At 39.5% G+C, this 72,089-nt stretch overlaps 5 protein-coding genes across 9 annotated transcripts; 2 read left to right on the forward strand and 3 right to left on the reverse strand.

Moving 5' to 3' along the window:
* Nucleotides 1-16,860: 16,860 nt before the first annotated feature.
* LOC134818930 (uncharacterized) lies at nucleotides 16,861-41,921 on the forward strand. 5 transcript variants are annotated; one of them, XM_063828651.1, is made up of 16 exons: nucleotides 16,861-17,426; nucleotides 20,173-20,271; nucleotides 21,885-21,921; nucleotides 22,086-22,271; nucleotides 23,080-23,292; nucleotides 24,258-24,401; nucleotides 24,613-24,699; nucleotides 28,750-28,895; nucleotides 29,052-29,195; nucleotides 29,335-29,493; nucleotides 31,127-31,307; nucleotides 31,442-31,908; nucleotides 32,094-32,250; nucleotides 39,913-40,016; nucleotides 40,224-40,678; nucleotides 40,741-41,921. In XM_063828651.1, exons 1-15 carry the CDS (start codon nucleotides 17,101-17,103, stop codon nucleotides 40,555-40,557), a joined length of 2,784 nt encoding a protein of 927 aa, XP_063684721.1. In that variant the 5' UTR covers nucleotides 16,861-17,100; the 3' UTR covers nucleotides 40,558-40,678; nucleotides 40,741-41,921. The 5 variants fall into 5 exon arrangements, with proteins under 5 accessions (XP_063684721.1, XP_063684722.1, XP_063684724.1 ...); XM_063828653.1 differs by lacking the exon at nucleotides 16,861-17,426 and adding an exon at nucleotides 19,881-20,025; XM_063828652.1 differs by lacking the exon at nucleotides 22,086-22,271 and having other exon boundaries at nucleotides 16,866-17,426.
* LOC134818267 (zinc carboxypeptidase-like) lies at nucleotides 32,578-34,176 on the reverse strand. The gene is given in 3 exon segments (XM_063827758.1): nucleotides 32,578-32,916; nucleotides 32,919-33,896; nucleotides 34,031-34,176. Coding segments are annotated over 3 exon segments (1,320 nt in total). The 5' UTR covers nucleotides 34,106-34,176; the 3' UTR covers nucleotides 32,578-32,649.
* On the reverse strand, nucleotides 34,765-36,699 carry LOC134818011 (zinc carboxypeptidase-like). Its single transcript, XM_063827418.1, is given in 3 exon segments — nucleotides 34,765-35,149; nucleotides 35,562-36,445; nucleotides 36,583-36,699. Coding segments are annotated over 3 exon segments (1,314 nt in total). The 5' UTR covers nucleotides 36,658-36,699; the 3' UTR covers nucleotides 34,765-34,794.
* A 2,661-nt stretch (nucleotides 41,922-44,582) lies between the features above and the next one.
* On the forward strand, nucleotides 44,583-50,938 carry LOC134818932 (uncharacterized). Its single transcript, XM_063828656.1, has 7 exons — nucleotides 44,583-44,615; nucleotides 44,763-44,825; nucleotides 45,190-45,443; nucleotides 46,651-46,750; nucleotides 47,005-47,183; nucleotides 47,297-47,423; nucleotides 50,220-50,938. The coding sequence occupies exons 2-7, from the start codon at nucleotides 44,768-44,770 to the stop codon at nucleotides 50,696-50,698; spliced, it is 1,197 nt and encodes a 398-aa protein (XP_063684726.1). The 5' UTR covers nucleotides 44,583-44,615; nucleotides 44,763-44,767; the 3' UTR covers nucleotides 50,699-50,938.
* A 93-nt stretch (nucleotides 50,939-51,031) lies between these two features.
* On the reverse strand, nucleotides 51,032-52,654 carry LOC134818737 (arylsulfatase B-like). Its single transcript, XM_063828383.1, has one exon. The coding sequence runs from the start codon at nucleotides 52,652-52,654 to the stop codon at nucleotides 51,032-51,034; it is 1,623 nt and encodes a 540-aa protein (XP_063684453.1).
* Between the last annotated feature and the right edge of the window lie 19,435 nt (nucleotides 52,655-72,089).

Genomic DNA, 72,089 nt, shown 5'->3' on the forward strand with positions numbered 1-72,089 from the left:
CGTCGAGCATATAAATTATAATAGCAGCTGTATGAGTAGGCGGTACCAGTTAGAGAGTTTCTGTCTTGCTTGTGATTTAGGAGTTCATGAATCCGAGATTTTGGAAACATTTTGGAAACATGTGTCAGAATTGTGTCAGAATTGTGTCCGATTTGGAAACATGCCTTTGTAGCCGCAATTATGCCTGGACTAACTTGAAATCGATCTGGTATGGTAGAGGGACATGTGTACTAACATTTCTAACCACTCAGAAGTGCGAAATATTGCCCTGGTTCATGGAATGAACGAAATGAACAAAAAATGAACATTGTCCTAGAATCGCCTAAAATAAGCTGAAACCGATTGGGATCGATTGGTATTAATACCACAAGTGTCCCTGAGAAGTTTGGTGGGTCTAGCATGTCCAGAAAGGGCTCTGGGGCAATGTTTCCATTTTGGTGTCAGAGTAGTTGAGCTCGTGGAAACATTTGTGTCCGATTTGGAAACATGCCCTTGTAGCCGCAAGTATGCCTGGACTGACTTGAAATCGATCTGGTATGGTAGAGGGACATGTGTACTAACATTTCTAACCACTCAGAAGTGCGAAATATTGCCCTGGTTCATGGAATGAACGTAATGAACAAAAAATGAACATTATCCTAGAATTGCCTAAAATGAGCTGAAACCGATTGGGATCGATTTTTAATGATACCACAAGTGTCCCTGAGAAGTTTGGTGGGTCTAGCATGTTCAGAAAGGTCTCTGGGGCAATGTTTCCATTTTGGTGTCAGAGTAGTTGAGCTCGTGGAAACATATTTTGTGTCCGATTTGGAAACATGCCCTTGTAGCCGCAAGTATACCTGGACTGACTTGAAATCGATCTGGTATGGTAGAGGGACATGTGTACTAACATTTCTAACCACTCAGAAGTGCGAAATATTGCCCTGGTTCATGGAATGAACGAAATGAACAAAAAATGAACATTGTCCTAGAATCGCCTAAAATAAGCTGAAACCGATTGGGATCGATTGGTATTAATACCACAAGTGTCCCTGAGAAGTTTGGTGGGTCTAGCATGTCCAGAAAGGGCTCTGGGGCAATGTTTCCATTTTGGTGTCAGAGTAGTTGAGCTCGTGGAAACATTTGTGTCCGATTTGGAAACATGCCCTTGTAGCCGCAAGTATGCCTGGACTGACTTGAAATCGATCTGGTATGGTAGAGGGACATGTGTACTAACATTTCTAACCACTCAGAAGTGCGAAATATTGCCCTGGTTCATGGAATGAACGTAATGAACAAAAAATGAACATTATCCTAGAATTGCCTAAAATGAGCTGAAACCGATTGGGATCGATTTTTAATGATACCACAAGTGTCCCTGAGAAGTTTGGTGGGTCTAGCATGTTCAGAAAGGGCTCTGGGGCAATGTTTCCATTTTGGTGTCAGAGTAGTTGAGCTCGTGGAAACATATTTTGTGTCCGATTTGGAAACATGCCCTTGTAGCCGCAAGTATACCTGGACTGACTTGAAATCGATCTGGTACGGTAGAGGGACATGTGTACTAACATTTCTAACCACTCAGAAGTGCGAAATATTGCCCTGGTTCATGGAATGAACGAAATGAACAAAAAATGAACATTGTCCTAGAATCGCCTAAAATAAGCTAAACCGATTGGGATCGATTGGTATTAATACCACAAGTGTCCCTTAGAAGTTTGGTGGGTCTAGCATGTCCAGAAAGGGCTCTGGGGCAATGTTTCCATTTTGGTGTCAGAGTAGTTGAGCTCGTGGAAACATTTGTGTCCGATTTGGAAACATGCCCTTGTAGCCGCAAGTATGCCTGGACTGACTTGAAATCGATCTGGTATGGTAGAGGGACATGTGTACTAACATTTCTAACCACTCAGAAGTGCGAAATATTGCCCTGGTTCATGGAATGAACGTAATGAACAAAAAATGAACATTATCCTAGAATTGCCTAAAATGAGCTGAAACCGATTGGGATCGATTTTTAATGATACCACAAGTGTCCCTGAGAAGTTTGGTGGGTCTAGCATGTTCAGAAAGGGCTCTGGGGCAATGTTTCCATTTTGGTGTCAGAGTAGTTGAGCTCGTGGAAACATTTGTGTCCGATTTGGAAACATGCCCTTGTAGCCGCAAGTATGCCTGGACTGACTTGAAATCGATCTGGTATGGTAGAGGGACATGTGTACTAACATTTCTAACCACTCAGAAGTGCGAAATATTGCCCTGGTTCATGGAATGAACGAAATGAACAAAAAATGAACATTGTCCTAGAATCGCCTAAAATAAGCTAAACCGATTGGGATCGATTGGTATTAATACCACAAGTGTCCCTGAGAAGTTTGGTGGGTCTAGCATGTCCAGAAAGGGCTCTGGGGCAATGTTTCCATTTTGGTGTCAGAGTAGTTGAGCTCGTGGAAACATTTGTGTCCGATTTGGAAACATGCCCTTGTAGCCGCAAGTATGCCTGGACTGACTTGAAATCGATCTGGTATGGTAGAGGGACATGTGTACTAACATTTCTAACCACTCAGAAGTGCGAAATATTGCCCTGGTTCATGGAATGAACGTAATGAACAAAAAATGAACATTATCCTAGAATTGCCTAAAATGAGCTGAAACCGATTGGGATCGATTGTTAATGATACCACAAGTGTCCCTGAGAAGTTTGGTGGGTCTAGCATGTCAGAAAGGGCTCTGGGGCAATGTTTCCATTTTGGTGTCAGAGTAGTTGAGCTCGTGGAAACATTTGTGTCCGATTTGGAAACATGCCCTTGTAGCCGCAAGTATGCCTGGACTGACTTGAAATCGATCTGGTATGGTAGAGGGACATGTGTACTAACATTTCTAACCACTCAGAAGTGCGAAATATTGCCCTGGTTCATGGAATGAACGAAATGAACAAAAAATGAACATTGTCCTAGAATCGCCTAAAATAAGCTAAACCGATTGGGATCGATTGGTATTAATACCACAAGTGTCCCTGAGAAGTTTGGTGGGTCTAGCATGTCCAGAAAGGGCTCTGGGGCAATGTTTCCATTTTGGTGTCAGAGTAGTTGAGCTCGTGGAAACATTTGTGTCCGATTTGGAAACATGCCCTTGTAGCCGCAAGTATGCCTGGACTGACTTGAAATCGATCTGGTATGGTAGAGGGACATGTGTACTAACATTTCTAACCACTCAGAAGTGCGAAATATTGCCCTGGTTCATGGAATGAACGAAATGAACAAAAAATGAACATTGTCCTAGAATCGCCTAAAATAAGCTAAACCGATTGGGATCGATTGGTATTGATACCACAAGTGTCCCAGAGAAGTTTGGTGGGTCTAGCATGTCCAGAAAGGGCTCTGGGGCAATGTTTCCATTTTGGTGTCAGAGTAGTTGAGCTCGTGGAAACATTTGTGTCCGATTTGGAAACATGCCCTTGTAGCCGCAATTATGCCTGGACTGACTTGAAATCGATCTGGTATGGTAGAGGGACATGTGTACTAACATTTCTAACCACTCAGAAGTGCGAAATATTGCCCTGGTTCATGGAATGAACGAAATGAACAAAAAATGAACATTATCCTAGAATCGCCTAAAATGAGCTGAAACCGATTGGGATCGATTGGTATTGATACCACAAGTGTCCCTGAGAAGTTTGGTGGGTCTAGCATGTCCAGAAAGGGCTCTGGGGCAATGTTTCCATTTTGGTGTCAGAGTAGTTGAGCTCGTGGAAACATTTGTGTCCGATTTGGAAACATGCCCTTGTAGCCGCAAGTATGCCTGGACTGACTTGAAATCGATCTGGTATGGTAGAGGGACATGTGTACTAACATTTCTAACCACTCAGAAGTGCGAAATATTGCCCTGGTTCATGGAATGAACGAAATGAACAAAAAATGAACATTGTCCTAGAATCGCCTAAAATAAGCTGAAACCGATTGGGATCGATTGGTATTGATACCACAAGTGTCCCTGAGAAGTTTGGTGGGTCTAGCATGTCCAGAAAGGGCTCTGGGGCAATGTTTCCATTTTGGTGTCAGAGTAGTTGAGCTCGTGGAAACATTTGTGTCCGATTTGGAAACATGCCCTTGTAGCCGCAAGTATGCCTGGACTGACTTGAAATCGATCTGGTATGGTAGAGGGACATGTGTACTAACATTTCTAACCACTCAGAAGTGCGAAATATTGCCCTGGTTCATGGAATGAACGTAATGAACAAAAAATGAACATTATCCTAGAATTGCCTAAAATGAGCTGAAACCGATTGGGATCGATTGGTATTGATACCACAAGTGTCCCAGAGAAGCTTGGTGGGTCTAGCATGTCCAGAAAGGCCTCTGGGGCAATGTTTTCATTTTGGTGTCAGAGTAGTTGAGCTCGTGGAAACATTTGTGTCCGATTTGGAAACATGCCGTTGAAAAGAATGAGAAGTGATGGTGGACCCCTAAACGCTCCTAAACGTGCCAGACGTTGAATTTAAATGTTTTTGTATACTATTGAATAATACAGGGGGGGGGGGAAAGTCAGTACCCATACGTTGGCCTTAATAGCTCAGTCACTGAGTGCCCAATTGAAATAATTCTTTTTGGTATGACTTACTACCAAATGAAGGTTCATTTTCGCATTTATTTGATAGTTTTGATATCCGGATCGAACCAAATGTTATTGAATGGTGTTTGGTCATTAAAATTACGTTTGTTCTGAAAAAATGAGTCCTAGCTTCTCAGATGACCGAGATATGAAGATAATAATTTTATGGATAACCGGTAGTAGAGACTTATCAAACTATTGTTTAGGAGGAAACGCGAGCTTTCAGTGTAATACACTTTCATCAGGCTCAAATTATTTGCTATATAGTAGTGTTGCAAGTATTAAGACATATGAAGCATAACAAGTTTGTTCATTACATGTGATCAGGTGATTAGGTTGAGGCTAGACCCGCCTTATGGGAAGCATGCAGAGAGCCCAATTACGGTTGTCGTAATTGGGTAATCATTGAGTACCCAATCAATTTTGCTAACGAGATAAACAAATTGCTTGATAACTTCGTCATTTTAATTCCGTTTCGCGCCATCTTTCAGATTATATTCCGGATTAAACGACCCAGGCAATATGTTACAACGGAGTCTCTAACATGTTCACAAACACGAATATAAGTAATTCAATGTTGATTGCGTGTGGCCCCCAAAAATCAAATTTTTTAAATTTTGGTGACGGAATCCTCGAACAAGTAGGTTCAGTATGCCATCTGCAAAGCAACAACTCTCAAATATTATTAATATTTGATATATGTATATAATATATAATATTATAAAACACGGCGGTGGTATAAGACCCAACGTATGGGTACTGACTTCCCCCCCCCCCCCCCCCCCCCTCAAATCGATTCCAGCTCATTTCAGGCAATTCTAGGATAATGTTCATTTTTTGTTCATTTCGTTCATACCATGAATCAGGGCAATATTTCGCACTTCTGAGTGGTTAGAAATGTTAGTACACATGTCCCTCTACCATACCAGATCGATTTCAAGTCAGTTCAGGCATAATTGCGGCTACAAGGGCATGTTTCCAAATCGGACACAATGTTTCCACGAGCTCAACTACTCTGACACCAAAATGGAAACATTGCCCCAGAGCCCTTTCTGAACATGCTAGACCCACCAAACTTCTCAGGGACACTTGTTGTATCAATACCAATCGATCCCAATCAGTTTCAGTTCATTTTAGGCAATTCTAGGATAATGTTCATTTTTTGTTCATTACGTTCATTCCATGAACCAGGGCAATATTTCGCACGTTTGAGTGGTTGGAAATGTTAGTAAACATGTCCCTCTACCATACCAGATCGATTCCAAGTCAGTTCAGGCATAATTGCGGCCACAAGGGCATGTTTCCACGAGCTCAACTACTCTGACACCAAAATGGAAACATTACCCCAGAGCCCTTTCTGAACATGCTAGACCCACCAAACTTCTCAGGGACACTTCTGGTATCAATACCAACCGATACCAATGGTTTCAGCTCATTTTAGGCAATTCTAGGATAATGTTCATTTTTTGTTCATTTCGTTCATTATATGAATCATAGAAATATTTCACAGGAAGCTTAAAATGTTAGTACTCAAGCCACTGTATCATACCAGGGCAAATCCAACTCTGTTTACGGACATATACAGCCAAAAACATGTTTCCAAATCGGACACAAATGTTTCCACGAGCTCAACTACTCTGACACCAAAATGGAAACATTGCCCCAGAGCCCTTTCTGAACATGCTTGACCCACCAAACTTCTCAGGGACACTTGTGGTATCAATACCAATCGATCCCAATCGGTTTCAGTTCATTTTAGGCAATTCTAGGATAATGTTCATTTTTTGTTCATTTCGTTCATTCCATGAACCAGGGCAATATTTCGCACGTTTGAGTGGTTAGAAATGTTAGTACACATGTCCCTCTACCATACCAGATCGATTTCAAGTCAGTCCAGGCATACTTGCGGCTACAAGGGCATGTTTCCAAATCGGACACAAATGTTTCCACGAGCTCAACTACTCTGACACCAAAATGGAAACATTGCCCCAGAGCCCTTTCTGAACATGCTAGACCCACCAAACTTCTCAGGGACACTTGTGGTATCATTAAAAATCGATCCCAATCGGTTTCAGCTCATTTTAGGCAATTCTAGGATAATGTTCATTTTTTGTTCATTACGTTCATTCCATGAACCAGGGCAATATTTCGCACTTCTGAGTGGTTAGAAATGTTAGTACACATGTCCCTCTACCATACCAGATCGATTTCAAGTCAGTCCAGGCATACTTGCGGCTACAAGGGCATGTTTCCAAATCGGACACAAATGTTTCCACGAGCTCAACTACTCTGACACCAAAATGGAAACATTGCCCCAGAGCCCTTTCTGGACATGCTAGACCCACCAAACTTCTCAGGGACACTTGTGGTATTAATACCAATCGATCATAATCGGTTTCAGCTTATTTTAGGCGATTCTAGGACAATGTTCATTTTTTGTTCATTTCGTTCATTCCATGAACCAGGGCAATATTTCGCACGTTTGAGTGGTTAGAAATGTTAGTACACATGTCCTTCTACCATACCAGAGCAAATCAAAGTCAGTTTAGGCATAATTGCGGCCACAAGGGCATGTTTCCAAATCGGACACAAATGTTTCCACGAGCTCAACTACTCTGACACCAAAATGGAAACATTGCCCCAGAGCCCTTTCTGGACATGCTAGACCCACCAAACTTCTCAGGGACACTTCTGGTATCAATACCAACCGATACCAATCGGTTTCAGCTCATTTTAGGCAATTCTAGGATAATGTTCATTTTTTGTTCATTTCGTTCATTATATGAATCATAGAAATATTTCACAGGAAGCTTAAAATGTTAGTACTCAAGCCACTGTATCATACCAGGGCAAATCCAACTCTGTTTACGGACATATACAGCCAAAAACATGTTTCCAAATCGGACACAAATGTTTCCACGAACTCGGATTCATCTTCTGTGATTTAGATACTCCGTCCGCAATCATTAATCAACAATATTAAATTAGACATATTGTAGTCATGAAAAGATTGACCTTAATGGAATCAATATTCCTCGCTGAACTCTGTGTCAGTGTCGTACGCCTCCAGGTCTTCCATACATTTTTTCATAAAATGATTCGGAACGCAGAAAATGTCTCTATTAATATTATGTTAATATTTTGATGAAAATTTCAGACAAAATGCGGGACTGGCTTAAAAGTTTTGTGACGTCACAGCAGTACGCTTATAAAGATACTTTTAAGAAATGCGTCTTTAGAGGCTGCAGTAAACCTGGTCTTTACATAGTGGAACACGAGGACTTCGAGACGGCCGGTTAGTCATAATGTTGGTGTATTGTTTGCCTGTATTGCTCAAAACAAACATTTTTCTTTCAAGTTCCAACAGCTTATCAGAAGTTATATGATAAGAACTGGAGGTTCTTGAAATATGGAAATGATACGATAGTTCCTTGGTGAAAGAAGCTTTAAAAAAAAGTTCCAATCGTCTTCATGTGATAAGAAATAAGGATATCAGTACAGAGGTCCCAGGTTTAAAACAGACTCCCTCTGTAACTCCCCCATCCCTCCTATCAGAACTGTACGAAGCGCTGGAATGCACTGAGAAGTGCAAGCAGTACTATCACCGAGCGTGCTTCAAACAACTGGGAAAGTGGAATATAGACGGCCAGTGTGTTACACCAGACTGCAGCGGGAGAATTATCAGATTGTATGAGAAGAAGGTTGTGAAGCGGGAGAGCAAAACTCCAGTGGAGCCCAAGTAAGTTAGATTTTCAAGTAATTATTCGTAATCATCTGTTGTTACATGGATTACATTAATCCCATTTGTGGTGTTTCTACTTATAGGTTCGTTAGCCTTTAATATGAATTCAAGTTGCGTTAATAACCCTAAACTGAAGTAATTTGGGGCCACTGCGTCAAATGAGATGCTGTCCACTCCACTTATATTAAGCGAATAATCCTGTCACGAGATACCCTGGGTCTATTCTACAAAATGGTTACCCCTCATTACATTGATTTGTTGCACAACTCTCTCGACTGTTCTTGTTGCTACTTGTTCACTATGATCTCTTTTACAATTATAACACAGTCATACAGTACAGCGTCGTGTATACCTACTGTAGTTGTCTACAATATCAGTTACGTGTACTTACGTACTATCACGTTCTCTGTATGGCTGGGATATAGCTCTGATGGACTATGATCCCAACCCTGACCCAATGACTAACTGAAGCATCTGTTAAAACCCTAACTGTTAAAACTCTAACGAAAAATTTGGTCTACTTCCTTATACTATTAGGAAGTAGTATTATGCTCATAATAATAAAAGTTTTTCGCCAATAACTCGGCAGGGAAGCATTTCAACCTTCTTTCGTGTGGGGTGATTCGGAGTCAGCGTTCAAAAATACGTCGATCGAAGTTAGTTTCAAATACCAAGGGCCCTTTTAGAAAAATCTTGTAGTTCCAGTGTAGAGTGATGTAGATTGTAGCACGCTCGTAATATTCGGACTCGCACTTTTGTAGTGTTCAGTGTTCAAAATTTCTGCTCATCACAATCTACTCAACATTCGATTACCTGTATTCGGGCACCCATAAAGGTATCTAGGAATTATTTTCTTTCCGTATGGCTTGTTTTATGTCTGCAAACTTTCGTGTTGTCTTTATAGATATTGCAGATCATCTCGGGGAATACGATGCAACTATATTACGACATCAATATGACCCTAGAACTCTAACCTTAAGTAAAAATATTCCAACCTGCGCCATGCTTGGAGAGACGGTCTGCAAGTTACAACCTGTTGAATATGTGTACTAAGATGCAGGATATATTAACAGGAAACGATGTAACAGAGTCAATATATTTTAATGTTGCCACGGGGTGCAAGTCCCCATACATCGTAGTCCGATAGTTTCACGGCGTTCTAATATTAGTCATATTGGCACAGCATGCAACAACGTGGCAGCTGCCCGACGTTGGACTCGACCAGAACGGCATAATAGTATAATTTAATTGAAATTGTAAGATCCTGTTGATTGACTGGAATACGCAATCTCGGTAAGAAATGTAATATGTGCTTTGTGAATTAGCCAGTAGTTATCCTCCACCAATAGCAATCCTCCACGTTCGTTTTCAGCTCAGCTCTCTATTGTATAATTGCACAAATTCTTCCAGATTGCCTCAATACATTCTTAGTAATAAATAATAATAACCTGTATGTTTAAAGTTTTCCTTATTTCACCTTCACGGCTATTTAAATCACCGCTACCCTCATTGTTCATCCTGCTAAATGTTAAATTTTGAATTATTCTTTCTCCTCTTGTTGCAGTGCCGTGTCCTGGGCACTGTAATCTTTATACAGCCGGCTCTACAGGGTATTTACATGTATTCAGTACCTTGCATGATATTATGTATATTGTACACATGATTAAGCAGTAAGCTAACCCTGCAGTACCCTAAATATACGCCACTTGCCTGCAATTACTCGTTGCCATATGGTGTTAAATTGTTTTCTGCACAGGCCCTTGTGTTATCGGAAAACTAAGAGTTTCTCCGGTTTTTTCCTGCTCAGTTCAGTAATCTGTGTTCATTGTAACCTATTTAAGGGGGCATACACCAAAATGTCCAGCCCAAATGACCTCATAGGAAGTTCAGTGATCATCTAGCGCTCTGTTTCCACACCAAACAATATTTATTTGAGAATACCTATTTCTGTAATCGAGCATTTCCTGGTTAAAGTGCATTTTTCGGAAAAGCACAATTTGTTTTGTTTAGAGGCTATAAGGCAATCATTTATTGTGATATCGAGTTAAAATTTTGCACGAAGTTTATTCGTATCTTGTTCAAGATGTGTGTAAAATCTTGATATCGTATCTGTAAAGGCTGCGTTTTTATAAATTTTGGAAGTCAAAAAGTGGTAATTTTTCTTTTCAGGCTTGTTTTGACCAAAGAGTCCGTCAAGAAACATCGAATTGTTTTAATGCTTGACATGAAGTCTAGCGCAGTTTTTTATGCCCTCAAAAATGTGTTTATCCAACTGGAAAGTTGATCTTTTGAACCTCAAAGTCAAACAACGAATTTAGCCATATTTTTTCCATTTCACCCTTTTGTAAAAAGGTAATAGTGAAAGGTTACGAATGGTCGTTTTTGCAGAAAAACGTGGATTTTGGAGATTGCGGTAGGTGGGTCAAATATATGTCGTGTTCCTTTCTTCCTTACTTCCGTTCGTTACCATGTCAACTTGCCGTGCGCACGCGCGCGAGGTGTATAGCTAGCCTGTGGTCAATGAATGCGCGGCGCGAGCGTATTTTAATGTATACTATGTAATGTATAGTATTATGCAATAAGCCCAATTTATACGTGCCATGCGTAGTGTACTGATGTGTTTCAATATTATTATTATGAAGTGAGCTGATTAGTTGATTAGAGCTTAAATTTATAGGTATAGTGGGGGAATGAATGAATGTGGAATGGAAATCTAGCGTTCGCCAAAACGAAACAACGGGCACAATTCTTGTTCGTTTTTCATATTTACAGATTTTTCTAAAATTTCGATAGGAATGTGCTAGAGACTTTTGGAAGAGTGCAAAATAACCGCAACTAGCACATTTATATATGAGTTAGGAATAATAAAACACCCGAAAATGCTTCCTTTTAAAGTTATGCTGTTATGGTAGAAAATGTGATTTTTGTATCTGTGAAGCCAAAAAATCACATTTTTACACACATCTTGAACAAGATGTTATGAAATAACTTCGTGCAAAATTTCAGCTCGATATCACAAGAAATTATTGACTTATAGCCTCTAAACAAAACAAATTGTGCTTCTCCGAAAAATGCTCGATTACAGAAGTAGGTATTCTCTAACAAAATGTTTTGGTGTGGAAACGGTGCGATAGATGGTCACTGAACTTCCTATGAGGTCATTTGGGTTGGCCGACACAAACCCCTGTTTTGGCGTATGCCCCCTTAAGTCTGGCTAAGTTGTCCAATGTTATTTGATTCTTTCAAGAAAATGTCTAATATTTCTGAATAAACCCAATGATGACGATAAGGGAATGTACATTTCATGTTAGGACATACGACGTCACATTCCAGCGTGTAGGTGCTGCCAATATTTGCGACCCATTCTTCGCGTTACCATTACCAAATACCATGATTACGCCTTTTGTGAACAAGCAACAATTGTAAAGCTCAGTTATACATATCTTGCAATATTTTGGCTGTAAGGCAATGAGGTCGATAATAGTTTGAGGTTTCTCTTGTAAGACGCAAATAGTTCAAGAATCTTGTAATCTTCCGTGTCTTTAGGAATGTTGCCTGGAAGATTGTTGCTGAAAAAGTGAGCTGGATCTGTTCTTATTGTTGTTCTCGTTGCTCGTCGGTTCACACATTACACAAATCACAGTACAACACTGTGAATACAGGGCCCCATAGTTATACTGTACCTTGGTTGTTGGAGAGCTGTTGTAACCTTTTATTTAGCCTAGGTGCAGTGTACATTGTACGTGTGTTGTTCTGGCATTTACTCTGCCTCTTTTGAGTAGTTGAACTTTCTTAACTTGATTGTGAAGCTAAGACTGGTAAACTACTCAAACCTTCCAAGTTCAGTTAAAGTACTCCATTCGTTTTTAGTGTCAATAAACTTTACGTCTACCGAATTTCCGTTTGCTGTGGAACTCAATAAACTATCTAAGAATAGATTTCACTACTGGTATTTTGACAGCGAATTTGATTGGACGCTCCTTGACCTAATTAAATAACATTGTTGGACAGTATTAAGCTCTAATAGCTGGTTGTGCTGGAGTTACAGTGCCCCATCCAGGGCCGTCACATCCCCCTTCTTCGCCCCATCTCCGCCCCCTCCTCCCCAGCACATGTCTCCGAAATGTTGATACTCTTCCTGTCCTGCTCCACCATCGTCACCCTCATCTTTTTTGTTTTTAGGTAAACACTTGCTTGTGTCCTGTAACCTTTACAGTTTGGGGGGGTAATTTAGTAGTTTAATAGTTTAGTGAGCGACAACCTTAATGATGTAATAATATATTGACTACGATTGAATGAATTTGAATGTCCTTAAATCGTTTTTAACACTCACAGGAAAGGGAAAGAGAAAGCTACACCACACCCACCCCAATCTCCACGAACTAGGAAGAAAAACAAGAAGGTCAGTCCATAATCTCGTACATGATAATATATATATCATTAAAATCATCATGATAATATCAGATAATATTTTTGTTTGTATTTCCTGAGACTTATAGTTTAAAGTTTAAACTACAAGTCTGGTTGGTTTAACTTTAAACCCAGCGTTTCCTCTCAGCGTCAAGATAGTGGGACGCGCGAGAAGAAGGACTCCTTATCAGAGACAGTGGCAGCTCCACCTAAGTCTGCTCCCTCCCCTCCTCCCTCTATCCCTCCTACACCCTCACCAGAACCCGAGTTTACTGGAGATGATGTTGTGGATATGTTCGGGTGAGTTTACAATCTTATGAAACATATATATATACTTCACAGAGACTTTCGACACCACACTAGGCACTTTTTCCCGACCTTCACTTAATCATTTCTAATGCTAAAATTAACGAAATTCTTAACCAATGGCCGCCATGATATTATGTACAGGCCATGTATATATTTTCAACAGTTAAGACTATCAACGATATCAAAAAACAAAAAAGGTGATTTCCAATACTGAAGCCTATACCTCCCACAGAACGATGCTGATATACCTGGAGGAATATCCCAAAACCCACCTAACAACTGTTGTCATGGAGATGAACTCTATTTACTCGTGGGTGAAGGTGGAGGTTTTTAACGAGTTCCTGGATATAGGGGTCCAGAGTCTGACCATCAGCAACAAGGGGGAACTCGATCTGGTGGGTAATGAAGATATTATTATGCAACTAGGGGAAGGAAGGGAATAAGTGTTGACAGCTCACAAGTCATTACTGCAACAATTTGACACCGTAAAGCGAGTATGTTGCAATACATATTCGCTAATACATCTGATAGGCCATTGACCCCTCTTTGTTGTAATTAATGTTTAACACAGTGCCAACATTTATGAGATCACATATTCTATGAGATTTGCTACATATCCTACATTGCACCTCGTATCTTGGTTATAATACCTGGCTCCAACCTCTTGCTTGTATAATGTATATTACTATGTCCGACTATCCGAGTCCAAGTGATCTAATATCATGTGGGGGCAGGGGTTGAAATATTCAACATTTTTCATGATGATTTGTGTAAATTGGGCTACTTGTAAATGTGTTGATATCTCAGAGAAATGTTGGTGACGAGGAGGAGGAGAAGGAGAAGATGAAAGATAAGGACATCAGCCTGCTAATAAACCATTACAAGAACACCCCTATCAGCTCCCTCAAACAAAAGATAGATAGGTAAGTTCTAGTACTTTTCACCTTGGTCAGCTGGTCAGCTATTGGAGCCAGGCTCTAGAAACACTTCCCTCTGACTGTTCTAGTCTTTGTGCTACATCTTAACTTTGCTTATAATATATTGTGTAGTACTTGGGATAATTATTTACTGTAACCTAACTTCCTAGATGCAAGGAAAAACCTGCCGAAGTAGACAAACCCTCGAAAACATCAGAACGCAAGAAACATCCTAGCTGTGAAAAAACTGAAAAGCAGTACAAACGGCTCACTAAAAACAGGTACAGAAATGATATTATTTGGTTGACGTTAATCAGCTGCTCGTCAAATGTGAGACTGTGTTTTGTTTAAAAGCTGATTTTTTGGTGAAGAAGAAGGAGACAATATATTTGGATGTGTGTGTGTTTTTTAATGAGCGTAAGAGATTTTTGATCATGAGTCGAGTTTGAAATAATGATGGTGGGGTGGGTCGAGGCATAAATGATTTCCATTGATTTGTATTATTTATCAAAATCAACCGTAATTGCTTACACTCACATAATATCATATGAGTCTGTAAAAAAGAACCATACTATACCCGGATATACTGATATTAACATGATAATGGCCCACACTGCAACACAACTATAACACAGGTGTAGTCTTGAAAACGGCAATATTGTTTCGCAGCAAAACGTTATTTCTCGCTGAACAGCTGGCTGTAGGATTGTATTCACTGTATCAGCCTTGCACTGTAGCCAGCTGTAGTTATTGTCTTAAGTTTATAATTACTGCAGGACTAATTTCAAACTAACTTTCGAATGTATAATATAAATTCTCGATTCTGTAGTTTTAGTTCAGAAAATAAAACTACAAATTAGCAAGCCCCGTCTGTTGTGGAACATCTAAACTGTACGTAATTAAATTCAAAGTTTTTACAAATGTACATTGTTAACTTTTTCGTAACCTTGATGATTTTAATGGCGCAATGCGCATTTGCTCCGATTACTGAGAAATTATGTTGTTTTCTACTACTGTTTTTAGGACATCATAATTTGTCTTTGCGGCCTGTTCTTACCGGTACAAGTTGTATTTTGTAAATGTCCATTGTGTATATTATTATCTTGAGCGTGTGCTTAAGTTGTGAGAAAAATGCACGTCAGCAGTGATGTTGATTAGTACTTTAGTATCTGTAGTCACACCAAAGTAATGATGTGAATCTTACAATAAGAAGTAGTAGTAGAAAACGATGTACTTCGAGGTGACCCGCTTGTGACTCGACTAGTTTCGTCTTTTTACAGCCATCCACAAGGTAGTATCACCTAGCAGATTAATGTTAATAACTTAAATCAGAAATCATTATACAAAATAACAAATGAGAACAGACATAAAATGCAATCTGTTCTCATTTGTTATTTTGTATTATGATTTCTGATTTAAGTATTAACATTATTTCCAGCTGCTTGGTGATACACTGATACTCCCTTGTAATTGTCGAGTCACAAGCGGGTCACCTTGAAGTACATCGCGATCGTTTTCATGCCTCCATGACTACTTCTAAATGTATATTATTATGTATTCGACTTTTATCTAATACAATATAACATATCAAGACTTAGAATTATTCTACCGTTTATAATTTATATGGCTATTTTTGGACCCTTTTTGTTGCACTCATAACAAAAGCGCGTCAACTTTGTCGTGCTATGTTAAAAGTTTACTGTTTGAATTTGTGATTTTATTTTGATTGTAGCCGAGTTAACTTGTATTTAATTTCATTGCTGTTATCTTCGTTATCTCTTACTGGTTCTGTTAGTGTTATTGGTCTGTAATCTGAATATTGTAGTATTTGTGTGCAGTTTGTGTGTTAACTGCTGCACTCTCGCTTATCAGAGAATTTATTTGTTTATTTATTTAGATATTCTTGGTCATTTAAGATCTCAGATCTGTCGCACTGGTAGCATTTGCTGTCACTTCGCGTTCGCTTATTACACTTTGTCTGCTGTAGACTAGATCTTGTCAGTGCTTCCATGAGACGTTTGTCCTGATGTTTTATTTTTTGTTTTACAGTGAGTGGAGTCTCTCATTTGAGCATTTCGTCCCCAGTTATATATCATGATCGACCCACTCAAGAGAGCGAAAAAGTAAAAACGGAACAAAAAAAGACAGATTGGTTAAAATGAACTGAGAGATTGATTAAAATGAACCGACAGATTGATTAATGATTATACTAAACTCTGAAAAATTGATGGCACTGAGAGATTGATTAAAATGAACCGACAGATTGATTAATGATAATACTAAACTCTGAAAAATTGATGGCACTGAGATAAGAAATTCTAGTTTATTGTAATGTACAGTAACAGTAACTGTTGTGATTTGCATAAGCTTTTGTCACGGTTTCGTGTCTTGTAGGCACTTTTGTTGTAGAAATGTAGAAGTGGACAGAATGTAACCCACATTTGGATATTATCGTCTAATTTTTATTGTATATACACTTCGTAAATTGTGATGAATAGATCTTTTGATGAGTAGATCTATAGATGAGTAGATCTGGATACTGGTAAGGAGGTAAGCCATGTTGTTAAGGCCCGTGATACTGATTGCGCTTAACAAATCCTTTTAGAATTTGACCGATTCAAAGCCAGAATCACGTGTTAAAACAAATATGGTTCACGTTCCAACCACTATACTAACCAGTGTCCAAATCCCCCTCCAGTATTTTTTTCAAATCTTTTGTAACTTATCATGCATTTTTGATAACATTTGCAGACCATTTACTGACATTTTATCCCAAAGATGTCACACATCTTCATACAACGATTTTTTTCGAATCGTCAAAAATCAATTATATCCTACTTAAATACAACATTTTTCATCTTTTGTTTCTGTTGTCTATAAATTGCTGACATTCCTGCTCTTATTTTAGCTGATGTCACGTGACATAAGGTTCACATCTACTTCTTCTAACCGGTTGTAACTAAATTCCCCTCCATCCTGTTTTCTCCTTCTGAAGAAGTGGCGGACCCAGACTGCACCCCTGTGGAACCTCCGATAGTACATCAAGATCTTTCACTAACCCAGATTCTCTCTGGGTCCCAGAAAGAGCAGAATGACTTTTTAAAGTTATTAAGATTGCAAAATTCTCAACAGGCCTTCAAGATGATGACTCCGCTTTATGCTCCTCGCATCCACATGGTCCCCATGGTGGCTACCAGAGAGGGAGTTCTTGTCCCTCTCAACATACCTCCCCCGCCTAACCATCCTGCTATTCAACACCACCTACTGCAATCCTTCCCTCGTCCTCCGTTACCGCCTCCTCCCCTTTGTTCTCTACCTCCTCCCCAGTACCCCAGCCAGCAGCACCAACCCCCTGTAGCGAGGCTGAAACCAATACCCCTGTCTACAGTACCTGATGTGACTCCTGCCTCCCAGAGCTCTTATATGGAGGAGCCGGATATCGAGGAGTTGGATTCCTCTCTTACCAGGTATGGATTATTAGAACTAATAGGATCGTTATTGTAGTGCCTTCAAACAAAGTTTGGCGCTAATAAAATTGTTGTTTTATTGAAGTTTTGAAGGTTAATAGTGAATTTGCACTGTATCTTTTCCATATTTTGTGAAAAGTTCTGACTTATAATAAATCACTGTTAAAACAGAAGTTTTTTTCTAAGGAACATCGCAATTCGTAATGTTTTTAACTTATGGCGCTAAACTGACCTTGACTAACTTGATGGAAATTATTATGCTAAAATATTGTGATCTCTTTTCTGCTAATTTATCTCTACTAACACTTTGTAATGTACGCACACGGTCACTACTGACACGATTTACTGTTCCACCAAACGCAGGGTTGGGAAAAACGTTTTTTGCCAGAAATGCCAGAAATCAACAAATTTCTGAACATCACGCAACCAGCGGTAGTTAAACATCTCTAAATTTCGACTACAGCTACATTTACAATTTCATCGTCAAAGATTTGAACTGTGGATTAGTGACTATCTGTCATAACATCCAAGCGAACATCCTAGAAGACTTCTATAATCTATAAATAGTAAATACACAGTATAGTGTACACGTTTAGCTGTTTCATATTTGGCGGTATATCATTATATCAGGTAACCACACGTGCCAGACGGAGGCTCCGTCACGGAGCCGCGAACACTTTCACATCACTACACTCGTACATTGAGCTATACTTAGTTCTTACACCCGCCGAACGGCGTTCGTAGTCACTTCTTGTATTTGCTCTGTCTGTTTCGTCTGCTGTCGTCGTCTTGGCGACGAGCCCCTGTGTGTATCATGTGCAACTGTAAAGTGTAAACCGGCTGCTATTCATGGATGATGGCTCATCGCTACTATATGGTAGAAATAAAACTCCATTAAAGGACGTGAGGAGAGTTAGGACTCCTCAATAACTACATTAAATACATTCCTTTTGTAACGTCCTCAATAAATGTATTTAATTGTAGTTGTGAAATTAATTTATAGTATACCTGTTCACGTTAGTCGTTAATTGGTTAATTGGTTACTCGGTTAATTGGTGCTGACTGCTTTTAAATTAATCTTCATAGTTTTGTTCTTGTTTCAACGAGTTCTCATCACATCCCGCTCAGCCTTTAGTGCTTGTCATTTCCTTAACCATAAAGACTAAAACAATGCTCAGATTTGCTAAGATTCGGGAACGTTTTTTTAATGTTTTTTGGACGTTTTCCCAACCCTGACCAAAAGAACATACTGTACGGTAAAATTTTGTGGGCTGTATTCAAAAATCTAAAACATTGCAAGCAGGTATAATGTTTCAATGCTACTTAACACTCATATTGCTTATAACGGCTCGTATCATGTGTGTGATTGTATGTGTATCTGTAATCTCAATTTGATGTATTGTAGTAATTGTACAGCTGACAGCTTCTGGTATCTTAAAAATTCTGCCGAAAAGAATGTGTTCTGTGTAACAGTAATGTATTATTCTACAAAAACCCTGATAAGTCATCATATACTTTATAACAGTTTGCAATAAAATGTGGATATTGTTGGCCGTGCAGTGTACTATTCTAAATAGTTTATGTACCTCTCTGATACGCTAATATCAACTGCTAACTGCATATCACATCTGGTGTATGGCAGTTAAATATTTGCTCCTCAGTTTCATGATCTTGAACATTGTAGTTTTTAAATGCAGCCTATGCACTGCATTACTTTACTTGTTTCTTTCTTAGGTCGTTCTCCGTAACATTTATGTGAATGCCCGACTTATTTATCTCTGCTAGATTTCCATCACTTTTATTCACGCTGAGGCTGCGTCAAAATGGATTTAATATTCACATTTTAATTAAAAACGTAGGTATGGACAAGTGTACTCGGGACCGGCTCTGTTCCACAATAGTATCTGATCTCCTTACCTTCCCACATCTCTCTTTTAACGACTATCTCTCCCAACTCCTGTTTGCTGAATCAAGGCGCGCTGCTTTGGCTGCCCAGCATGCCCGAAACTTGGCATTCGCCCAGGAAAATCGTGTTAGAAATGTTGCAATCGCTAAGGAAAATCAGGCACGAAATGATTGGATCGCTCAGGAGATCGGCGTTATGAAAGGTGGAGTGCGAGTTTTTCAGACTGAAGCTGTGCTTAATCATACTAGCTTAGAGCACGTGACTCAACTTAACGCTGGCACGAATGCCAACATACCAAAGGATGATTTATCAACATATAATGTGGAATCCGCGTATCCTCGCTTAAAATTACTTGATAGCATGCCCAAGTCTGATCTCGATACTCATCTTTTAAACTTGATCAGGTCTTTTATTAGCTTAGAAATGATTAAAATGTTTTGTATAAAATGTTTTGTGTAAGGATTGAGGAATGTTTGATAAGTCCTTATCTTCTGTACTGATAACGAGATAATATGTATAATGTATGTAAATTACATAGAAAAATCACTGTGCATGTAAAATTATTACGTTATTATTTATTTCAGTTCTGTTTGGTTGTACAATCTCAAGTATTTTGACACCGTTTTTAATCATTATTGAGCTCTGACGTATCATGACTACGTTTTATATCTTTGACCCGTTTGTTCTGCCCATGTACGTTGTTTTACATTGTTTAGTTACTTCATAAAGTAACAACACTGAAATCTCAGTTTTAACTCGCCATGTTCCAGCATTGTAATTTGTAGGGCTCTTCTAAACAGCATGGCTTGGAGATGATATTTGAACAAAGTTTGTTTTCAGCGGAACAAAGGCTGACACAAAAGAAAACAATCCCCCCGAACAGAAAACTGATCGTGTACAAACGCCCGATGTGGCTGCCAAACAGAGAACTATTTCTGGGTAAGTAAATGTGTCAGCTGTTGGTTAACAAGCCCCGATTTGGCTGCCAAACAGAGAAATATTTCTGGGTAAGTAAATGTGGCTGCCAAACAGAGAACTATTTCTGGGTAAGTAAATGTGTCAGCTGTTGGTTAACAAGCCCCGATGTGGCTGCCAAACAGAGAACTATTTCTGGGTAAGTAAATGTGTCAGCTGTTGGTTAACAAGCCCCGATGTGGCTGCCAAACAGAGAACTATTTCTGGGTAAGTAAATGTGTCAGCTGTTGGTTAACAAGCCCCGATGTGGCTGCCAAACAGAGAACTATTTCTGGGTAAGTAAATGTGTCAGCTGTTGGTTAACAAGCCCCGATGTGGCTGCCAAACAAAGAACTATTTCTGGGTAAGTAAATGTGTCAGCTGTTGGTTAACAAGCCCCGATGTGGCTGCCAAACAGAGAACTATTTCTGGGTAAGTTAATGTGTCAGCTGTTGGTTAACAAGCCCCGATGTGGCTGCCAAACAGAGAACTATTTCTGGGTAAGTTAATGTGTCAGCTGTTGGTTAACAAGCCCCGATGTGGCTGCCAAACAGAGAACTATTTCTGGGTAAGTAAATGTGTCAGCTGTTGGTTAACAAGCCCCGATGTGGCTGCCAAACAGAGAACTATTTCTGGGTAAGTAAATGTGTCAGCTGTTGGTTAACAAGCCCCGATGTGGCTGCCAAACAAAGAACTATTTCTGGGTAAGTAATTGTGTCAGCTGTTGGTTAACAAGCCCCGATGTGGCTGCCAAACAGAGAACTATTTCTGGGTAAGTAAATGTGTCAGCTGTTGGTTAACAAGCCCCGATGTGGCTGCCAAACAGAGAACTATTTCTGGGTAAGTAAATGTGTCAGCTGTTGGTTAACAAGCCCCGATGTGGCTGCCAAACAGAGAACTATTTCTGGGTAAGTAAATGTGTCAGCTGTTGGTTAACAAGCCCCGATGTGGCTGCCAAACAGAGAACTATTTCTGGGTAAGTAAATGTGTCAGCTGTTGGTTAACAAGCCCCGATGTGGCTGCCAAACAGAGAACTATTTCTGGGTAAGTAAATGTGTCAGCTGTTGGTTAACAAGCCCCGATGTGGCTGCCAAACAGAGAACTATTTCTGGGTAAGTAAATGTGTCAGCTGTTGGTTAACAAGCCCCGATGTGGCTGCCAAACAGAGAACTATTTCTGGGTAAGTAAATGTGTCAGCTGTTGGTTAACAAGCCCCGATGTGGCTGCCAAACAGAGAACTATTTCTGGGTAAGTAAATGTGTCAGCTGTTGGTTAACAAGCCCCGATGTGGCTGCCAAACAGAGAACTATTTCTGGGTAAGTAAATGTGTCAGCTGTTGGTTAACAAGCCCCGATGTGGCTGCCAAACAGAGAACTATTTCTGGGTAAGTAAATGTGTCAGCTGTTGGTTAACAAGCCCCGATGTGGCTGCCAAACAAAGAACTATTTCTGGGTAAGTAAATGTGTCAGCTGTTGGTTAACAAGTACTTGTGTTTCTGGAACATGCAGTGAGTGACATTCAGTATTTACTATTATTAGTATTACTAGTTACTACTCCGACTCCTGCTAGTGTTTAGAATAAAATAATGTTATTTGCAGGAGCTTGAACCCCGGAGCAGCTGAATTCTCTCCTCCGGTAAGACTTTGCAAACCTCACTGACCTACGCGTTTTGGCTATGCAATGATCTTGATTCTAGCAACTTTTCCTTTAAAAAACAGTTGAATTATATCGCTGTATGCAATCTCTGTTCAAATCTCATTGTCTGTTGGTAACTTGTCTGAATGTGATGTAATCTGCAGGTTCCTAAACCCTCAAACGGTTTTAATGTCCAAGTTCCAAACCCCTCAAACGGTTTTAATGTCCAGGCTTCTAAACCCTCAAACGGTTTCAATACCCAGGCTTCTAAACCTTCATACGGTTTTGATACCCAGGCTTCTAAACCTTCATACGGCTTTAATGCCACATTTCCTGGTCCTCTTCACCATGTAATATATTCGTGCTACGCTAACTGTTGCATGCCATTGCTGTTATATTGTGTAAATTACTGAAAGTATTCGATGAGCATTTTTATAAGAAAGTTTGAAAATATCCCAAATAAGGTTGTATCTGTATTGGATACAACGTAGAGATTAATTGCTCACATGAAGAGCATTGTTGTTTATGAAATCGATTTTACCGCCCTAAAACTCCAAACCGAACCCTGTGCTTCAATAAAATCTTTAATGTTGATTGTTTAATGTTTATTGTGCATGTGTTATTAATTATAAACTAAAGCAATGTTGTCCGCCTCCGTCGAAAGGAAACGAAAATGGTGAATTATTGGCCGACGCCGCCTAATTGATGTTAACAAAACGTCACTGCCGACAAAAACATAGCGGCGGACAACACTGCTAGTATTTTGACTGATTGTCTGATTTTAGCTGTTAATTTTCCTGCAATAGGTACAGGAACCATATACAAAGATGAGCAGTGATATCTCAGGATATTTCCCATTCAACATTACAGCACCCAGCCCCAATGTGCCGTTTAAATTCAAACCACCCAGCCCCATCAACCCCACTTCACCGCAAGTATACATTCCACCTCACAGGCGACCAACTCAAACTCAGGTTCCAATCAATGAAGATACATAAGGGAAATATCATAGAGTTTTTTTAACTCTTCGCAAATTTACACCCAAATTATTATCGAAAAAGTAGGTGCCACCCGTTCTTAGATGTATGTTAATTGCTCTGTTCATTTTACCTTCTTCCAAACGCCAAAAACAAACAGACTAACAATCTCTCTGTTCAGGTGCTGGCTCCCGATTCCTGGCCCCAGCTCAGTAGACCACACCACCACGTACAGCCCACCCCTCAACAGATTCCTCCAAACCGCATGCACGACGCCCTCCTGAGCAGAGCTACAGCTTCACTCAGCTCCCCAGTAGTAGGGGCTCCAATCAGTGTGCCTGTTAATGTTGGGGCTCCCATCAGACCCTCTCAAGAACAAGCTTCTTATGCTGAGGTGAGATTTTGTGGGCAACTTGCCAGTGTTTTATATTCCTGTTGTGTGGTGTTTTTCAGAGGAATTGCATGGCATGTTAATTTGTTCTGTTGACCGGGAAGTTGGAATTATCACTGATAATTCCGATATTGTAAACATTCATCAATGCACCAAAAAATCCAATCGTATTTTTGGATTAATAATTCGATGTTAGCTGGGTTTTTAAAATAATTCATGCTGTACTTTGAAATTCTGGAAAAAAAATCTTTAGTAAGGAGCAATTTCATTTTTCTTACATAAAGCGCTGTTGGGAGATTTAATTCACGTTGTCACAATTTGTCATGACATATTTTGAGCGCCATCAATTTCAGTCTGTGACTCGAAAAAGCTCTGCTGCTCCATCTGAGGATGAGGGCACCTTACTGATGTACGCAAACACAACTTGCTTTCATTGTGAAAAGACGGGTCACCCTATCAGTCGGTGTCCTGAATTGAATCCAAAATGTTTTAGTTGTGGGAATGATCGGCATGTTAGTGGCAGATGTCCGGAGCCCGCCAAGTTATCTGGTATCCCAGAACTCGTTCACTCAGCTCCTGTTTTTATGTCATTGTCGTCACAGCCACCCGAAGTCATGGTACATGAGTCTTTAGACAAATTAACCCAAAATTAACCCAAATTAACCTCCTACAACAAGTGCATGTGCACGTTTCGTCCTTGATCGAAAATGAGTCGATCATACGATTCTTGTGCACTCTGTATACTCGTAAGACTTGCTGTAATTTGCAGGTGCTGGTGCACTAGCTGTATTCCCGCTTTCTTAATCATTTCCATCCTCACGATTCACATGAACAGGAAAAACGAAGTATTCGCTAATAATTTCAGAGCTTATTTACTGTTAGTAGTCCAGTCATTTATGGACATTTATGGAAATGAGCAAATTAGGACCTCTTTAACTTTGAAGAGTTTAACTAAAACATTCTTACAGAGGAAGAACTTGCTAGAGCGGATCAGCGACCTCGAGCTAATACTTGAGGAGACAACTAATAAATACGATAAAGAGATCAACCATATGAAGACCCAACTGGTAGATCAGCTTGACGAACACAGCAAATTAAAATCTAAAGCTAAGGTAATTACCCTAATAAATAATTATGTCTAATAATGTACTATTTTGGTCCGGATATAATAATAGGGATAATCTACTCTACCGTTAGGGGTGTGAATATGTGATTTAGGTCCTCTTTCGATCAATAACTCTAATATGTTAATGGGTGATTTCATCCTATTGAATAATTTTGAAGGAATCTTATTAGGTGGTTTACATTTTGTTTTTCTTTCAGCAATATAAACAAGAAGCAAAGAATGCTCAAGACATTGTCCAAGATTTTACCAAGCTGCAAATTGACCATGAAAGAATCTTGAAGCAGGTTAGATTTCCCGGGGTTTTTGTTCAAACTAGATTGTTATTCAGCTGAGTCTACTGAGACTCACAGCTCTACACTCTACATATTCTAATCATGGGTGGTTTTAAAGCTTACAATTTGCCAAGTTTGCTCCATCAACGATTATTTAAAACATACTTGTCGAATATAATTTACTTGTCGAATATAATTTACTAGAGTAGCAGAGAGGAGTTGAGTGTGCACTTCAATGTACACAATTTTTGACCACATAGGGTCTTTCATTAGGTCATTCCAAACCAAAATCATCTAGGTACCCTTTTTGTATCGCTAGTCCCAGTCCTACAGGGCGAAATTTCTAAATTGCCCTCAGGCGCAAATTTGAGATTTTTGTATCTCGGCTTCTAAACGACTTAGAGACTTGAATATTGGCTTAAAATAACCGCAATAGCCTTATTTATATACAAGTTATGAAGCAATATAAGGTCTTAGGTGCCTAGTTTTTAAGATATTCACGAAAAACTGTCTTTTGGCTCATTGCAGCCTGAATTACCGGATTATTTTTATATCTCGAGCTAGAAAGGTCGTAAAAACTTATCCAATATTGATAAATATGCGCAATGAGCACATTTATATAAGACTTATGAATCATTATATGCTCTTAAATGCTTATTTGTAGAGATATTGGCAAAAATCGGTAATTTTGGGTACACCAATACAAATTTGTTAATTCGTTTTATCTTTTGCTGCAAATTTTCACGTTGCAATTTTCAAGATGCGGTTTGTGGCTATCGATAGGGCTTTAAATATGCTATTGTATGGTTTTGATACAATCCTTCAGCACCTGACATAGGCAATAGGGGTCACAAACCGTCACAAACCCTGAAATGTCAGGAACTGGGCAGTGGCTGAGATAAATATTTGATAATTACTTGGACTCTTGACTCACATTATATTATATCTTTTCAACAGTTAGTTAGACATATGAAACCAGTATTGAACGTGGAGTAAAACTTTTCATCCATTAGTAGCACAGGTGATTTGCTTCAGATTCCCAGAACCTCACGCCTGAGTGACAGTGGGCCTTATCGATCATGAGCCGCAAATCACAATGACTTTGGGCCTCAGAGACAAGGGCATTCGTACTCTTGGCTTAAATTGGCTCTTCGTTAGTATCATCAATCAGGTTTCTAACTTCTATATCATCTGCCTGTCCAGTTGCAGTGTCCATCCGTCTCTTTGAGATTCATTACTACTTCAAGTTCAGTCATTTAGCATCTGTTCAACTATAGGCGTAATGAGGGACTTCAGTCCAGCAATATCTCTAGATTTAGCAATATCTGGTTTCGCTACTTTTAAGGTAATTGCGTTCAGCAAGCAAATTTGTAAAAAACGGATCAAAAAAAGTTTAAAATTAGAGTTATTCACTGCTCATGGAGTCACATGCCAAATTTTCCTTTTTTTATGTTGTTGTATTATGTTGATGAAACCAGTTACCAGGATATTAATTTGTGAGCTTGAGGCCCAGTTTTTCTCACAAAAATAAACATATAAATTCGTGTAGTGTATCAATAGATATGAATATATACTCATTAACTTAAATACTGTTTCTGTAAACCTGAATTTGTGTCTCGATATTATTATCTAATTGCGAGTGGACATTTGAATAAATTTATTATCATAAATATAGTCTATAGACTATAGACTATAAACTATATTAGACTATAGACTATAGACTATATACTAGATAGACTATAGACTATAGACTATAGACTATAGACTATAGACTATAGACTAAATGCACATACAAATAATTATATTAGAAGATCCTGCTTCTAATATAATATTAGAGGATTAAAGCAATCTTGTCGTTCTTATTATAATTGAGTTCTGTCCAGGTAAGATAGTAAAGTTCATATAGCAATAATTAGCACCTTGGAAAATAGACCGAAAAATAAGAACCTCCAGTTCTTATAATTCGGTCTCTTCGGTAGCAACAGCTAGTGTATTTGGAGTTACGCTGATGTTCTGAGCGACATTGTTCTCACATTGTTCTCCTACTTGGCGGACATTGCTCGTAGATCTTGTGACCTCTTTGATTAGTCTCGATATCCTCCTGATACTTGACAGAGTACCTTCTTTCAGACGAGGCATTCTCCAAAAGTAAAGGATGGGGTTAGCTGCAGAGTTAGCAGCTAAGAGTAGAGTTCGCACGGCGTTATCATAATAGTGCTGTGTATCAAACTGATACAAACCATTGTACCATTCATAGTCATTAGTAATCCACAAGTATGTCAAGAAGATGTAATGAGTAACTAGGGGTATGTTGCAGACTCCATAGAGCAAAGCAAACAGTAGAATGGTTACTGTCGCTCTATTCCTGGAACGTTGAAGTTCTTGTTGCACTTGTACGCCACTTCTTCTGAGCAACACTGCTGATATGATGCATCTCGTAGCAACAACAAAAGCCGGGGCAATGTAGGTTAAGTTTCTAATAACTAACAAGGTAAAGAAGTCAGCCTTGTTTGTTTGAATATAGACATGTACATATATGTCACAGGTTAAGTAGACAGAGGAATAAGATATGACTGTAAACTCAAACATATGGAGTCTTATATAGAAGGCTAATTTCAGCACTGAATACGTTATCACCGATATAATGAGATACTTTATTGTTTGTTGTTTAAAGGGTCTGAGCAGTGTAATTGTCCTGCTTATACTTAGACATATTACAAGAAATATGCTCAACGACACAGTTATATACCATAAGTACGCCGAAGCCACGCAGCCGTATTCACTTGCAAACCAGGGACCTGGTTGTCTGTTTGATAGGGATGAGATTCCAACTGGAAGAATTGCTATGCTGATCAAGATGTCATTCCCAGTTATAATCATGTAAATGACATTGGAGATGTCCCTTTTCTTTGACTTGAAGTATATGAGACTGATTAGGTTTCCAACTGTTCCGATGAGGAAGAAAAGACAACAGATAGATCCGTAGGCAATGTCTGCTGCCTTATTGAAGGCAAACTCTGTTGAATATGAAGATGTTGAATATAAAGATGTTGAGTAGTCCATTCTGTTAAAAATATAACAATTTACATCATAATTTCATAAAAACGTCATAATTTCCAGAATCAAGATGCTTAGTAGTAACAATTGATATCAATGAATAAAAACTAGAAACTCAATGTAAGAATTTTTTAGATGTAATTAAAAAGCTCCCAAGTGGTGCTTCCTAAAGAGTACAACTTGATAAGCCCTTCATTGCAGATGGTATAACTGCACTGCAGCTAACTCCAGTATCATTAGTAGTTAGTTAATAATTGTACGAGGGTAGTATCTAACTGATAAACGTGTTTAGTCCACTTTTTCCTTTGTCTAGTCGGTTCCATGAGTCCTCAAAGGGTGTATACTGAACAAGTGGATACAATGACCAACCTCAGGACACATTTTCATGTTGGCACATGATATCTGTAATAAAGCTAAAGGTTACATCATTGATGTATCTAGCTCAGGAATTCTTGGGTTTTACCTGGATAAGTGTATCCCAGTTACCTGGTTACCTGGTTACCTGGTTACCAGGTTACCTGGTTAACTGGTTACCATATAAGTGTATCCAGGTTACCTGGTTACCTGGTTACCTGGTTACCTGGTTACCAGGTTACCTGGTTAACTGGTTACCATATAAGTGTATCCAGGTTACCTGGTTACCTGGTTACCTGGTTACCTGGTTACCTGGTTACCTGGTTATCTGGTTACCAGGTTACCAGGTTACCTGGTTACCTGGTTAACTGGTTACCCGGTTACCCGGTTACCATATTCAGCAATAAGAGATGAATGAAGAAGAGTTATTTGATATTTTGAGCTACATGAAACGTTTTTTATTTTAAATTTTAAAAGAAAAATGCCTACGAGTACGGTTGATGGAAATTTAGCGTCCGCTAACCGGCGCAATTATTGTTAATTAAACTGTACGAGGGTAAACTATCATGACGTACTTAATCTTACAGTGCCGCTTATTTCAATTGTTCTATTGGTCATAAATCTATGTTGATTAACAAATAAGTTTTTCAGATGGAAGACGAAAGAAAGAACTGGTTGAGTGAAAGAACTGGCAAATCAGTCGAATCCAAGAAGCTTATCGTAACTATGAAGATCGAGATTGAAGAAGCTAATAAGAGAAACCGTGAATTGGACACGAGAAGCGTCGCTCTAAGCAAGTCAGTAAACGTATCCCCTGTAAACACATAATATTAAGCACCTACGTCAGTAGATAGTTCTAAAATCTGATGATTATAAGATTTGCGTTCCATTCTAAAAGCTTAAACTTAGGCGCTTTATTTTGCACGTGATATAACTAGATCGCATTATCTTAGGGAGAACGCTCTGTTGAAGGCAAAGCTACAGCAGATAGAAAACGAACTTTTCTCTCGTGATCAAGCCACCATGAACTTGAGGGGTGATGTCTTGGATCTCAACGAGAAGTACAAGGGAACTCAACAGAAACACGTCATGGAACGGTATTTGACATGTTTTATATACCCACGTCCCACATCTATGAAAAATATGGCCTTTCATTTATGTACCCTGCATAGCACGACCCCCTGATTTTATAATTCAGGACACTATATTGCTTTTCACCACACGGTAATGATCCAGGTACAACACGGCCCAACTGCGGCTCCGTATAGCCTACGCAAACTGTGAGGCTCAGATAAGAGAGAGAGCCAAGCTGGAGAATCCCGAGTTCTATTATCTGTCTTTGTGGCTGGAGTGTCAGGACAACATCAAGATCAGAATCGACGATAACAATCATTTGTAAGCAAAATTTTTCATTTTCCAATTTTTTAACGGTCGGAAAAACTTCAGAAGGGTTCCAGTGCTTTAAGGCCAGAGAGGGGTAAAAATAATTTTTCTAGTTTTCACATATTTGATCAGAGCTGCTGGAGACAGACAAGAAGAAAAAACCGGACCGAAATCTGACCTTGTGTTTTTTAGATATCGCGCGCCAAATATTGAGGTTTACCTGTAATTACATGTAAAACTTAAACTTAAACTGAAAAAAGGTAAACCTCCTTAACTTGAAAAGACTGGCCACACCCAGAAGCTGAAACTTGGCACAGGTGTTCTTTGGGGAGTTACGCTAAAACGTTATGTTTTCGAATTTTGGTTTTTGCCTTTGTTCTTGAAATATGAGGTTAACTTTACCCCAAATTCGATTTTTCAAAAAAAGTTGACCTCATATTTCAAAAATGAAGGCAAAATTCTAAATTCTAAAACATAACGTTTTTTGCGCAACAACGCAAGAAACACCTGTGCCAAGTTTCAGCTTCTGGGTGTGGCCAGTCTTTTCAAGTTAAGGATTTTTGTATGAAAAAAACTGTTTCAAGTAAAACGAGTTTTACTTTTAGTGTTTTTATTTCACTGCCAAAATCTCAAATTGTGCATTATTTTCCGTATTTAGTAGCGTCTCCATACAATTTTTGCTTTAAGGTGAGAATATGTTTATTGAAATACTTTATGTCGGGAAAATCAATATCTTAAACCAAAATTTGTCTAAAAATAGGGTTAACTATCATGATATCTTGTGTTGTTAGTAAACATATAATTGTTAACCTCGCTATAGACCATATTACACTGGGATCGGTTTATCAATATATAGTTATACATGTAGTAAAACATTTGCCCAGTGTAACGATTAAGTTTTTGAGGTTAACATGTGATTGACTGGCCCGATATTCAACTAATGAGAGGTTAACCTCATTTTTTAGCCATTTGCGGGTGAACTCTTCTACTTAAATATGGTCAGTTCAAATCACCTTTGTCACATGATCATAGTTGAGGGCTGAGGCATTGGGATACAAATAGATACCTCACTGTGATATTGTGGTACATAACAAAAGTAAGAATCGTATGTAAAAAATTCTTACGGTACCAAATGTGATGGTTAACCTCATTTTCTACACTTTCTCCAGATAAAATGAAGTTAATCAGCACTACATCTAATATTTAGAAATTTGTATACCATAATCTTACGATGAAAATAACAACTCTATCATTTCATCTATTTCCGCTTTACCTAAATTAATAGGTTAAGCTCATTTATAAACGTTTAAATATCGTTTTTACTGTCAATTATGAACCTAGAATTTAGAGTTATCATTTGCTGACCAAAATAACAAAAAATCTTGGAGTGCAATAACATCTTAACCTCAATTTTATTAACCTCAATGTTGTTTAGTTAATTTTGTAAGAATCGGTTTACCTCATTCATCAAAAAAAGTTTAGGAGTACAGTTACAAATATGTGAATGGCAGCAAAATTTCATCAAAAAATGAATAAAAAAGAATAATGTTTTTGTAAATTGTTTTGAGCATTTACCCCCCCCCCCCTCCCCCTCTGGCCTTAATCATTACCGTGTAAACACAACCAATCATTACATCTTTCTCAGATACAAAGAGTACGTGACCTCACTCCACAACTCTCAAGACATGGAGGTTAAGTTCGAGCAGGAACCACCCTGCCCAGCTATTGAGACCGCTGTACCGATGTTACCTCTACAGAGATTTGATGATATCCTGCTGGGTCGTCCTGCTCCTCCTCTCCCCTCCGCTCCTTCCAACTATCACCAGGTTCATGAGCTAGCTGATCTTTTAACAGGGATTCGGTGTGGGGCATTTTGATTCCTATTTTTGTTGCTGACTGGATTATTTTATTTCAGTAACTTTAAAAAATCGTCCTTTTCATTTAAAAAATTGTTCCTCAGAATGACAGTGAGTTAAAAGTGTTGGCTGATCTCATGAGAGACACGAACATGGCCAGCTTCATGGCACCTCCCGACACCTCCCAGATCCCCCACTTCCCGAACTCCTCCCACCTGGTACCCTCCACTCCGGCCCACCTGGTGGCCTCCACACCAGCCATCCCCTCCTCCAATACCCACTTCCAGTTCTCCGACCTGGACATGCCACCCACCAACTCCTCCACCAGACCACCCTCCTCTGGGGGAAGCAGTAACACCAGCAGACCCCCTTCCAAACCTCTCGACCTGGCAGACTTTATGAAACAGCAGTCACGGCAGCCTGCTGCTCACTTCCAGATAGCTGACACCTTATCTCCCGTTGTGTCCGAGACGAGGCAGCCTGCTGATAATGTACCGGACTTTGCGATACCCAGCTCCGTGATCCCAAACCTATCTGGTAGCAACAGATCTTCACCCGCGGCAGCAGCTATGTAAGAGATTTTTCCCTAGTGTGATCAATAAAGTCTTGAAAAAACCAAAATATCAGACTCTGATTTCGTAATTTTAACTTCAGATTTCGTAACTTTAACTTCTAGTTAAGCAGTAGGATGGTCATTTAATTTTTCAAGCCTGAATGGCACAATAGGTCCCACAATTAAATTTAGAATCCACCCAGCACTCAACCAACGGAACCCTCCCGGCCTCCGGTACGAGGGCGTGGTAGAGCACGAACCCAGAGATCCGGACAGAGTACTGTACCCCCTGTTGTAGGTTCCAACCAACCAGTTGGATCAGTCAGCCCTCGCCAAGTCGAGCAGCCCACTCAACCCAAGGTAAGCTTCCGTTTTTACCGGGAAACCTAGATTTCAAATTTCCTATCTTACCTAGTGATCCTTCCGATCAAAGCCCCCTACGAAAAAAAGGAGCTTATGTTTTTCTTGTTGAAGCTTTCAGTCACCATCTGAATAATCTGACCTTGTTTTTAGGGTTTGATGATTTTGAATTGTTTCGATGAACTAGGAATTTTAGGAACGTTTTTCTAAATTCTCGTGAATCAGTTAACTAAACTTGAACTACAATAATTGCTATATTCTACAATATTGCTCCAAAAAATAAAAAGCGCTTTGAAAAGTCGAAGGCAAATCACATTGTTAAATAATACTTTTTTCCGTTAGAAAAGAATCACATGCGAAGCTGAATCTTCAAAAAATTTGCCTCTACAGTGTACTGTACTAAACATCGTTGTTGTACTCTATATTGGCTATCAGAGCTAGCAAACCGTCCACGTTCTCCTCTCCCGTCGGTAGAATCTGCTCCTCAGGAAGCTCGAATCCGACTTTCCAGGAGTTCTCGTCGGGTCTCAACTCAAAAGTGTAGGAATCAGTAAGACCCAGCACATCATGGGCCCAATCAGCACTGTCCCCACTAGCCGGGTAGAGCGCAGCACTGCGCTGGTTTATGTACTTAGCACCGTGGCGCTGCGCGATGGCGTCACCACAGCTGCCCCAACTTTCAGGTGGTGCTGGTAGTTAGCAGGTTCTGCTGTCGTGTATCCGAGCGGTGTGAGGAACAGTTGAGAGTAACTGTGATAGGTGACATAGAGCTTCAACTTGTCCTTGTGTGGGGTCAGGAAATCACTTACAATCCTTGTGTTTTCCTGGTCGAAGGCTTCCTTTCCAGGATAGACTTCACTGCAGGGATCTGTGCTAACTCCTGCTCTACCCCAGTCAGTACTCCAATTTCTGTTGGGGTCCACTCCATAGCATCTCTTGTAGAAACAGCCCCCGAACCAGTTGTATTTGTTCTTTTTACATCCAGATGGCTTTCGAGTCTTTCTCCAGAGCCTATCTTTAACGTGGGAGTGTTCGTAACCATCAGGGTTGATGGAAGGGGCGATGATAAACTGGAATTCGTCCAGAAGGGCTGTCATCTGTGTTGATTTGTCCTTTTCATGTTCTCCGAGCAGAGAGTCGATGATGTACATGACAGTGGCTGGTGATACCCACTCTCTGGCATGTATTCCTCCATCCAACCAGATTAAGGGCTTATCTTTAGATGCCTCTGAAGTGACGTTTGTTGTGATCCGGATTGCTTGAATCTTTCTTCCCTCGAACGTCTCGCCGGGTAGGTTAAAGGTCTCGGCATTGGAGCTGTGAGTTACTGCCAAGGCGTCAAGATGCTCGTAAATAATGTTGAGTCGATGGTAGGTGTCGTAAGAGAATTCTCCCTGTGCAATCTGCGGTGCCAGTAGAAGTCCTTGTCGTTCCTTCCTTATTTCTGCCCCAACATCTTCCGATACCAGAGAATATGTTAACTCATGTGACTGGAAATATGTTTGGCATCTTGGAAAATTCTGAAAAGATATCAGAACGTCCGAGTGTCCAGATCTACCTTCAGAGAATATCTCTTGCACATCTTCTGATTCAAGAGATAGGATGTTCTGGTGGTCATCAGCAGAGTTTATGTTCACCCGTAGAATCTGATGATTAGATTTATTAATTTGAGATTAATCAAGTCAAATTTAAAGTTTTCTAAACGATTCGAGGTTGCCAAGAGTTAGGTACATTTTTGCAGGCCTTAACGCTCAATTTTGATAATCTGAAGTAATCTTACCTTGTATCCATCATAGGTTTTATAACAGTAAATTGTTGAGAACAAAGCCACAAGAATTACGAAATTCCTCAACATTTTGATGATTCGTAAACGTTTCTAGTCAAACAAAAATGATTTAAATTTTGTTTTCCCCTCTACTTGAAAGATCCTGTTTTTCATCAGAACGTTGGCAATTTCTCACGTCTACACTTATCCAATTGTCTTACGCTTAATTGTGCTAATTGAGGGAAAACAAAGCCCTTTTAACTTTCAAGTGACAATGGTAGAACTCAAGTGTAACTTTCCACCTGTCCGGCTGTTGTTTTCTTTCTAAGCCATTGTTTATTTACCTCAGTAAACTGTCAGAAGACACTCTGTAAGTTAACGGCAGGTGTCTGGCGGCAGATTGTATATATTTATGTTTATTTTCTCAAACTCTTAATTAAGTTACGTTGTGAACACGAAGATTTGTCCTTATATTATATTAAGCTCGAAAATGGGACTGGAGAAACGCCAAATCTGGCGAGGTGGTTGAATGTGGTAAAACTTCTAAGACTATCGTTCTAGAACTTTGGTCTAGCCCTTAGATGTTTTGTGATAGATAACAAGGAGAAATTGATACGCATTATTCAGTTGGTCAACACCCATTTAAAATAAATCTACATTTTAGATAATCTGACCCGTGAAAAAATCGATATTCTGCAACTCAGTTCTAGCTCCGATTAGTGAGTCATTCCCTTTTGGTAAGCAGCATTTTGGAAGAATTTCACGTTCTGTATTAGGATTTACTCAACTTTATCGTTGTACTTTATGTTGGCAATGAGAGCTAGTAAACCGTCCACATTCTCCTCTCCCGTCGGTAGAATCTGCTCCTCAGGAAGCTCGAATCCGAACATGGAGTTCTCGTCTGGTCTCGACTCAAATGTGTAGGAATCAGTAAGACCCAGCACGTCGTGAACCCAGTCTGGACTATCTCCACTAGCTGGATACAACTCAGACGCGCGCATTGGTTCGTACTTAACACCATGGCGACCAGCAATAGCCTTAACAACTGCATTCCCTACTTTAATATGGTGCTCATGGTCCTTGGGGAGAATATCTGAGGAATATCCTAGAGGGATGAGGAACAGTTGAGAGTAGCTGTGATATGTAACATACAGGGGGGGGGGGGGCCAATGGCTACTTTTGGGGTCTTGGGGAATTACGTCAACGATTTTACCCCGAGTCCCCATGATTTTTAGTCCCCATTAGTCCCCAAAAGTCTCCATTAGTCCCCATTTAGATGATTTTTAGTCCCCATTAGTCCCCAAAAGTCTCCATTAGTCCCCATTTAGATTTATCCTACTCTTATCTTGGACAAAACATCTCGATCGTATCGTTATTAAACTAACTTGAAAACCATAAATAACTGTCAAAAATTCTGGGGACTTATGGGGACAAATGGTGAATTACGTCAACGAGTTGACCTCTAGTCCCCATGATTTTTAGTCCCCATTAGTCCCCAAAAGTCTCCATTGGTAGTCATTGGCCCCCCCCCCCCCCCCCAACATACAGCTTCAGCTTATTCTTGTTTGATTCCAAGTAATCCCTCACCATTCTTGTGTTTTTCTGGTCGAACGCTTTATTTCCAGGATAGACTTCACTGCAGGGATCTGTGCTAACTCCTACTCTACCCCAGTCAGTACTCCAATTCCTGTTGGGGTCCACTCCATAGCACTTCCAGAAGAGGCATCCTCCAAACCAACTGTGCATGTTACTCTTACATCCTGACGGTTTTCGAGTCTTTCTCCAGAGTCGGTCTGTTGAGTGGGAGTATTCATAACCATCAGGGTTGATTGAAGGGGCGATGATAAACTGGTATTCGTCCAGAAGGGCTGTCATCTATGTTGATTTGTCCTTTTCTTGTTCTCCGAGCAGAGAGTCGATGATGTACATGACAGTGGCTGGTGATACCCACTCTCTGGCATGTATTCCTCCATCCAACCATATTAAGGGCTTCTCTTTAGATGCCTCTGAAGTGACGTTTGTTGTGATCCGGATTGCTTGAATCTTCCTTCCCTCGAACGTCTCGCCGGGTAGGTTAAAGGTCTCGGCATTGGAGCTGTGAGTTACTGCCAAGGCATCAAGATGCTCGTAAATAATGTTGAGTCGATGGTAGGTGTCGTAAGAGAATTCTCCCTGTGCAATTTGAGGTGCCAGCATGAGTCCTTGTCGTTCCTTCCTTATTTCTGCCCCAACATCTTCCGCGTCCGATACCACAGAATATGTCAACTCATGTGACTGGAAATATGTTTGGCATCTTGGAAAATTCTGGGAAGATATCAGAACGTCCGAGTGTCCAGATCTACCTTCAGAGAATATCTCCAGCACATCTTCTGATTCAAGAGATAGGATGTTCTGGTGGTCATCAGCAGAGTTTATGTTCACCCGTAGAATCTGATGATTAGTCTTATTAATTTGAGATTAATCATTTCAAAATTCAAATTTAAAATTTTCTAAACGATTCAAGGTCGCGAAGAATCATATTGTTGCAGTCGTTAACGCTTAACGTTGATAATCAGAAGTAATCTTACATTGTATCCATCATAGGTTTTATAACAGTAAGTTGTCGAGAACAAGGCCACAAGAATTATGAAATTCCTCAACATTTTGATGATTCGTCAATGTTCTACTCCTACAAAAATGGCCTTTATTCCATTTCCTTTCATTTTAAAGAGTATTGTTCGAGGTGACGCTGGCAATTTATCATGTCTACACTAATGTGATTCTCGTATGCTGAGTTGTGTGAATTGAATAAAAACAAAGCACTGAGGTCCCTCAACCTTTCAAAAGATAATTCTAGCACTTTTCATGATGTTGTTTTTTTACTTGTCAGAAGAATGCTCTGAAGTCTGAATAATATGACTGTGCAGTGTGCGGCAGATGTCTAGTTTAGTACTAGTGGGCAACGTAGGTTCTTTGTATTATAAGCTGATAAAAATAGGGATGAGAAGGTCGAGGATATATATTACGTTTAGGATTATAGAACTGTTTAAAAGTTTGCAGATGATAGGAGGTTATCAGAAATTTGTGAGTACAAATGAGATGTTTTTGATCATCTCAAACTCAGGAATACTGATCCAATTAGATAAACTTGTTTGTTTCCGACAAAGATCAAAATACATTCCAAAAACAACTGATTCGAACTTAAAGTTAAAATATTCAAAGTCTTATTCTAAACCTCTTATTTGCTAGTCCAATTATACGTCTGATTTCTGGTCTGAATCATCAGATTTTCCGTCGTCCTGATCATCCCCCTCGTCCTGATCATCCTCTTCGTCCTGATCATCCTCGTCGCCCTGATCATCTCCTTCGTCCTGATCATCTCCTTCGTCCTGATCGTCCCCGTCGTCCTGATCATCCCCGTCGTCCTGATCATCCCCTTCGTCCTGATCATCCCTTTCGTCCTGATCATCCTCTTCGTCATGATCATCCTCTTCGTCATGATCATCCCCTTCGTCCTGATCATCCTTTTCGTCCTGATCGTCCCCGTCGTCTTGATCATCCCCTTCGTCCTGATCATCCCCTTCGTCCTGATCATCCTTTTCGTCCTGATCATCCTCTTCGTCCTGATCATCCCCGTCGTCCTGATCATCCCCGTCGTCCTGATCATCCTCTTCGTCCTGATCATCCCCGTCGTCCTGATCATCACCGTCGTCCTGATCATCCTCTTCGTCCTGATCGTCCCCGTCGTCCTGATCGTTCCCGTCGTCCTGATCATCCCCTTCGTCCTGATCATCCCCTTCGTCCTGATCATCCCCTTCGTCCTGATCATCCCCTTCGTCCTGATCATCCTTTTCGTCCTGATCATCCTCTTCGTCCTGATTATCCCCGTCGTCCTGATCATCCTCGTCGTCCCGATCATCCCCGTCGTCCTGGTCATCCCCGTCGTCCTGATCATCTTCTTCGTCCTGATCATCCCCGTCGTCCTGATCATCCCCGTCGTCCTGATCATCCCCGTCGTCCTGATCATCCCCGTCGTCCTGATCATCCCCGTCGTCCTGATCATCCCCGTCGTCCTGATCATCCCCGTCGTCCTGATTGTCCCCGTCGTCCTTATCGTCAGATTTATCCTCTATCTCGTACTTAATATTGGCTATAAGAGCCAGCAAACCATCCACATTCTCCTCAGCTGTTGGTACAATCTGATCCTCTGGGAGCTCAAATCCAACCCTCCAGGAGTCCCCATCTGGTCTCAGTTCAAAACAATAGGAGTCAGGCACATCTAGAACGTTGTATGCCCAATCAACGCTATTCCCACTATGAGGATAGAGCAGTGCTGCGCGCATAGCTGTGTATGTGACGTTGTGGCGCCCAGCAATAGCTTTCACAACTGCCTCCCCAACCTTTATGTGGTGTTCATGGTCCTTGGGTATCACAGTATCGTTGTACCCGAAAGGGGTGAGGAACAGTTGAGAGTAGCTGTGGTAGGTTACAAATAGCTGTAACTTGTTCTTATTTGGTTCCAGATACTCCTTGATGATCGTGGTGCTCAACTGGTCGAAGGGTTCCTTGCCTGGATACACTAAACTGCACGGATCTTTACTAACCCCAACCCTTCCAAAGTCACTGTCCCAGTTTCTGTTCAGGTCAATTCCATAGCACCACGTGTAAAAGCACCCTCCAAACCAGTTGTGTTTGTTGCTTTTACAACCAGAAGGTTTCCTATTTTTCCTCCATAATCTTTCTTCTTCGTGAGAATATTCGTAACCATCTGGGTTGATGCACGGAGCTATAATAATCTGGTATTTATCAAGAATGGCATTCATTCGATCGTTTTTTTCGGGCTCCTTTTCTCCGAGCAGAGACTCAATGATGTACATCATTGTGGCAGGTACTACCCACTCCCTAGCATGGATTCCACCGTCAATCCAAATCATCGGCTTGTCTGCTGATTCTGCTGAGGCAACATTGGATGTTATCCGGATAACTTGTATTTTTCTCTTCTCGTAAGATTCCCCCGGAAGGTTGAAGGTTTCAGCTATTGCAGTATGTTTAGCTGCCAAAGCATCAAGACGGTCGTATATGACTTTAAGCCGGTGGTATGTGTCAAAAGAGAATTCGCCCTGCGCAACACTAGCCTTTAAAAGAATCCTCTTGCGTTCTTTATCCACTTCTTCTCCCACATCATCCGTTGCTAACTCATAGGTCAGATCCTGAGATTTGAAGTATTTCTGGCATTTTATCAAGTGTTGAGGTTTAATTAGCACGTCTACATGCCCCTGTCGACCCTCGGAGAATATCTCTAGTAGGTATTTAGACTCCAGTGTGAGGATACTCTGGTAGTCCGCAACTGAATTCACTTTCACCCGCAAGATCTGAAAGACAAATCAACTGACATTTTCTTTTGAGTTAATCGAAAATAATAAAAAATAGAACTGTGTAAAAGGGAGTCTAGCTGTGATCAAGTGATAGATAAAATAAGTTGAACTCTACCTTATATCCATTGTAGGTCTTGTAGCAGAGTGCTACCGAAAGTAAAAACACAGAAACGGCTAAAAATCGCAGCATTTCGAAATGTGTTTTGGCGTGAAGGTAGTTCGCTATATTCAGTTTAAAAGCCCGTGCCCCGTTAGCGTTATTGTGTCGCCCCGCAGAAAATTTTCTCCTCAATAAGATTACTAATTTCATCATAACCACAAACTTATGGCGAATTAAACGTCGTCACTAATCCAAATTCCTCATTTTTCTCACGATTAGTTCCGAGAACATGGTGTTTAGCTGTCCCAAGGTGCTGGGCCCTTCTCCAGTTCGTTAGTCTGAGAAATACTGCACTGTTTAGAGATAACCTTATTCTTGATTAACATGCCAATTGCCAAATTGCCAATGTCATGACAACCAACTTTACACAACCCTCTCCTCAGGTGCCTGGTCCACCAGCCACGAGAGCTCCCGGTGCGAGGTCCGGTCCAGAGAGGGGGGCTGCTCTCAAGAATAGGATAAAGGAGAAATTCTCTTTCCTTTCAGAGTAAGTACAGTGGAAATGAGCATAGCGGGGGTCAGTTATAGTATCTCATAGGACAATGGACATCAGCTATTTACTTTACTTACATTAAATCGAACCCTTTAGTCATTTTTAATCGCCATTCGCCACTAATTAAACTTCATTGACGCGAGAGATTTCAAAAGACGAACTATTTTAAAAATCAGTAATATTTGACCCAATCGCCCGCAGAAAGGAGATAAACAAGTACCTGAAACGAGTAAAAGAAGACACGGACGCACAGGGCATAAAAGTAACACCCACCATCGCTCTCCTACGAGTCTCTGAGCTGGTTGAGTTGGACTACCCCTCTACTCCCCTTAACACCTCCGTTCCAGTAGTCCCTGAGAAAACCTGTGTTATCTGCCACGAGGGCCTCAACCTCATGGCCGTGTCCCGGCTTGGTTGTGGCCACGATTTCCACAAGAAGTGTGTTGATCAGTGGTTTGCTACCCAAAACCACACCTGTCCCACCTGCAGGTCTCACGAGCCTCCTGTCGACATGTTCCCGCCTCTCACAAGGTGATGTCGACATCTTCCCGCCTCTCACGAGGTGATGTCGACATGCTCCCGCCTCTCACGAGGTGATGTCGACATGTTCCCGCCTCTCACGAGCCTCCTGTCGACATGTTCCCGCCTCTCACGAGGTGATGTCGACATGTTCCCGCCTCTCACGAGGTGATGTCGACATGTTCCCGCCTCTCACGAGGTGATGTCGACATGTTCCCGCCTCTCACGAGGTGATGTCAGTCTAGTTTTAGGCCTATTTGTGGGGAGGCGTCTCCTTTCGCCACATTTAAGTTATAATATACATAATATTATTTATACACTGTTATTTTATTAGATTGTTCTAATATCTTGTCACCGGGGTTGTTATAGTTGTCCTTAATGCGAACAGATTGATTTTGATACGAATTCTGAATTCATGAGCAGCAGGGACAAAAGGATTTCGCGATTATTTTGGCCAAAAATCGCGGTACCGCGAAATTTAACAGGCTGTACATTAAAGTATACATAAAATTTGTCGCGGAGAATGGGAAATTTCGCGATTTCGTACATGCCGCGAAATCCTTTTGTCCCTGATGAGCAGCTGTATTCAAGGAAACCGTTCCATTTATTCAGTCAATATATCTGATCGGAAATATGGGATTTGGACATTGAATCATTGAATGTTAATAATATAAACTCCTTTTTATTCGGTTTGATAAAGGTTATTTTTAATTTATTGTTGCTACTGTCAGACCTCTGTTGTATGTGTGGCATGTACTCGTTGTTTGATGTCATAAATTATTTTCGCCTAACTAAATGACACTTAAATCGTACAATGACCGAGATTATTTATCGCGCCTAGCTAGTGGCAGTGCAATTAGAAGAGGTCTGACTGTACTTGTTAAATTGAGTTCTCGATATAAGAGCGCAAACATTTAAAAAACAAAGAACTTTAATGTTACGGCTCATTAATTGTTGCAATTTCTGAACCTGTCTTTCATTAACTAGGTACATGAAAATTATCTTCAAGTATAGTACTGTACTTACAGATTGAGAGTTTAAAGTACAGTATTTTGAGTCACTGTAAGTGGCTGTTTACACTTACAGCTCAGTTTGAAGTTACGGCAGTAGCCAAATAGCCAAGTAGCCCGACATGTGTTCGCGAACAGGTATCAGAGGTTAGGGTTAACCCTAACCCTAACACACCTGTTCGCGAACACATGTCGCGCTACTATGATGCTGCCGAAGTTACGACATTTTACACGCTGCATTTTTACTCAAATCCAGCTGTGGAATCAGCTTGTTTTTAAGGAAGTTCACATTTTTATTGTGTTACTTTATACTTATCCTATCAACATAATATTACATGATTTCACTATTTTTATCTTAAATTTATCGCAGAAATAAAACTGAGTTTTTCTTTGTTCTTGGTTTATAGAATCTTGTAGGTTTGGCTTTTGATTTAAGTAGATGGCCCCTAACCCGAGCCCTACCCAAACAAATTCGTGTACTAGCCTGTCACGTGACCAAAACAGTTTTTTGCCCATAACTCCCTAGGGAAGCATTTTTACACTACGTCATGTGGGGTGATTCGCGGAATCAGCGTCCAAAAATGCACCCAATCAGATTACTTTCATACCCTCATCAGGGCTTTAACTTAAAGTTGGGGCAAGCGATTTAATTTTAGCGAAAAATGCTTCCCTGGAAAGATATGGGCAAAAAACTGTTTTAATTTTGGTCACGTGACACGCTAGTAAAACACGACATTGATTGTTTAGGGCTCGGGTTGCGGGTTGGGATTAGGGTTTATGTAAAACCGTTTTGTTCGGCTGCAAAACCATAAAAACCAAAGTCACGTGATAATTTGTCGTCATACGTTGTATGACCCGCCGCGCACGAGTGCGCGGCTGACACGACAGTGGGGGTCACGCGACGTCAGACGTGATACAAATAATTTTTGGGCGAGCGAATTAGTAAAAGCCTATCAAGACAGTTTTTCGCCGGCATCCTGATTTTCGCCAGGGGCAATACATGACAAGGGGAGCATTGATTGTATCACGTCGTGACCCACACTGTCGTTTCACTATAGTACTCCTGTAGAGTTTCAACGATACAGGGGGAGCCGCGCACTCGTGCGCTGCGCGGCGGGTCATATATTGACCATTGTTAATGATCTGGCCCGGCGCGCGCTACTTCGTAGCACTTGCCATCGGGCCGCCATTTCGAGAAGAAATTAATAGCACGAGTAACATCCGTCAACGGGTCATACAACGTATGACAAAGCATTGACGGATGTTACTCTTCTAAATTTCTTCGAAGTAGCGCGCGCCTTTTCCTCTCGAAATGTTGGCCCGATGGCAAGCGCTACGAAATAGCAAGCGCCGCGGGCCGGACCATTAACAAACCCCAGTGATCTAGCTAGTTATCGGTTAGGGTTAGGGTTAGGCTCAGGTTTTTGTTTAAGGTTTATAGCAGTTATGCAATCAAAGCTAGCTAAAGTAACGGGTGTTATTCTTGTAGCGCGATGCACTACTGGGTCGCGCGCGCATCAAATAATGCTTCTCGCAACCACAGACTACACAACTTCGGTAGATCGGCGAGATGCACCACTGTGCCTCACCGAGCTGCGAAGGATTGACATCGTGAATCAAGTGTTATTCCATATTCGAAGTGGGAGGGCTCGCTAATGGTGCACACTGCGCCATCGCACCGATTTTAACGTCAACGAAGTGGTTGCGAGAAAAATTGTTTGCTGCGCAGTTCAAGTAGTGCATTGCGCTAAAGCTTGTAGCGCGATGCGTTACTGTGCCGCGCCGCGCACTCAATAAGGCTTCTCACAGCTAGATCGGCGAAATGCGCTACTGTGCCGCGCCGAGCTGCCATGAATTGACATCGTCAATTAACGCTAAAGCTTGCTTATTATGTTATATTAAAGTCATTAGTGTAACGGTATATTAAAACCAGACAGCTACACAAAGTGCGAAGGGCCTGAACGGAACCCCTCGGTTTCAGTTCCTTGTTTAACACTTCCGTACCGCAATAGGACATTGCTGGTTGCATTCACCGAGTTTGCCAAGGCTGGGCACATATTACCTGGGGACCTCAGGCTATCATGTTCATAAACATTTATAAATATTGACAGGCTGAGCGCGGCCCAGTAAGTAAAGGCACATAGCTCACTCCATAAAATATTTTGTCAAATGTTGCTTAAGGGTGATCGTTCACATATTACGTCATCATTGTTTGGAACATTTTTACCCCTCCCCCTCTCCGTAATCAGTTTTACACATAGCTATTAATTGTGTCAAAATTACACTAGCGTAATCATTTGGAAACCTTAACCCCCCCCCCCCCCCTTAGCTGGGTTATGAATAGCTTCGGGGTTATTATTGTAAGGGTTAGGGTTGGGATTAGGGTTTATGTAATACCGTTTTTTTGTACGGCTGCAAAACCATAAAAACCAAAGTCACGTGAAATTTTTGGGCGAGCAAATTAGTAAAAGCCGCAAAATGGCCATGGTAGAGATAATGAATTTAGAACAAATACGAAATCTTCACACTTCAAATCACGAAATGATAAGCGGAACTTTTAATTAATAAAATGACCTTTTATGTAATTAAATGAATAAAAGGTAATTGTTAAAATGATAAGAATTCTTCAAAATGGTATTTGCAACTTACCACACATTGCATTTCTTTTAACTTTTCATGTTTTGTATGATCTATAAAATTGTAACAGTTGTGCAATTACTTTCTGTCACTTATCTGCATAATTTATTTGGTGTTTTAAATAGTCCTTCCGGGTCACCTAGACAACGTATCAAAATAGTCACGTGACTAGGCTATCTATTATCGGAGATAATTATTGGCTACGATTATCGGATAGCCTACACGTGACAGTCGAGTGTAGAGTGATTAATCATCATCCAAATGAACGACCCCTTATGTAACATAACCTAGTTTCATGTCCTAAATATAATTGAATGCAATGATAACACGGGTCTGGGTGCGAGCCGAAAGGATTAAATCACAAATTTCTAAATTGAGAATATCGTCCATATTAGTATTACAACGGTCCATATCGACTGCAGAACTGGTAACATACCTGTTTTGTGTTTCTCCTTTCAAGACATTAAATTTACTTCTAGTAGACCACAAGTCGTTTATAAAAATACAACCCTTGATTTCAAATTTTATTATGTTTTTATGAATTCGATATCAGTAATATTTTGTTAATAACCAGCAGGCATGCAATTACGAATATTTTTACTGCTTCTAACACTACTATGTGTTACCTCGTCCCAAGGTATTTCTGTGTTTCATTTTTTAGCTCTGCATGGTCGATTATTAGCCATATTACCAGTTCTCAAAGTTAATATCGTTCGCACTCTCATTTCAGTTTTACTTCACTCTACAACAAGACCTTTGAAATAGTATTTGTATGTAACGTGCTAAACCGAGCAGAACCGTTATAATGCACAGTGATAAACAAATATATAGTCAACTCAGTATTAGAACAATTTCCACAGTGCTGTTTAGAGTTTTGACCGGAACCGGGACTAAGCCGAGATTCGGATAGATCCTAATTGCCGCATATCAGTTCTTGTTGTCATAAATTTAAATAATTATAAATGTACAAACTGATTTTTCTCGTTTCCTTTTTATTTCAGTTGTTCAGTACAAAATAACGTACTCGATATCGAAAGCTGGTAATGCGGGCTCGGAAGACTCACAATACGTTAAAATTACTGGATCCGAAGGAGAGACTGAGGAACAGGAGTGTTTATCAAAGTTGGCTGAATCAGCCGACTTTGATAACAAAGGTGATGATGTAGAGTGCTATATTGAGAGTGATATCAACATCGGAGATTACGGATGTGTATATTTGAGGACTGGTGGTGATAATGGATTGGATCTTACTAAGGTATGGTGGATAATATTCGCACAAGTTATCCCCCTATTTGCTAGACAATTTAATACTGTTTAAATTAATAAGTTAGGATAAACATTTTTGTTTCATGATTTGATGTTAACTCAGGCACAGGTCAGGGTGACATTCAAGCACCTCCTGTCTTTAATTTCTGCCTAAACTTTTCTGCATTTCTGGCTGAGACCAACAAGATCATCAGTCAAGGCGCAGTGCTGCAGAAAGAGATGAAGACGGTCGAGGAAAAGGTCATTCTGGACACCGATTATGCTGATGACATGGCTATTATGGACAACTCAGGGGAAGGCCTACAGGAATCAACTGATCTATCAGTTCATTACAGCTCCTACGCTGGGCTCAGAATAAATGCAAAGAAGACCCAATGCATGGCTGTAAGCAAGTGCGCCTCCCAGCGACCTTTCATCAAGGATGATTGTATTGAGCTGTCGGTTGAGGGTGAACCCGTCGAGCAGGTTAGCAACTTTGTCTACCTGGGTGCAACTATCAGTGGGGATGGGACAATCATCAGAGACCTGGATGTCCGTATCCAGAAGGCTAATGGCGCCTTTCATCAGCTCTGGAACATTTGGAATAGCAGAACTATAAAGACTCCAACCAAGATCAGGATCTATAGGGCTGCTGTCCTCACCATCTTGTTGTATGGAGCTGAAGTCTGGAACACCACCAAAAAGCAGATGAAACGCTTCGAGGTTTTCCATCAAACCTCCTTGAGAAGGATCCTTAGGATTAAATGGTTCTTTCATGTGACCAACGACGAAGTTCTTAGGAGGGCTGGCATCAAGTCAGTTGAAACTTTCATCAGTGCTGCCAGGCTACGTTGGTATGGACATGTAGTTAGAATGCCAGACTCTAGACTACCGAGGTTTCTGTTGAACTGGAAGCCAAATTATGGAAAGAGGTCAAGGGGCAGACCCCGTAAGAACTGGAAGTCATGCGTACTCGAAGATGGTGCTAAGTTTACAGGTGTTGAAAACATCGACAACGACACAACAGAAGCTTTGGCTACCAACCGAGTACAGTGGAGACATATGTTACGCCGCCAACGCAATGTGTGTGATGCAGGCCACTCCAACGACTAGGAGGAGACCTTACCATGTAACATGTATGTATATATGTTTCATGAATTTCTAATTCTAATAATATTAATTCTAGTAATGCGATGATATCATTTTATTACCACTAGGTAAAAGTGGAGATTGACGGGACAGAAGTTCACACGATTTTGCCTAAAGGAGGTGCAGATTTTGGTCTAGACGATTATGAAACAAAAGTGTTTTGCAAAGGTTAGGATTTTTGATATATCACCCTTTTGGTGATTTAGCTATAATTCTATACATTTCAGTCGAAAACATTGATTCTTTGTTTATAATGAACTAATCGGACACTAACAATCTCTTGACGTTGCCAATGCCATATTGTTCGCTTAGTAGAAAGAGTTCCTAGGCAGTAAGCTCCGTTTTAGACAAAAATTAGCAATTGATCGGACAAAAAGAATTGAATTCCATTTCTAATGTTTAAATCGGAATTATATTTATAGTTGGATCAAGCAGTACAGTTGAGGTATGCGAGCATAAAATTGCTCCTGTGTCGATTGATTGCGGTGAAGGGCTAATAGAGGTGAAGCAGGCGGTGTACGGCGTGCACCGCAACGATAACACGTGTGGAGTAAAGCTGGCCAGTGGAGCTCGAAAATGTGCCTCTGCAACTTCACTTCATGTACGTGTCAATTCAGCCTATACTAATATTATATTTATGATAATGCAGCAGGATTGTTCGTGAAAAATTCTACATCTTTAGATTTGAAGTAGACAACAATTTCATAACAACAGGAGGTGCAAGAGAAATGCAACGGAGAAAGCTCCTGCGCACTGGAAGCTAAGAACAGTATATTTGGAGATCCTTGCCACGGACAACCTAAATACCTCACAGTTACTTGGAATTGCAACTCTCTAATTGGTGAGCTTAACTGTGTACATACCACTAAATTATCGAGTTGTATTTAATAATTTCAGTGCTGAGCACTTATTAAAGACTTTTAGAGATTACACAAGATGCCATTAAGCCTTTATCAAAAACTTTAGAGGCCAGCTATGTAAGGACAAAACACATTCCGGCAAAACACATTCCGGCGAGAAACATTTTAATCCGACGGGACTCAGTAAAAACCTTGATTTACTGTTCTATTTCCTGTTCTACTCTTTTTGCTTGGGTTAGCTGATTCCGGGCCAGAGGATCGTTACCAAGAGCCATGGTTTGAAACCTTGGTAGTCGAGACCTTTAATTGACACATTATTATTATACACGGTGTCAAATTATATGATGTTATGGCCAAAATACCATTATATTTATATTAGCGACAAGAGAAACGCCATTGCTTGACGTGAGGAGAGTGAGGACTCCTCAAACTACATTAAATTAATTCATTCTGTAACGTCCTCAATAAATGTAATAGATTTGTGATGTTGTAATTAGTTAACACCTTATGTTATTCCACTTCACATCTAATCTAATAATGAAGTTTATAGCTGTTCCTTGAGGTACTCTTGTAGAGCTCAATTTTTTTTTTTTTGGAAAACAAATAGAATAATATATAACAATATAATTTACAACAATGTATATCGACTAGATTTAGAGCTCAAATAAACGAAAATAAATGTATGGTGCTCCTTTATTTTTTTTTGGAAAACGAAATTAGATATATACAGAATAGTATTACAGGTTATATAGTATGAACATCATCATTGCAAAAATAAAAACCAGTCCATGGGACTGAAAAAATTAGTTGACTTTCGCGATTCGAAAGAGTTAAATTCTAAATCATCCATGTAAGATAATTCGTAAGTTTTGTTTGAGGTATTTCTTGATCCTCTAATACACAATAAAATTAATTTCCTAATTAAAAATGACAATTTACACCGATAATAATTTATAATATCGTTGTAATTCTGCTTCTTCTTATAAGCAAGTTTGTTGCAAAGCAGTTTCTCAAATGTCCTGGCTTGAGGTCCCATGCCACCAGTTACTGAATAAATTAATGGAGCGAATGACCCGTGCTCTACATTAAGTATTCTCTCGTTGTAGCATCGTGTTTTCTGTCTCTCGGCGTTCTCCATGGTCTTCTTTGTCGAATGTTGAAGGTAGGAATTAGAATTAGGATTAATTACCTTAACATCGAAAAAAGCCACTTGGCCCGGCCTATAGAAACCACCGTGCAAACAGTGTTCAGCAAGCCAGCTAAAAAATCCCTAATTTCGTTGTGTCTGATAATGATGTAGCCACCAAGATGGCAATTTAGAGAATGGTTCACATCAAACGTTTTTCCGCATGGACATTGTGATGGCAAACGATCCAGATCTAATTCTAAGTTGTACCGCAATCTGATGGTGCTCCTTTATCAATCGTTTTATCTATCGTCATTTGTCAGGTGAAGGGAGCAATGGAACATTCAAGGAGTTTTTTAAGGACATGAAGTCTGGATATCAGAACATAAATGAAAATTTCACCAAAGTTCATTGGCTGACCTCTGTTCCAGTAAAAATATCCACCTTAATTTATCTGCGACTTGACTTCTCTGGACAATATATCGAAGGTTGCGGGCTGACTCTCAACATATGGGACAAAGAATCGATGTACCATTTGGATTTTAGGATCAAATACAAGAATCACCAAAAATCTTTAACCCAAAGTGTCATGTTGGATGGACAATGGCTCGCGGAAAAATCTGCACATGAGACTATGAACCTTCGGAAGGGAGCCAACGATATAGAAGTGACGGTTGGCGAAGACTATTTCAAGGCGTCGATAAACGGATTAAAATTCAAGGAGACTGTTCCAGTAGATCCTCTCAGGTTGTCTAATTATAGTAACATTCTCCTCCGGCAAAAAGCAAACTGTGCGAGCTTTAACTTGGATATAAGTTACGTTGAGTCACCTAATAATGGTAAGGAAATAGGAATAAGAGAAAGCCGAAGAAAAATGATCGCAGAAATTCGCAAATTAAATATTTGCCAAGAATTGTGTCGTCTTGATGAGCCACGTTACACTAAAGGCCAAATTCTGAGTCTGTCAATATCAAACGGCTGTTTGGTATTATATTGAGATTTGGACGATAGATATTTAACGTAATGATGCAACATCCAACAAAATCGTCTCATTTCACTTAACGTCTTCAGATGCACCACAATCTGCTGCACTTTCATTAATATAAAGACTTTAGACGCCCCATGTAGCTGCAATCGAATAGCAATTATGAATAGCTTATCGGACAATTATCTTTGACTTCGCAACTAATTTTTAAAACAGGAGTTCATTTGAATCGTCATTTTGTTGAGATATCCAAAAAACAATTATTCACCCTGATGATTACACCAAAGTGGTTTAATTTCCGAAAAGTCTCGGAAAAGCAGCCAGTGAAAATACTGAATAAGATCATCTTATAACGCGGTGAATACAAATATTCCCTCGTTAGCTAACATGGAATTCATAAATGACGAGGAGCTAGCAAGCCTTATTCGTTGCCAACCCAAAGGAGGGCCAAAATAGATTTATCAAACTGTGTTTCACAAATAAATGTGTTTAAATGCAGTCATAACTAGAAATTTATAAAGTACTCACATTCACAAGCCTACAGAAGCAGAAGGAAGGTAACTTGTTAATAAACATTTTTCACAAAAAAGTAAACTTAGTAAAAATAAAATGCTCCCTAAATTTGGGAACAATGCTTATTAAAGTATTTATTTCTATTAATTTCAGGAGAAGAGGGACCACAAGGAAAGCCAGGAGTGACAGGAGAAAATGGAATGGTAGGAGAACAAGGAGATCAAGGGGCTCAAGGAACCAATGACTTCTGTTCATTTGATATCTGCTCGTCTGAAGGAGAACCTGGTGAACCTGGTTTCGGTGGTTTTGACGGGGAGAAGGGAGCAACTGGGAATGAAGGAGAAACAGGAGAAAATGGAGAGATGGGATTGCCTGGTAGTGATGGAGAGTCTGGACTTCCTGGAGCACCAGGACTGAAAGGCGCATGGGGAAGGGACGGATCCAAAGGTTTGCCAGGATTAAATGCAGGACAGTATTGTAAACCAGCGAGCTGTGGTCTAAAGTTGGGACACTGTTTCGGGACGAGCAGTGCTACCCTCACAGTCCAGTGTAGAGAGGGGTACGGAGCAGCTTCTATCTGGAAGAACACCAGGTTTTGGGGTCTTAAGTGCTGCAAAATTGTTGTTAAATAACGAGATGCGAATCTGAAGGGCTAAGTTACGTTTTAAAGGTAATGGTTGTACTGTGTATATTACCTTATATGCTTTTAAGCGACCTTCCTGGGTTTATATAACTTTAATTAAATTATGAATATAGATAATGATATTACACTTTTCTTTGATATTTCGGATTTTTCTGGAACAATTTTATATCAGTATATAATCAACATCTTTATCGTCCAATGACTTATTAAACAAAATATTTAAAATGTCTTACGATATTTTTATTTTGCACAGGACTTTGAGGAAATTTCAAAAACGATGTTTAAAAAAAGGCGATCAAAATGGGATCCAATCAAAAAGTTGTTAAACAACAGTTAGTTCAACCCAGGGTTTCCAAACTCCATCAACCTTACTTTTATCTGAAAAGTGTCGTGCTTCAACCGTCTTCATCTTGTCCAAATATCCTTGTTTTTTATCCAGCAATTTCATCACCATATCAGGATATTTATCAGCTACATTGTGTTCCTCTCTAACATCTGTGGACAGATCGAAAAGGAATGTTCCAGACACTATGCACCAAGGATGCATTTCTAGTTCGTAACTTAAGAATCGTTCGTATTCGTCTCTCTGTCCACTTTCTGAAGTCCAACCTTGGAGCATTATTCCTGTGCCGACAAGAAGCTTCCAATTCTTCCATCGAATAGCGAAAAAGTCTTGCGCGTCATAAGAAAATTCATGTTCTGCTTTTCGGAATTTTGCTTCAAATGTTTTGAGGTTGATTGGATATTTTTTGGCATTGTCAAGTCCATTTCTGCCTGCCGGGTCCAGCCTTTTAGAAGGATCCCTCAATTCATAAAGAATCTCATCGCGGCAAGATTCGTTATTATTGATAGATCTCCAGATGTCAACTCCGTCTATTGGTAACTGTGGTTTACTGTGCTTCTCTGGGTTGTCTCCCGCTAGTTTCTGAAATGTAGCATACCAATCAGTCACATGGTGTAAGTTGGTGTTGGTGTAACCAGAATTTTCAAGGAGTGGGCTGTGAACAAAGGATACTGCTCTGACGCCTCCTTCCAGATGAGATCTCTTACCTCCTCTCAGAGGATAGTTGCTTCCAAAATGACAGGCTCCATTGTCAGAAGTGAATAACAAAACAGTGTTGTCCATCATTCCTTTCAGACGTAGAGTGTCAATTACTTTTCCTATCCCTTCATCCATTACAGATATCTGAGTCGTATATATTTGTCTCTCTTCTCTTTCAAGAGTACTTTTAGGAATGTGTGAGGCAAATCTGTTTACATCTTCCTTAGAAGCTTGGTGGGGAACATGAGGTGCAGTGTATGCTAAATAAAGAAAGAAGGGGTTGCTTTGGTTATGGTTTTGAATGAGCTCAACTGACTTGTCAGTGAACAGATATGTGTTATACTGTCCCGTTAGATCATTCCGGATGTCGTCAACTAAATTACTATTCTCATCGTAATAGTTTTCCCTAAAGTCTGTCTGGTTTATAAATGTATGTTTGAAATAATCCTGTTGACAGTTGTACAAACCAAACCAGGTATCGAAACCTCTCTTTGCGGGTGTGTGTTCCCAAGTATGCATACCAAGATGCCATTTTCCTACGCCGTGTGTTGAGTATCCGTTTGTTTTCAGCATCTCAGGGAGCAAGGTCTCGTCCAATCCCAATCCAAACTCCTCCATTGGTTTGATATTTCCCTTCCAGAATCCTGTTCGGATTGGATATCGACCAGTCATAAGAGCAGATCGAGTAGGAGAGCAGCTAGCAGCTACGATGTGATTCTCCAGAATCACACTCTTGTTAGCAAGTCTATCAATATTTGGAGTCAGTGCAATAGATCCTCTGAATCCTACATCGTTGTATCCCAGGTCATCTGCTACTATTATCACTATATTGGGTTGTTTACAATCGACATGGTCTAGGAGGGTTACGAAGACAAGTGCTACCACCAAGAGTACGTCTGGCATGCCTGAAGTTTGTGATGATCAACCAACCATTCAACGAACCAAGGAGTAATTTATATCAGTGGGTTACGAAATTTGTTAAAATAATTAAACGATATTAGAACTTTAAAACAAAGTTAAATATGAACACCTCCAGAACCTCACAAAAGGTTGAAGATGGCTTGATTTGACATCTATATTATATTGGGTTGCTTAAAATCGATATGTTCTAGGAGGGTTGCGAACAAAACTGCTACCAATATCATCCAGTATACACCTGACATGGCCTGCAGATTGTTGCGGTCACGAAAAGCAAAGTCAAAGACAATTACACACACAAGCATCGGAGACAAGCATGCTGTTAGATCGAGTAAAAAGCGCATCTAGCAAGCCCGGCAACCGGTAAGGTTTTCTGGGTAGAATATTGAAATTATTCAACATAGTGTGTACACTGTATAAATCATAAAAATCCTAATAGTGGTATCTTACTATTTAAACAGTATTAAACACTGTATTAATATACAAAGCAAGACGATATATATATAGCGAGACGAACTATTTATAGTGATCTACGTGGGAATTCGTGCTTTGGTGCGGCCAATGTTTACAGTAAAAATATATGAGTTCGTTACCCTGTGTTAAACGAATCAACTACCCTGGCCTCGGACAGAAGGCAGGAGCTGTTTAACAACAAAGTGAACAGCAAATCTACCACGCTCTGTGGCTACACACTATTAACTCATTTAGAGTAAAAACAGCACAGCTGTGGAATTTTTTTCCCAAATAAGTTAATTCCACCTCTACCTTGTGCTTATTAAAATAGTCACTGGAAAATAATTCCTCATGCTCAAAGAATTCCCCGACACGCCCCCTACTAAACGATACACCGCTGCCAATACTGTTGCCCAGTGCAGCGAGGCCATCCCAGCTAAAACCTACTAGATCCCAGTCAAACCTACTAGTACTCTAAATCTAAGTAAGTAAGTGAATAAAAATGTTATGTTCTATGGAAGGCTCTAGAGGAATCAGCGACCAGGGTGAATCGTGTCCTATTTAATCTACAAAAATGATAATCTGAAAACCACGTACTGTCCACCTTTCTAAAATATTCCATCTTACTGTCCACCTTTCTAAAATATTCCACCGTACTGTCCACCTTTCTAAAATATTCCACCGTACCGTTTTCTGTCGCAGTGTCCGGTCTCCGGATGATTGTAAGTGTTACAAAGTTAACCAAATCTTACCTTATAACCATTGAATCCGTGCCATTTAACCAATGATGTTTTATAATTTTTAGATTGACCTAATCTACTACAACTTCAGACCAAGGAATACTTATTGGGCAGCAATAATTAATAAAGTCCCAAAAATGTGATATTTTTAACATTATAGTGCCTAAAAACAATACATTTTCTCTCCTGAGTAGTGGAGGTATGAGTCACGTGGTTAAGGTTCTGATCATGTTCTGATCATGCTCGTCCACTAATGTCGAAAACGATATTTTTGTTTGTACCAATATCCTTTGATTGACGATTTCAATCCTTCCCAGCTCGTAGCGGCCCAGTATATACAACAATATCCTCAACTTCGAATGAAAATTTAAAATTTTCGTGTAACAAAGTGCTCAACTAAGATTCATTAGGAGCAAATATGACAAGTATAAAAGAAACAAACGTTGTAACAATCTGCTCCAGCGTTGTAGCTGTAATGATCTCGTTATTGTTTGCCATGGTCTATTCAAAGTGTATTGCATAATAAATGTGTAACTGTACGTGGATAAACGCACAATTTCATAATCATAAGCAGTATAACTTTGAATAAAAGGACGATACTGTTGCAGCCTCATAGCTTGATAGGGCTACTGAAATGTGTATTGTAACCCCTTAACATTCTAACCTTGTAACATATAAACTGATTACAACAATGCTTATTTATTACATTTATTGAGTATCCAGTCCTCATCCTGGCTCCATAATATGAAGGATTTGAAACTATAAATTATACTGGAGCTGGTGAAATTAACACAACGAAACAAACTCTTAATGCTATCTAATCATTAGATAAGTGATATATGTATTTATAATCATTAGATATGGCTTTGTACCGTAGAATATTGGAACAATTCGACATATTGGAACAATTCGACATATTGTAACAATTCGACATAGTGTGTAGAAATCCTAATAGTGGTATTATTAAAAACTGGATTGAAAGCTAATCTAAATTACAAAATGTATCTTTAATAAAGATAAATTTTGTAATTTTATGAATATCCTTTTCGCAAAGTCGTAGTTCTCTTGTCTAACTCTAACTCCAGTACGTGTCGAAATAGAGTCCAGTTAACCGTAGCGCACTCTAGTTCGACAAAGTCCAACTAAAGGCTTAAAGGGGTTTGTCGAACTACAGTACGTGTCGAACTAGAGTGCGCGTCGAACTGTCGAGTTCGTGTACCGATGAAGTAGGCTATCAATTATCGGTATAAAATCTTTTATATTGATAAACAGATAAAGATTTAGGTTTTATCTAGATAATACAGATAAAACCGATAATTTTTCTGCTGAGGGTAAAAGCCAGAATATTTTCATAATTCACTAGAACTAATCGGCGACTTGTATCACTGTTTACTGCAGTAAACTTGGTACAGCAGTAAGGTAAAATGCCAGCACCCTCTTCAAGAGAACAATGTCAATAGCTTTAATTAAACTCACATCCAAGTAAACTGCCTCTGTTATCAGTTATCATACTAGAATACGTTTGGGACTGTTTTTTTGGATTACTTGGGAACAGGGACAAGCAAAACCATTAAAATTTCACTGTATTCTGGCAGTATTTTTGGTAATTTGTTATGAATTTTTATACCGATAAAAATATATTTTATCGATATAAAAATATATTTTATATATATACTAGAAAGCCCGTGGTAACAGGGACGAAGCTAGTAGTATTCTTTGAAAGACAGTTTTAATCGCATCAAAAAATATCCATCCCAACCGAAAATACAACCGATTTAAATATAAAACACTTTAAACACAACGTAAAATTACCACAAAACCGATCAAAATGACGTTAAAACAATCTTTGCACGTGCATGTGTGCATTAAAACACCGTTGCTATGGAACGTTTTGGTTGTTACCTAAATTCCTATTTTTCATCAAATTTGCACGTGGGCGGTCGTACAGACATACATTCTACAAAAAGAATTCTCTGAATTATAAGTAAGACTAGAAAACCCGTGGTCACAGGGACGAAGCTAGTAGTATTCTTTGAAAGAAAGTTTTAATCGCATCAAAAAATATCATAAAATTGTTCGTATTCCATTTATAAACCTAGACCACTAAACATTAAATGCTATTTATTAAAGAGCTGTGGTTACAGGCTTTAAAGGATTAAAAGATTTAAAACTTACTTGAAAAAATAATCCCATAGACCTCAACTTCAGCCAGTGCAATTGGTTCCGTGCCTTGTTCCCTCACTATCTTCACCAACATACTCACCTGATCGGTGCCAGAGAAGATATACTCCTGATTCACAGTTTGGCCGTATTCAACTCTCCCGACCTTTTTTTCTCCTACAAAAACGGAGACTCCATTTATCGTCTGACCATGAACCTTGACAGTGTCTATAAAGTAGGCTGCAGAGAAGTCCACTTTCCACCACTGATCAACCACACTTTGAGTTTGCGAGAACCTGAATTTTGAACTTTTTATATACTAAACTACGGCTGTACTGGTCAGATTTATTACTTCTGTTCAAAATTAACCGATGTATATATTGATCTTGTTTAGAAAACCAGAAAGCACGAAGTATACAATGTTAATGAGATCTCGATTCTTATCCAAAATACATGCTATACAGCTATACTGATTACTGGTGTTGTACTTACCCGTTCACATTATCAACTATGCCGTCGATGGCTTTATCAGCTTTAAAAGCTGACGACAAATCGGTAGATTGCGTTGCTTTTCCAGCATTCTTTGCAATGTTTCCGTAACCCTCTGAATATTTATAATTGTGACTGAAATCTCGGTTTGGTGCAGTTTTCGTTGTTCTGCAAAAATTAACCTATCCTTAGCCATATTTTTTATTGGTATGAAGCGGAATTTCACCAAAATTACATCCTTCCGACAGCAATGATTTTATTGTCAACTTGAGTCTCAAAGACCACCAAATTCGTTATTTATTTGTCCGACGTCAATAGAAATCGTGCTTTGGCACCAAATTACCGGCTCAGTATTTTCCTAGTTGTCACTCCTATAATAAATTTAAAGAAAATAAAAATGCAAATTATATAATTTTACCATAATGACAGTATTCAGCTGATGGAGATCCAGGTTCCGATACTTTGCTTTCAGGGCAGTCCGTACAAGATGGAGCTGCTGAGAGGCTAGGCTGAACGTACTGTTCTTTTTACACTGCTGACATCCAATGGTGGTTGTGTAGTCTCCCGCCGGGCAAGGATCTGAAACATGTTTCGATCAATAAGAAGCATGATGGCAAAATAACATAGAATCTAAATCTGCAGTTTGCTGGAATCAGTTTGTGTTAGTCAGCTTTAAAAGGTGCTGGAGAGCCCCGACCCCGACCCTGACCCCGAACCCGACCCCGACCCCGAATTTTTCAACTGTAATGAATTATGCTTCCAGATATGAGCATATGTACACAAACGAGATTAGTTCACTAACCAGTCGAAAAGTAAGCAGTCATTTCTTTCATGGCGATCACTACCGGATAGTCAGATAGCGACTGACTAACATTGAGTTTGACTTGGAGTTGGTCCCCACACGCATATTTTGCACACTTTATGTTATAGGTCTGGTCAGAACCGTATCTAGTCCGCAACACACCACATAGACTCTCCTTACCAGCTCCAGAGTTCACCACTAAGATCTTCCCTTTATCCATTCGGAACTGTTCATCATCTGTCTTTTGACAGACTATCCTAACTGAATCAATGCAGGAGATTTTATTAAACGTAATCTTGAACTAAACATTTTTGCCGTGATTCGTATGGCAAAGGGAGTTTAAATCGCCATCTATGCAGTTAGTTGCTGGGTAGTGCTGAAAGGTAGATTCCTGTGTTGCCGCTGTTGCTGTAACTTCTACCAATCCTGATGATGGAATGGTTATAAGGAGAACTTATTGACCTACCTTGGCCCTGAATATTAAATTGTGTGACGATGCGTTATTTCTTGCAGTCATTCTTTTTAAATAACAGCTTTGTTTTGTTAAGTAAGTTGGACAGTAATGGTCGTCTTCATAAGTTTGAGTACACTAATCTTAGACTTCGGTACATTTTTCTACTTGTTATTAATTTGGACGCCAACCGTTAGCTTCACGAATTAAGATGTACTCTTACCTGTTTTAGCGATGTTGATAAAACGTGCTATGAACATGAACAACAGTAAATTTGAGAAATACTACGATGATAGATTGCAATGATTTGAATTATTTCTATCAAGTTAATACTATACAAAACACGTGTGTCTAATATTATGGTTGAGAAAAGGAATCAAAAGATCCACATAAATATATAAGTAAGGCTGAGAAAACGGAGAAGAATTTTTAATAAGTAAACTTATCCACGATAGGAGAGGTTACGACTTACGTGTTCTCGCTGGCCGCTGAATAACTGACGATTGAGCAGTTCATTGGCAAGTGAAGTAAACGAACGCAAAATGTTGAAGCGACCAATGACTTCCGTTCCTTGATAAAGGGACATCTAAGGATTTAAGGATGTTAATCCCTTAATAGTTTTATATACAGATTGTTGTTAGAGAAAACGAATGAACTTTTGAATTCTCTTTGTTAAATATACCACATGGGTACCAAAACTGAACGCTTCTTGTGAATAAGCAAAATAGTAGTGGACTCATGAGTATAGGGGGCTCCAAACTCACCCTCAAAACGATCTCGGTACGTGGGCATTGAGCAAGTGTGGCTGATGAGCATTCGAAGTATTCGGGTTTTTAAAGGTAAAAATATCAATGGCCTATCAATGAGCTGGGGGGGGGGGGGGGGGGGGGGGGGGGGCTGGGGGACGGGGGTGGAGGGCTCCTAGAATATAAGATACTTAAAACCTTGCATCTAGTATATAGTAGTAGTATATACTATATATACTATATAAGTATATATAGTAGTAGTAGTACCACGATTTACCGCAGAATCTGGGAGTAAGGAAAAAGCTGCGGTAAATCAGGGTTTGCAGTAAATCGGGGCGCGGTAAATAGGGGTTTTACTGTATTAACTTGTATGCTCCAGGCCAAGATTATATTTATAACGCAAGGAAGCTATCTGCTATCACGGGGAACAACTCAGAGCTCACAGAGCACACTAAGCACTAATATATTTAATAACTTTATGGAAGTGTATTGTAAGTGTATTGATCGGCGCGGTGGTTACTTCCCCCTACTTATGACGCAGCAGACTTACAACCAACTCAGATATTTCAATTGTAAATGAATGGGAAAAGCGAGCGACCGATTTCATTCTCGGTATCATTTTGCATTTGATAACGGTCATTCAAATTGATATCATTGCCTTTTGTTTGGGAAAGAGAGACACTGGCAGCGCTCCACTCTACCCATGATTATGGGTTTTGGTCAAATATCATCTCTTTTTTATTATAATGTCAGGGTACTTTACAAAGTCGAAATGTAAACTCATAACTTCATTAATATTAATAAGGAGGTGATTTCAACGATTTCGAAATTTTTCCTTTAAAACCATTTACTTGTGTTTAGGTAAGCATATCGGTCGATCACTGACTGAATATGCCACTTTATACTCATTGAAGTTGGCATTAAATTCATATATAATGACATTGAACTGTCGTGGCAAAGCAGAATTTGTTCAAAATCACGAATGAGCAAAATTTTAACCTTTCGCACGTGCAAACCTTGAGCGGAAGTTGCGTGCGCATCCAATATTGAATCGCCGTAAATTTTTGCATGATGGTGTTTTATATATAGTTTGATAAGCATGCAAAGTTTCAAAGTATTTCAAGAAGAACTGTAATCACAACGGCATTCCAAAGTTGACGGAAATTGGTGAAAACAGCAATTTTCAGTGATTTTAGCAATTTTTTATCATTTTGGGCGTATCCCCACGTGTGCAACTTTTCGATTTTCAACTTTAAAACTAGCCTATGACACAATTTAGAGCTTTAGGAAGCAAAATTGAGCTCCACAACCCAAGGGATGGTGCAACACCAGAGAATACCAGAACGTAAAATTAGCGTTTTTATAAAATTATTCTTTAAAAAAGCACTAACTTCAATAGCGAATATCTTTATGAAGGAGCAAGCTAGAAAAACTTTCCGGTAGATTTTCAGAATGCTTAAACAATTATCTAACTTCAATATGCCACTAAATTTGGAATAAAATTACTCCTTAATGGCGTAAAATCGATTTGAAAAATGATTACTTTGTGAAAAATCAAATTTTAAAAATGGTTAACTTGATGACGTCATCAAGTGGTGATGATGACGTTGAATTACTTTTTAACATAATGTAAACTAAAGTCTAAACAATTATCTTCAAAACCTGTGGTCCGAAATGGCTGTATCTTTTATACTTTAGAATCTACGGACACTTAAATACAGGCTAAAATTCACTGGCAAAGCGTCTATCCCTGAATATATATATGTATATATGTATATTTTACCAAAACCCATAATCATGGGTAGAGTGGACCGCTGCCAGTGTCTCTCTTTCCCAAACAAAAGGAAATGATATTAATTTGATTGACCGTTCTCAAATGCAAAATGATACCGAGAATGAAATCGGTCGCTCGCTTTTCCCATTCATTCACGGCTTACGAATTGACGAATTGTAATAAGTTTCGATTGATTACATCAATCAGATGCTGTAAAAATCTCTTTGGGTTGCGTTCGGGTCGATACCTAGTATTTCGGGGTAAGGGTGGTAGTTACTACTTATTGAATTAGCTGAAGTTTATTGAATCTTTATTGCCGAGTACAGCTGCCTTCGGGTAGTTCTTCTTAATCTATTACAATTGTAAATGAATGGGAAAAGCGAGCGACCGATTTCATTCTCGGTATCATTTTGCATTTGAGAACGGTCAATCAAATTAATATCATTTCCTTTTGTTTGGGAAAGAGAGACACTGGCAGCGGTCCACTCTACCCATGATTATGGGTTTTGGTAAAATATCATCTCTTTTTGATTATAATGTCAGGGTACTTTATAAAGTCGAAATTTAAACTGATATCTTCATTAATAAGGAGGAAGTTTCAACGATTTCGAAATTTTTCCTTTAAAAACATCTCCTTGTGTTTAGGTAAGCATATCGGTCGATCACTGACTGAATATGCCACTTAATACTCATTCAAGTTGGCATTAAATTCATATATAATTACATCAAACTGTCGTGGCAAAGCAGAATTTGTTGGAAATCACGAATGAGCAAAATTCTCACCTTTCGCACGTGCAAACTTTGAGCGGACGTTGCGTGCGCATCCAAAATTGAATCGCCGTAAATTTTTGCATGTAATTGTTTTATATATAGCTTGATAAGCATGCAAAGTTTCAAAGTATTTCAAGAAGAGCTGTAATCACAACGGCACTCTAAAGTTGACAGAAAATGACGAAAACAGCAATTTTCAGTGATTTTAGCAATTTTCTATCAATTTGGGCGTGTCCCCACGTGTGCAACTTTTCGATTTTCAACTTTAAAACTAGCCTAATACACAATTTATACCTATAGAAAGCAGAACTGAGCTCCACAACCCAAGGCATGGCCCAACACCAGAGAATACTAAATCGCAAAATTGACGTTTTTATAAAATAATTCTTCAAAAAAGTACAAACTTCAATGACGAATATCTTTATGAAGGAGCAAGCTAGAAAAACTTTCCGGTAGATTTTCAGAATGCTTGAACAATTATCTAAGATAAAAATTTCCTCAGATTTTGAATACAATTACTTTTTAATGGTGTAAAATCATTTTTAAAAGTTATTACTTTGTCAAAAATCAAGTTTTAAAAACGGTTAACTTGATGACGTCATCAAGGGGTGTTCATGACGTCAAATAATTTGTTTATACAATGTAAACTAAAGTGTACACAATTATTTTCAAGACCTGTGGTCGGAAATGGCTGTATCTTTTATACTTTTGAATCTATGGACAATTAAATACAGGCTACAATTGACTGGCAAAGCGTCTATCCCTGAATATATATATGTATGTATATAGATATTTGACCAAAACCCATAATCATGGGTAGAGTGAACCGCTGCCAGTGTCTCTCTTTTCCAAACAAAAGAAAATGATATTAATTTGAGGAACCGTCCGCAAATGCAAATTGATACCGAGAATGAAATCGGTCGCTCGCTTTTCCCATTCAATAAGCTTTATTACAATACGTAAGCCGTGAATGAATGGGAAAAGCGAGCGACCGATTTCATTCTCGGTATCAATTTGCATTTGCGGACGGTTCCTCAAATTAATATCATTTTCTTTTGTTTGGAAAAGAGAGACACTGGCAGCGGTTCACTCTACCCATGATTATGGGTTTTGGTCAAATATCATCTCTTTTTGATTATAATGTCAGGATAATTTACACAGTCGAAACTTAATAAGGAGGTAATTTCAACGATTTCGAAATTTTACCTTTGAAAACGTTTCCTTGTGTTTAGGTAGGCATATCTGTCAATAACAGACTGAATATAGCACTTTTTACTCATTCAAGTTGGCATTAAATTCATATATAATGCCATTTTAATATCGTGGGAAAGCAGAATATATTCGAAATCACGAATGAGCAAAATTCTCACCTTTCGCACGTGCAAACTTTGAGCGGACGTTGCGTGCGCATAAAATATTGAATCACCATAAATTTTTGCATAGTGTTATTTAATATATAGTTTGATAAGCATGAAAAGTTTCAGAAGATTTCAAAAAGAACTTGGATCACAACGGGACTCCAAAGTTGGTAAAAATCGTGAAAATAACAATTTTTAGTGATTTTAGCTATTTTAAATGAATTTGGGCGTGTCCCCACGTGTGCAACTTTTCGATTTTCAACTTTAAAACTAGCCTATAACACAATTTAGACCTATAGGAAGCAAAATTGAGCTCCACAACCCAAGGGATGGCCCAACACCAGAGAATACTAATTCACAACTTTTGTGTTTTTATAAAATTATTCTTCAAAAAAGCACAAACTTCAATAGCGAATATCTTTATGAAGGAGCAAGGTAGGAAAACTTTCCGGTAGATTTTCAGAATGCTTGAACAATTATCTAAGATGAAAATGTCCTCAGATTTTGAATAAAATTACTCCTTAATGCTTTAAAATCGATTTGAAAAGTTGTTATTTTGTCAAAAATCAAGTTTTAAAAACACTTAAATTGATGACGTCATCAAGTGATGATGATGACAATAAATTATTTTCGATATAATGTAAACTAAAGTATAAACAATTATCTTTAAAACCTGTGGTTCGAAATGACTGTATCTTTTATACTTTTGAATCTACGGACACTTAAATGTAGGCTACAATTTACTGCAAAAGCGTCTATACATATATATATATATATACCTTATCGGACTTTATTCGGACGGACATTACTTGAACGCTGGAGGCCCTAGCCTTCATCTTAATGTCCGTTCAAATAAAGTCCGTTCAATTAATGTCCGTCCAAGTTAAAGTCCGTTGAAATTTGTTCAAACATTTTTTCCATTTCGAACTTTTTGTCCAGCATATGACAACTTTTTAATGTCAGTCAATTTCAATAGCTATCATTAAACTAAACAATATCGTTGAATCAATAAAAACAAGGTATTTTTCTTCCTTGCGACTATTTTTTTCTTCCTTAATCATTTGCTAAAATTAAAAAAACCTCAAAAAAAAAGATGAAAAAAATTCGGATTTTTGATGGTTTTGATCGCCTTCTAGCGTTCATATTAATGTCCGTTCATAATTGTGTCCGTTCAAGTAATGTCCGTCCAAATAAGGTCCGATAAGGTATATATATATAGCTTCACGACAATCTGTCGTAAAACAGGGGTTCTAGAAAACCCACTTCCCGATGCTCCTGAAACCTGAAACTTTTTTTGCAGTCGATTTGGTCAACGTCTAGACGCCCTGAAAAATTTCAGATCTCTAACTCAATTTTAACATGGTTTTTAAGGCACCTGAATATGGCGATTTTGGGTTTTTTACCGAATTTCGTATAACAGTGCTGGCGAGTATTTTATGCAAATTTCTTAATAATCTCAACATAACTATTTTTTATTCCTGTCATCTTTGACATCAAATTAGAATGTTTTGAACTAAAAATAATTCTGCTTAACGACTTCCGATGAGTCTTAATGCCTGAAAAACTCCTGCCGGAGGCGGCGGCCTAGTCGGCCGCCGCCTCCGGCCGGAGTGCACGCTTCGCGTGCACAAAAGAGGCTTGTAACGTGTACCAAAGGGGGTATAATAGTAAAGGGGGTATAATAGTAAAGGGGGTATAATAGTAAATGGGGATCATAGTATACCCACAATAAATGCAACGGTCGTGCTTGCCAGCACTGTGATATCACGACAATCTGTCGTAAAACAGGGGTTCTAGAAAACCCATTTCCCGATACTCCTGAAACTTGAAACTTTTTTTACAGTCGATTAGGTCAACGTCTAGACGCCCTGCAAAGTTTCAGATCTCTAACTCAATTTTAACATGGTTTTTAAGGCACCTAAATATGGCGATTTCGGGTTTTTTACCGAATTTCGTATAACAGTGCTGGCGCGTATTTTATGCAAATTTTTAAAAAATCTCAACATAACAATTTCTTATTTCTGTCATCTTTGACATCAAATTAGAATATTTTGAACTAAAACTAAATCTGCTGAACGACTTCCGATGAGTCTTAATGCCTGAAAAACTCCTGCCGGAGGCGTCGGCCTTCGGCCGCCGCCTCCGGCCGGAGTGCACGCTTCGCGTGCACGAAAGAGGCTTCCGACGTGGACCAAAGGGGGTGTAAAGGGGGTATAATAGTAAAGGGGGTAGAATAGTAAAGGGGGTACATAGTATACCCCCAATAAAGACACCGCTCGTGCTTGCCAGCACTGTGAAATAATATAGTTATCATGACACTCTGCCACTCGCCCAGTTAACCTACCAACTACAATAGAATTTGTGAACCCCTAGTTAGTATGCGGCTCCCTAGGTCCATTCTTAACAATGATTACAATACTTACACTCTTAAAAGTAGTTCATTTTCCATCGATGGAAAGGGTGATTAGTGAGACTCGTGGGCGAGGAGCCGAGGAGCGGTGGGCATTGAATTTGCGGGCTCATTTCTGTATGACTATGAATATTCAACGATGAATGCTCAACGTTTTCCACCCTTAATGAGCATAACTAAGAACCCCATACTGACTCCCTAGAAGCCCAATAAATTACGATGATAAAACTTGAAACAATAATATCACAGCTATGGTTAAGTATTCAATATTCACACTTATACAGTTATACATATAACATTTTAGTGCCAACTGTGCAGAGGGAGTGGAAAATCGGGATGAGTAAAATTACTATAATTCATTAAAGTAAAGTCTGCCTTAAAAGTGGTATAAAGGCGATCAATTAGTTCAGTTTCGAGTTGAGTTAACCACTCCTGAGCGTACAATGTAGATTTCTGATAACGCGGATCGAACGCTTCGTCGTAAGCACCCAAAAGGTTTGTCTTATTGGAATCGATCTTATGCAAAACTTCGCCTCCTAAAATTTGAGAATATTCAAGCGGAACAATAAAATCATAGACAGCATGCTGTATACACAACTCCTTAATTTGTGGATTAAAGTGGCTATCCCGATGGTATCCCTTTTTAACCATCCACTTGGCGTATTCCGGAAATGTGGGATAAAGTTGTTGAAGCAGATCCGGATCCCGGACACCTCTTATCTCACGGACAATTGCCCTGCCAATGGGTCTGTACGGATCGTTACGTTTCTCATTCTCACCAGATAACTTGTCACGAAATCCCGACACCATTCTCGTCCACGGGTTACGTACAACTGCAAAACTGAAGGCTTTCCGAAAAACTGAACTTTCATATCGGTCCCTGATGTTGGTGATCCTGTGAATATTGGTAGCTCTTCCGTGAATAAACGGAACTATTTTTTCAAGAGGTACTTCTTTGGTAAGTTCGCCTTCTGCACGGACTAAAGCGAAGAGCCAATTTGAACAACCAGTTTTAGGGACACCAGTAAAGATGGTATTTATCTTGGGGAAGTAATATGTCCGACTCGTACATTTTTCCCACTGGTTAGGAGGTGAGTATTTCCAGTCTAACAGAGACATACTCTTATCAAACTGCTCTAGAATCCATTCTTGAGATGGAGGTGTCAGGTTAGGGCTATCAACTGAAGGTTTGAGGTTAGGACTATCAAATAGAACTGCGCTAGTGCTTCCAAACCTTTCGTCCATGGGTGTGGATATGGGTGGGGCACCAAATGCATATTGTTGAGCGAAGTTGTACTGGGACAGAATAACAACGCATGTTATGAAATTCATACAGATAACCATCTTTAGATATTTACCCATAGCTTTTGAAGGGTTGGGCCAGGAGTCTCCAACCTTACAAATGTTCCTTCATTGTCCCTGAGTAGAGAGACAGATGTGTTAGAAAACGTCTGTAAAATATCTAGGCTTTTCCTGTCTTGGAGGTTCTTTAGAACAACCAAAGAATTTTGTCATCGCAAATCGATTGGCAAAACCTTTCAGAGCAAGTTTTAAAGATTTCTTGTCAACAACACAAAAAAGGTACCAAAGCTACAAACATATTAAATACATTTTTTTTTTGGTTGGGGCACCCACTTTACCTTCCTTTCGGAAGGCTACGTCCGTCTGGCGACTAACGTCTATTGGGGTACATTGTACATTGTACATAAAATTATAATATTACTAGAAAGCCCGTGGTAACAGGGATGAATATAATAGTTTTCTATTTCTTTAGCAGTCAGTTTTTATCGCATCAAAAAATATCCGTCAGTACAACCGAAGATACAGCCGATTATAATGTAGCTAGCACTGAACAGTGAGTGAACACAACGTAATTACCACAAAACCGATCAAAATGACGTTAAAACAATCCTTGCACGTGCACGTGCGTGTAAAAACCCTCGTTACCATGGTTACTTTACAACTACCTATTTCTCGTCTAATTTGCACGTGGGCGGTCGTACATACAAAAACAATTCTCTGAATTATAGTAGAGACTAGAAAGCCCGTGGTAACAGGGATGAAGCTAGTAATATTCTTTGAAAGTAAGTTTTAATCGCATCAAAAATATCCATCCCAACCGAAGATACAGTCGATTTGAATGTTAAAAACTTTAAACACGACGTAATTACCACAAAGCCGATCAAAATGCCGTTCCAACAATCATTGCACGTGCTCATTAGAACACCATTGCTATGCAACCTTTTGATTTTTTACCTAACTTCATATTTCTCGTCTGATTTGCACGTGGGCGGTCGTACATACATACAAAAACAATTCTTTGAATTATAATAGAGACTAGAAAACCCGTGGTAACAGGGACGAAGCTAGTAGTATTCTTTGAAAGAAAGTTTTAATCGCATCAAAAAATATCCATCCCAACCAAAGATACAGCCGATTTAAATATAAAACACTTTAAACACAACGTTATTACCACAAAACCGATCAAAATGACGTTAAAACAATCTTTGCACGTGCATGTGTGCATTAAAACACCGTTGCTATGAAACCTTTTGGTTGTTACCTAGATTCCTATTTTTCATCTAATTTGCACGTGGGCGGTCGTACATACAGACAACAAAAACAATTCTTTGAATTATAGTAGAGATAATAGATACACAGAGAACTTTTATTAACGAATTATCAGAGATAATTATCGGTTACGATTATCGGAGTGGATAGCCTACGATGAAGACTGTACAAAATCATATCTTTCCCAATTCCCAGTGAACCGTGGGATTCATGCTTTGGTGAGGCCAATGTTTACAGTAAACGGAGAGGAGTTACCCTGTGTTAAACCGTTAAATTAGTATACTGCCCTCGTATAGGAGGTAGGAGCTGATAGTTTAACAAAACAAGTTCATACAAGATTTTATGTCCTATAACATAAGGTTCTAGAAGAAAGAGCGATCAGGGTGAATCATATTCTATTTAATCTACGAAAATTTAAATAATAATATGAAAACATCGAGAATTTGTTGATGACTTCATCTAATGACCAAAACATTGCTTAAAGCTTTACTTACAGGGCTAAATACTTAAATAACATGGTTTTTTAAATCATATTGGTTTGGTCTTGTTTCTGCTTATCTGAGGTGTTCCGCGTGGTCAGGTGGTCCCGGGGTAAAACATTACATTCTTGACAAACTCATTGTAATATATCAGTCTAGTCATTGGCCCGTGTGAATAATTATAGAAAACACTTGGGAAATAAATAAACACGACTAAGTTTTGTCTCTGTCAGCTGTCTCTGCTATAGGTATTTACTGAAAATTGATAGTTACTGAAGATGTAACACTAACAGTTATTTTTTTATAAACTCGTTTTCATAAACTTGTTTTGTCATTGACTCTGACCCGTGTAAATAATTTTAGAAAATAACTGGAAATAAATAACCACGACTAATCTAACTCTATTAGTTAGGCCCCTTCCAGCCATTGCCACCTGCCACCTAATTTGGCAGGTTTTACATTAAGACTGATAATCAATTTGAAGTCTTAAAATGATTCCTGCAAAATTAACCGAAAACCTGCCTATTTATCGTATTCGTGCAGAGATTTATCTCACGTAATTATTTAATCGAGTTATTGATTTATAGAAAAGCCTGCAAAATTAACACAAAACCTGCCTCACCTTTCACCTACTCTCGGCAGGTTTGCTCTATTTTGGCAGGTTTTCCGTTAAATATAAAGTCGAATGCTGCAGATTTAACGCAAATCCTGCGTAAGTTGAGATAATTTGAATCAACTTGTGGCGTGATTAAACCTATATTCTTATATTGGCAGGGGTTTTGGATAATTTGAGTGTACAATGTGGAATACTGTAATGATCGTATAACCTTATTACTAGGTAGGGTGTAGGACTGAGACTTGGTTTGTGCAAAGCTACAGAAGTACAGAATGCTACATGCCTACATGGCTCTATAGTTTATACTTTTATACATGCAGTCACTAGTCAGTGGCGAAACGACCGCCCGACACTCCGGCAACCCCTGCTATGCGGAAGGGGATGGGGGGGGGGGGGGTGCAGCTGCGGCCTCTTAGGTACGTTTCGCCACTGCATATTATCCACTGTTACCAACACGGGGTCTATGATAAGTTTGAGTATAAAAGTACATATAAAAACCGATTATTGGAAAATAACTGTTTGCTTAACTTCAGTTCTTAGGTTGCCATTTTTAGATTAGATTGCTATGTTCTTAAGTAGTGAGGACAGCACTTTTTCAGTTGCAGTGCCTCTACCTGTTCATTGTTCACATTGTAAGATTTAGTGAATGAAGTGATTCTGAAAGAATCTTCAATTACAATTAATATAATAGTTCTAAATATGCAGTTATTTTCAGATTATGAGATATTTGATCGGAAATTTGTCACACGTTAAAGTGACACTTAATAAGTTGGACCTTAATCGAAATTCGTATTCACGAATTGGAAATAGCTCGTACTATAATTTATAGGTTGACCTCCCACATATGCTCTAAGTGGGAGGTCAACCTATAACTCAAATTATTGCTATTTACCAATATTAATTGATCACTGATGTGGCACTTTCAGCGGAAAATTAGTAATAGAAAGCGGACAAACCAGTTTTGGTGAAGGATGTATATCTTATACTCTTATAGTAGTTGTACACTGTACAGCAATGCTAAGGTAATGAGGTAATGCTGTAATGGGACTACTGCGGACCCTCTACCGGCCAAACATATTATCTCATTATTGAAGGGTGTAGACTGTAATATAGATGTAAGAACTTGCTAAATTGGGAGGTGACTGTTTTAAAATGATCAGATGCTTGCTTACTAACTTATTAAGAATGAGAGGTGATAGTGATTTACTTTATCTTGACAGGACAGTTAAGTATTTAAGCTTAAGAAACCACGTGGAGCTAAACGGTGCAAGTGATATAATACTTGAAAATTGACCCCCCCCCCCCCCCCCCCGACAATTGACCAAACAAATATATTTATTATACTAACCCTAACAGTAACCCGATTGGGCGACATCTGTCCGACAGCGACATCTGTCCGACAGCCGAATTGGGGATTTCGGACAGATTTCGCTGTCGGACAGGAGTCGTTTTTGGCGACATCTGTCCGAATTTCGGATCATATTGTAATTTCGGTTCACATTCGTATTTCACAAACTCACGGGTAATTTCGTGACGTTGCTCCCATTGTTCGAATGCTGATTTGATCCATTGAGATCTGATCCATCGATACGTGATTGACTATTTAAGGACAGGATTGTGCTAGCCGTACACTAACAAGCTGTCGATCACATCACAGGACACAGCCTACATGAGTACATATAGGATAGCAGCCGTATGGAGATCAGTTATCGCAATCCACAATGGCAACCAATCTTCAGTAAACAGACCCAGATCTGCAGCAAACAGACCCGAGAGATCTGGAAACGCTATCCATTCCTGCAAACTAAATCCTCTCTACCGACAACAGTCCAATGATGCTCTGGGACCCTGGATGGGACGAACAGACTCGTCGATCATTCCTTTGGGGGACTCCTAAGAACGCAGATCATATGGTGGACGCGGAGCATTGCGTAGTCAACGCCCAACGGTACCTTCAAATCCGCACCTAATCTCTTCCATCAGCTCTTCACAGTCCACGGACTCTTCCCTGACGGCTGGCACCTCCCCCTCTTCTAAGGACTCATTCCTGGAAAATCGACGACCCTCTACCGCAACATGTTCGAGGAGATAGACACCTGGGCTTCTGAGGCCTTGGGGCTACCAACCACAATACATTCTCATGGACTACGAGCTCGCCATTCACAACGCAGTTGCTTCATGCCTGCCTGCCTAGGTCGAAAATAAACTAGTAGTACACTATGGCTCAGATCATATCTCAAATTGGCAATGTTACGTATTCAAATTAACAGTTCAGATCACGTCTCTAATTGGAAATGTGTTGTATTGAAATCAGATCACAATTTCGGACAAATGTCGTTTTTTCTGGTACCCTGAGTCGGACAGATGTCGCTGTCGGACAGATGTCGCTGACAGGAGTCGTGTTACCCAGTAACCCTAACCCTGACCCTAACCCTGACCCTGACCCTAACCCTAACCCTAACCCTAACCCTGACCCTGACCCTAACCCTAACCCTAACCCTGACCCTAACCCTGACCCTAACCCTGACCCTAACCCTGACCCTAACCCTGACCCTAACCCTGACCCTAACCCTGACCCTGACCCTAACCCTGACCCTGACCGGGACCCTAACCCTGACCCTAACCCTTACCCTAACCCTGAATTGACCCCAGTGTAATTACATGGGGGGTCAATTGTCGGGGGTAGATTGCATCAGGTGGTCATTTGTCGGAGGGGGGGGGGGGGGGGGGGGGGGGGGGGGGGGGGGGGGGGGGGGGGGGGGGGGGGGAGGGGGTCAATTGTTGCGGTACCGTACTATATAAGTATATAGCGTACTATACCTCTCATTTGGAGATTCAGTGCCATGGTTGTCAGCTTTTTATCAACTCCGGCCAATTTCTTGACTGCGCTAATCAACTCGGTTTTATTGACTTTTAGTTTTGGTGCCAAATAAGCAAAATTCCAAATAACTTAAGAACTTAAAAGAAAGATAAAAGAAACCTGCCAATTTATAAATTTAACGCTGCCATAATAAGATTATAGCATTATAATCTATTTGGCATGGATTGATAATTTTATAACAAATCCTGCAAAGTTAATGGAAAACCTGCCGATTTAACTTTATCACTGCCGTAATCTATCCGGCAAGGATTGATAATTTTATAAAAAATCCTGCCAAGTTAATGGAAAACCTGCCGATTTAACTTTATCACTGCCGTAATCCATCCGGAAAGGATTGATAATTTTATAGCAAATCCTGCCAAGTTAATAGAAAACCTGCCAAATAACAAATACCTGCGCTGTTGATGCAGGATCACTAGTTAATTAGGCAGGTTTTGACATAAAAAATTAAGAGAAAACCTGCGGATTTAGTGTAATATACTGCTGATCTGGACAGGGTAAATTAGATTACTAGGCAGGAGTGGTAATTTCGCAGTCTTCGCTATTAACTGGGCAGGTTTTAGGTTAAATTCGCAGTGGCAATGGCTGGAAGGGGCCTTTAGTTGTGTATAGGTACGAGCGCGTGCTAAATCACTCTACAGTCGATCTTTGATATTGTTCTAAGACTAAAAGGGCCCCTTCAATCGATGTATTTTCGGACGCTGATTCCGAATCACCCC

The sequence above is a fragment of the Bolinopsis microptera genome, chromosome 7 (assembly GCF_026151205.1).
Source record: "Bolinopsis microptera isolate Bmic1 chromosome 7, MBARI_Bmic_1.0, whole genome shotgun sequence".
Classification (NCBI taxonomy): domain Eukaryota; kingdom Metazoa; phylum Ctenophora; class Tentaculata; order Lobata; family Bolinopsidae; genus Bolinopsis; species Bolinopsis microptera.

Coding starts and splice junctions, on each gene's coding strand:
- LOC134818930 (XM_063828651.1), top strand. CDS start 17,101: ATGATGACTCCGCTTTATGCTCCTCGCATCCACATGGTCCCCATGGTG. Junction 23,293..24,257: donor AACAAGCTTCTTATGCTGAG/GTGAGATTTTGT, acceptor ACATTCTTACAG/AGGAAGAACTTGCTAGAGCG. Junction 40,017..40,223: donor AAATTCTCTTTCCTTTCAGA/GTAAGTACAGTG, acceptor AATCGCCCGCAG/AAAGGAGATAAACAAGTACC.
- LOC134818737 (XM_063828383.1), bottom strand. CDS start 52,654: ATGCCAGACGTACTCTTGGTGGTAGCACTTGTCTTCGTAACCCTCCTA.
- LOC134818932 (XM_063828656.1), top strand. CDS start 44,768: ATGCAATTACGAATATTTTTACTGCTTCTAACACTACTATGTGTTACC. Junction 47,184..47,296: donor CCTCTGCAACTTCACTTCAT/GTACGTGTCAAT, acceptor TCATAACAACAG/GAGGTGCAAGAGAAATGCAA. Junction 47,424..50,219: donor GAATTGCAACTCTCTAATTG/GTGAGCTTAACT, acceptor TATTAATTTCAG/GAGAAGAGGGACCACAAGGA.